We start from the raw sequence: 61,712 nt of genomic DNA, 5'->3' as shown, positions 1-61,712 counted from the left end.
TCGAGACATCATAATAATGTCAAAACTCAGGCTCATGTATCATATATGAGTGACAATTCATAGTCTAGAATTACACTCAAGATCATAAAATTACCGAGGCATCCCAACATTTACAAAATTTAATGGGACAAATAATATCCGTCAATTCTTTACGGGTCATCTAGGCATCATAATAATTTCAAAACTCAGGCTCATATATCATATTTGAGTGACAATTCTAGTCTAGAATTGCACTCAAGATCGTAAAATCACCGAGGCATCCCAACATTTACAAAATGTAGATTTCTTTAAAATCACATCCAACATTTACAAAATTTAATGGGACAAATAATATCAGTCAATTCTTTTCGGGTCATCGAGGCATCATAATAATTTCAAAACGCAGGCTCATATATCATATTTGAGTGACAATTCTAGTCTAGAATTGCACTCAAGATCGTAAAATCACCGAGGCATCTCAACATTTACAAAATGTAGATTTCTTTAAAATCACCTAGGCATAACATTTATAAAATTTAAGGAGGAAAAATTAATATGCATCGTTTCCATCCATTACATAGGATTATATCATCCTTTTCAAATTACCAAAATTGATTTCAACTCATTGAGGCAATCACAGTAAAGAATTCAATTCATGTCATAAAAGATATCATCCAAATCTACATTATGAATTTATGGGACATCTTGTAACATTTATGGGACAAATAATATCCATCAATTCCTTTCGGATCATCGAGGCATCATAATAATTTCAAAACTCAGGCTCAAATATCATATGGGTCATCGAGGCATCCAAACACTTGCAATATTTATGGGACAGATAATATCCATCAATTCCTTTCGGGTCATCGAGGCATTATAATAATTTCAAAACTCAGGCTCATATATCATCTATGAATAATGAGAATACCTCCAAATTGCAAGATTTTCAAATTGTTGCAACATATAACTATAAAACGTTTTGAATATTATCGCTTATGTCTTTGAAGAACTATTGAAGAACTTCATCAACTCCTTCGATAGAGTCTGTCAAATATACCTCGACTCCAAAAGCTAAGAGTATAATTTATCCCTCAAGACTAACACTAGACGGCTAGTCACTCAAACTATAAAGTCCCTCATACTATGCTGACCGACTTGTAGGCTCAAAAAGAACATTCTTAGAATTTCATTGAGAGTCATAAAAGTGCAACAGGTACCATCCCTTACGTAATGAATAAAAATCCACACCAATATCACATTTAAGGCATAATCTAGCCTTTACATTATGAGTTAAGTGTGACTGAAGTTTTGTACAGGGTCATCGATACATCCCAACACTTACAAAATTCATACAACAAGTAATATCCATTGATTCATTACAGTTCATCGAGGCATCTGGAGAGACACAAAATTAAGTCTCATATTTCATCTCCCAGACACAAAAAATTTCTACTTTAGGGTTGTCAAGGCACCCTAACCATTTCAAAATTTAGGCTCATATATGAAGGGTTTGTCTATATTTGTATAAAGCAGAAGATTGAAAGTTCTTGTAAAAATAGCTAGCCTAACAACATGCATCAAATATTATAAAACCAAAAGGATTTGTGAAAATTTCATTACCTTGACTAACAAACAAATTGTCTTTCAAAACATCAGTATCAAAAGGGTCTCCATACAAAAGCAAAGTTTGCTGAATCATTCTGGTACTACCAATTCCACTATTAAAAAATTCAAGAATTAAAACCTGAAAAACAAGAAAGGTATAAATGTTACATTGAAGGTGAAACTGCAAATTTTTTAAATTGCATGTTTTAAAGAAGATGAAAGGACCGAACAATGTGTGTTTCATCTTATTTAAACACATCATAACCTCTGAAGAGGAATGCAGAGAAGTAATGAGGCATCCCATATAGCACACAATGACAAATCACAGTCTAAAAGTGAACTCGATGCCATAAAAACACAACGAATACTAGTATGTATGTTTGGATTGACTTTTCCACAACTGGGTGCACGTCCCAATGCCACGATTTATGAGAAGCTACAAAATGAAACTTCAGCACAGATGTGTGTTTGGTGTGATTCTACAATGGAAACAAACATGAAATACAAAGCTTTATATTTTGAATACAAATTCATATCAATATCCCTCCCATGTAAGACATCATCAAACATTAAATTATGATTGCAGTGTTCATGATGTTCCTTTTAGGGTCAAATGAGGCATCCTATATTCCATCTCAATGTGGCAATAAGCACACAATGGATCCATCCCTTAAAAATTCATAACAATATCACATTTAAGGCATCATACAACTTTTACATTGTGAGTGAAGTATTCTTAATGTTTCCTTTAGGGTCATCGAGGCATCCACACACTTGCAACATTTATGGAACATATAATATCCATTGATTCATTTAGGATCATCAAGGCATCTTGAATTTCATCTCGTAGTGGAAATTGATAGTCTAGAATTGCATTCAGGGTTATAAAAGCACGACGGATCCATCCCTTATATTATGAATAAAGATTCATATTAGGGTCATCGATTTTTACACTATGAGTAAAGTGTTCAAAATATTTCCTTTAGGGTCATTGAGGCGTCCAAACGCTTGCAACATTTATGAAACAAATCATATCCATTATTTCTTTTCGGGTCATGGAGGCATTATGAATGAATAAAAATTCATAACAATTTCACATTTAAGGCATCATCCAACCTTTACATTATGGGTAAAGTGTTCATAATGTTTGCATCAGGTTCTTCTAGGCATCTTGTAACATTTATGGGACAAATAATATCCATCAATTCATTTCGGGTCATCGAGGCATTATAATAATTTCAAAACTCAGGCTCATATATCATCTATGAGTGACAATTCATAGTCTAGAATTGCACTCAAGATCATATATAATCAATGAGGCATCTCAACATTTACAAAATGTAGTTTTCTTTAAAATCACTGAGGCATCCCAACATTTACAAAATTTAACGGGACAAATAATATCCACCAATTCCTTTCGGGTCCTTTAGGCATCATAATAATTTCAAAACTCAGGCTCATATATCATATACGAGTGACGATTCATAGGGTCTAGAATTGCACTCAAGATCATAAAATCACCGAGGCATCCCGACATTTACAAAATTTAATGGGACAAATTATATCCGTCCATTCTTTTCGGGTCATCGAGGCATCATAATAATTTCAAAACTCAGGCTCATATAACATATTTGAGTGACAATTCATAGTCTAGAATTGCACTCAATATCATAAAATCACCTAGGCATCCCAACATTTACAAAATTTAATGGGACAAATAATATCCACCAATTCCTTTCGGGTCATCGAGACATCATAATAATGTCAAAACTCAGGCTCATGTATCATATCTGAGTGACAATTCATAGTCTAGAATTACACTCAAGATCATAAAATTACCGAGGCATCCCAACATTTACAAAATTTAATGGGACAAATAATATCCGTCAATTCTTTACGGGTCATCTAGGCATCATAATAATTTCAAAACTCAGGCTCATATATCATATTTGAGTGACAATTCTAGTCTAGAATTGCACTCAAGATCGTAAAATCACCGAGGCATCCCAACATTTACAAAATGTAGATTTCTTTAAAATCACATCCAACATTTACAAAATTTAATGGCACAAATAATATCAGTCAATTCTTTTCGGGTCATCGAGGCATCATAATAATTTCAAAACGCAGGCTCATATATCATATTTGAGAGACAATTCTAGTCTAGAATTGCACTCAAGATCGTAAAATCACCGAGGCATCTCAACATTTACAAAATGTAGATTTCTTTAAAATCACCTAGGCATAACATTTATAAAATTTAAGGAGGAAAAATTAATATGCATCGTTTCCATCCATTACATAGGATTATATCATCCTTTTCAAATTACCAAAATTGATTTCAACTCATTGAGGCAATCACAGTAAAGAATTCAATTCATGTCATAAAAGATATCATCCAAATCTACATTATGAATTTATGGGACATCTTGTAACATTTATGGGACAAATAATATCCATCAATTCCTTTCGGATCATCGAGGCATCATAATAATTTCAAAACTCAGGCTCAAATATCATATGGGTCATCGAGGCATCCAAACACTTGCAATATTTATGGAACAAATAATATCCATCAATTCCTTTCGGGTCATCGAGGCATTATAATAATTTCAAAACTCAGGCTCATATATCATCTATGAATAATGAGAATACCTCCAAATTGCAAGATTTTCAAATTGTTGCAACATATAACTATAAAACGTTTTGAATATTATCGCTTATGCCTTTGAAGAACTTTTGAAGAACTTCATCAACTCCTTCAATAGAGTCTGTCAAATATACCTCGACTCCAAAAGCTAAGAGTATAATTTATCCCTCAAGACTAACACTAGATGGCTAGTCATTCAAACTATAAAGTCCCTCATACTATGCTGACCGACTTGTAGGCTCAAAAAGAACATTCTTAGAATTTCATTGAGAGTCATAAAAGTGCAACAGGTACCATCCCTTACGTAATGAATAAAAATCCACACCAATATCACATTTAAGGCATAATCTAGCCTTTACATTATGAGTTAAGTGTGACTGAAGTTTTGTACAGGGTCATCGATACATCCCAACACTTACAAAATTCATACAACAAGTAATATCCATTGATTCATTACAGTTCATCGAGGCATCTGGAGAGACGCAAAATTAAGTCTCATATTTCATCTCCCAGACACAAAAAATTTCTACTTTAGGGTTGTCAAGGCACCCTAACCATTTCAAAATTTAGGCTCATATATGAAGGGTTTGTCTATATTTGTATAAAGCAGAAGATTGAAAGTTCTTGTAAAAATAGCTAGCCTAACAACATGCATCAAATATTATAAAACCAAAAGGATTTGTGAAAATTTCATTACCTTGACTAACAAACAAATTGTCTTTCAAAACATCAGTATCAAAAGGGTCTCCATACAAAAGCAAAGTTTGCTGAATCATTCTGGTACTACCAATTCCACTATTAAAAAATTCAAGAATTAAAACCTGAAAAGCAAGAAAGGTATAAATGTTACATTGAAGGTGAAACTGCAAATTTTTTAAATTGCATGTTTTAAAGAACAATGTGTGTTTCATCTTATTTAAACACATCATAACCTCTGAAGAGGAATGCAGAGAAGTAATGAGGCATCCCATATAGCACACAATGACAAATCACAGTCTAAAAGTGAACTCGATGCCATAAAAACACAACGAATACTAGTATGTATGTTTGGATTGACTTTTCCACAACTGGGTGCACGTCCCAATGCCACGATTTATGAGAAGCTACAAAATGAAACTTCAGCACAGATGTGTGTTTGGTGTGATTCTACAATGGAAACAAACATGAAATACAAAGCTTTATATTTTGAATACAAATTCATATCAATATCCCTCCCATGTAAGACATCATCAAACATTAAATTATGATTGCAGTGTTCATGAAGTTCCTTTTACGGTCAAATGAGGCATCCTATATTCCATCTCAATGTGGCAATAAGCACACAATGGATCCATCCCTTAAAAATTCATAACAATATCACATTTAAGGCAAAATACAACTTTTACATTGTGAGTGAAGTATTCTTAATGTTTCCTTTGGGTCATCGAGGCATCCACACACTTGCAACATTTATGGAACATATAATATCCATTGATTCATTTAGGATCATCAAGGCAACTTGCATTTCATCTCGTAGTGGAAATTGATAGTCTAGAATTGCATTCAGGGTTATAAAAGCATGACGAATCCATCCCTTATATTATGAATAAAGATTCATATTAGGGTCATCGATTTTTACACTATGAGTAAAGTGTTCAAAATATTTCCTTTAGGGTCATTGAGGCGTCCAAACGCTTGCAACATTTATGAAACAAATTATATCCATTATTTCTTTTCGGGTCATAGAGACATTATGAATGAATAAAAATTCATAACAATTTCACATTTAAGGCATCATCCAACCTTTACATTATGGGTTCATAATGTTTGCTTCAGCGTCTTCTAGGCATCTTGTAACATTTATGGGACAAATAATATCCATCAACTCCTTTCGGGTCATCGAGGCATTATAATAATTTCAAAACTCAGGCTCATATATCATCTATGCGTGACAATTCATAGTCTAGAATTGCACTCAAGATCATATATAATCAATGAGGCATCTCAACATTTACAAAATGTAGTTTTCTTTAAAATCACTGAGGCATCCCAATATTTACAAAATTTAACGGGACAAATAATATCCACCAATTCCTTTCAGGTCATTGAGGCATCATAATAATTTCAAAACTCAGGCTCATATATCATATACGAGTGACGATTCATAGTGTCTAGAATTGCACTCAAGATCATAAAATCACCGAGGCATCCCAACATTTACAAAATTTAATGGGACAAATTATATCCGTCCATTCTTTTCGGGTCATCGAGGCATCATAATAATTTCAAAACTCAGGCTCAAATAACATATTTGAGTGACAATTTAATGGGCCAAATAATATCCCCCAATTCCTTTCGGGTCATCGAGGCATCATAATAATTTCAAAACTCAGGCTCATGTATCATATCTGAGTGACAATCCATAGTCTAGAATTACACATAGTCTAGAATTACACTCAAGATCATAAAATTACCGAGGCATCCCAACATTTACAAAATTTAATGGGACAAATAATATCCGTCAATTCGTTTCGGGTCATCGAGGCATCATAATAATTTCAAAACTCAGGCTCATATATCAATTCATAACAATTTCACATTTAAGGCATCATCAAACCTTTACATTATGGGTAAAGTGTTCAGAATGTTTGCTTCAGGGTCTTCTAGGCATCTTGTAACATTTATGGGACAAATAATATCCATCAATTCCTTTCGGGTCATCGAGGCATCATAATAATTTCAAAACTCAGGCTCAAATATCATATGGGTCATCGAGGCATCCAAACACTTGCAATATTTATGGGACAAATAATATCCATCAATTCCTTTCGGGTCATCGAGGCATTATAATAATTTCAAAACTCAGGCTCATCTATCATCTATGAGTGACAATTCATAGTCTAGAATTGCACTCAAGATCATATATAATCAATGAGGCATCTCAACATTTACAAAATGTAGTTTTCTTTAAAATCACCGAGGCATCCCAACATTTACAAAATTTAACGGGATAAATAATATCCACCAATTCCTTTCGGGTCATTGAGGCATCATAATAATTTCAAAACTCAGGCTCATATATTTGAGTGACAATTCTAGTCTAGAATTGCACTCAAGATCGTAAAATCACCGAGGCATCCCAACATTTACAAAATTTAATGGGACAAATTATATCCGTCCATTCTTTTCGGGTCATCGAGGCATCATAATAATTTTCAAAACTCAAGCTCATATATTTGAGTGACAATTCATAGTCCATAATTGCACTCAAGATCGTAAAATCACGGAGGCATCCCAACATTTACAAAGTTTAATGGGACAAATTATATCTGTCAATTCTTTTCTGGTCATTGAGGCATCATAATAATTTCAAAACGCGGGCTCATATATCATATTTGAGTGACAATTCTAGCAGTAACATAACATAAGTTGATATTGGTTTCACGTATAAAAAAATTAATCATCAAGATATTAGTACATGTCACTTGTTGAAAAACAGTGGGGCCGTTTACTTCTATTGTTTTATGCTTTCATTTTTACTAATATAAATAAACATTAGAAAAGGCATTAAGTTTTTGTAAATGCATTTAAAAATAGATTGAAGACATTGAAAGTGAAATTTGAAGACATCGTTTTCAGTATTTCTAGAAATGCATTCTCTCTAGTTAGCTACTATCTTCTCTATATCACAACTAAAAAGATAAAACCATAACCAAATGTCATTCGAGCTACCTATATACAAAATAAAAATTGAAAGTGAAAATAGAATATGTTGTTAGAAAGTAAACAGCCACAAAGAATGCAATTGTACCTCGTTCTGGAGTTTTGTTTGAGCTCCCAGCTGGGATCCCTCTCCATAAGTCATGTGAGCTGCATGTGTTTGAGATGGTGGAACATAGAAGCTTTGCACTGGAGACGAGGATGCATTCATTGGTCCACCAGGGATCACAAACTGCTTTTGTGCTTGCTCACTGGAAACTTGTTCTCCACAAGCTCAGCATTATTAGATGATTGAACCACTGATCTTTGAACCGGGGGATAAAGAGTGTAGCCAGGGGAGCTGTAAGTTTGAGAAATTAGACAACAGTCTTAGATTAAAGATGTTTTATTAGTTGTTATTATCAAAGTTACATTAATGACCATTTACAACTGTTTCCGGGGGGGTTAAACTAGGGATTAAACTTTGTTTCTTGAAGTTACAAGGTCAAACTCTTATCACTAGCTGACACCTCGTGAACAAAGATCATCTTAGATTCAAGGAATAGTTCTTGTATCATCTTTACTATACAAATCTTATTGTTCAGTTCATTAATTCTTCCCATGACAAAGCGTCAAAAAGTAGAGTTAGGTTGTTTTCATGATTTAACATTTAAAGAGAAAGGAAACAATCTTAATTTAGGAACAACAATCGAATAAACCAAACATTTCACTGCATAGAAACATATCCTATCCTACAATTTAAATCCAGATTCTAAAAGTAATAAGCCTCATTCTAGATAGAATCGCTCTATGTATTTTCCTCTTCAAGCAGTAATCAGAAGGACACTTTTCTTATTTGTTTTCAAGCAAAAACAGAAGACGTGTCGCCGTTATTAATTTAAGAGTTTTGCTTAGCATCTCATTATACATCCAGTACAATCCACTTTGAACCCACCTTTTCCATTTTTCATAAGATGAGAGAGACGCATGAAATTGAGTTTTTCAGTAACTATAGAAAAGAGGCATATTGGCATGATAGATTGCTTACCATGCAAAAGTTGGAGAAGGGTAAACATAAGACTTCTCATATATTGAAGCTGGTGCTGCTGCAGCTTGAAGTCTTGCTTGATGCCGACTCAAATTATCACAAGCCACCCCATCGCCAACCTCAGTTTGAGCTGAGCTTCCAGTGCCTTCCCCTGTTCTCTTTCGAGGTTAGTATTAAAATAAGAAAATACTTAAATATAATAAGTATAATCAAGCCTTGTTCTCGCTGGCCCTGGGTGATATTCCAGATTAAAGTAATCAAATTTCCCCATTCAAAAATAATTTAAACATGTAAGTTGTGTGAATGAACCCCAAAAAAAGTACGAATATTTTAGAATTTGGTTAGACTTAATTCAACTCCACAAAACCAGCTCGTAAGGTTAGAGATGTCCACGGCTTATGAATACTTTTTCAAGTCATATCACATTCAATATGAGACTCTCAACACACCCCATCACAACCAAGACTGGACATCTTGAGTTGAGTGTGAGCCAAGTGACTACGGGTAGCCTAATGATTCTAGGATAGGCTCTAATATCATCTAAAAATTTGAATTTAGCCTAACTAAATCCTACAAAATTGACTTGTAAGGGAAGGGATGTTGCTCACTTATAAACATTTTTTCAGGTCATAACACAATCAATGTGAGACTCTCAAGAGTCTCAACACAGAAGTTAAGCAACGAGTATTTTTACGTACTTCACATGAAATTATGAATAAAAAAAATTAACGGGAACTTTTTGCAAGTGGTAAAACAAAGAGCTCACATTTTTTTTGTAGGGTTGAAATTAAGAAAATTTATAAAATAGCAGGCCACTGTTTGGAAAGGTGCACCGCATATACAAAGTGCAATAGTTTGTCAGGATCATACTTCCAACTATATTTCTTCATTTTTTGCTCTAAAGCACCGTATCCTAGAAATAATATACTACCTCCGTCCCTAATTATAAGACCCTTTTGAGAAAAAAAATTGTCCCTTATTATAAGACCCCTTTGGTATTTCCAAGTACATTAATTATTTCTTTACCAACATACCCTTATTTATTTTGCATCTTTTTCTTCAATCAAAAATAAATATTATGTTGAAAACATAAATTAACTCTCTCTTAAGGATAAAATTGTAAAAACAATAGTAATTATATACAAATTTAATACTACAACCAACTTTCTTAATCTCTGTAATTTTTGCAAAAGGCTCCTATATTTAGGGACGGAGGTAGTAGTTTGTCATGTTTTTTATGTTAATGAATAATGTTTAACTATAGTAGTTGTTGATCATGTGATTACCTTGTCGATGAGCATCTGACTGTGGTCTTTGCTGTCCCCCCGTAGCAGTTGTTCCATATTCTGATGGGACAACCAGTGCTCTGCAGGTGGGGCAAGTATGCTGCCGCTCTAGCTATGATCGGAGGCAATGAACATGAAAAAGATGACCGCATAGAAGCTTCTTTGCAGTAGTCATCTCTTCACGACAGATGATGCAGGTTACGTCATTTCTGCATAGCCATATCTAAAAATATTGATTCAAATGCATAAAACAAAGTAATAAGTATAGATGCAATGCTAATCTTAGAACTCACGAATTAAGCTCTTCAGGGGTTGCATCTGGAAACCGATCATTCATGTTAGAAGTGATCTTACGATAACGTAGGTAATCTGAAATACGAACTTTGAAGTTCCTAAATGTCTCGTATAGCTCCCTCATTAAGTGCAAAGGAACACCATAGTTTCTGATAAATCAAATTAAAGTCAGAAGGTAAAGACAAAAGCCGTAAGGCTGGAATACTTAATCAGATTGATAGAGAAAAAAGCATAAAAAACAGGTGAACCAAACAATTCCCTTACATCTCAAAAAGAGAAGTATTACTGAAAGATGCATAAAAAGTATGAAATTATAAAGTTATCATGTTGAAAATATTTGAGAGCAAAGCAGACGTATCAAAGCCAGGTATCATGTCCAATAAATAAAAAAGACAGTTAGATTATCACAATAATCTGCTAATTATATTAGAAGCTCCTACAGAACTGATTCTCTTTTCCTATCTTCAAGGGTATCATTCCTATTAGCCATGAATAAATAACACTGAACCTTACATGTTCTTGCATTTAGTCTAAAATTCAGGGAATATTAAAATCTCAAATGATTCTAACCACCCATAAAAGCATGCCACTGGCTTTTTAAATGCAACCATGAACTTACCTGCAACATGTAAGTGTAACTTTTATAAATTTGAACCAAAAATCAATATTTAGAATCCAATATGTTATTTTTTAATTCGGACCTTAAATAATCTGATTAGTCCTGCTGTACTAAGGGAACTTCATTTCTGTCCTATGTGTATATGTTGTCAATATTCATACAACGTAAGCATACTGGGCTACTAGCAAAAAATTCAGGACCAAGTCTTTCAATGAGTCAAAACATGTAAATTTGGACATTAGCACTATTTGGCTTATAAACCTCCAAAGTGCTCTTTACCCTGAGCAATGTGGCACTTGATCTCTTTAAAACCTTTTGAAATGCTTTCAAAATAAACAACATATACTATGGATTCTATAGTGCACATACTGCTATGAAGTTTAAATCATGCGAGGGAATAATACTCAGACACAGGTGATTACTTACATGAAAATTGCCAGAAAGAAGCACGTATACATAGACAAGTGAAGCAAGTCCCTAACAAGTTCCAAGTAAAACGTGAAGACTGGTTTCTTTTCCCATTGCCCCTCCATAAGCATGTCACTGACATAGAAAATATATTTTACAAAAATTGTTACTGTTGTTGTTGCTAGTATCATGTACCTGAGATAGAAACATATATTTATATCAAAACAACAGCGAAGAGTAAACTATATTAAAACCATACCAAACCTCCTATAACATTATAAAGAGAATTGTTCTAAATTGACAAAAATGTTTTTAACTTCTGGATACCACAGAAAGCATCAAATCAGACAGTTATACATGTGAAACTGTGTATAAGCTCAACTTTCTGCGTATAACTTTCAACTATAATGGAGTTTTTAATATATTAACATGTACTATTTGTAGCAGAACTGAATTAAGAGTAAAGCATTACCATCCTTCCAGAAATTATGTTAGAGAATTTTCCATAGTAAAATTAACAATGTCATTGACTACTTGAGAAGGGGGAAAAAAGGAAGAAGTATGTCTTACTCAAAAGAAAAGAAGATCGAAACCGAAGCCTGCTTGGTTGCTAGTAAATGCTTCACTGAACTGTACAAAAAAGCGCCATCAAGAAGAAGAAGGAACCCCAAAAAAGATATGATTCGAACTTGAGACAACAGACACGGAAGGTGTAGTCTCTATGTACTCTACTCTCTTCTGAGCCAACCAATGCAAAGCCTTGATTAACAAGAGTGCCGTAACCATGGCAAGGAATGTAATAGAGAAATCCTGTCTAAAGATAGTAATTGCAAAGAGGATTTCCATAACCTCCCTCCATGCTTGCTCATTAAGCCTCTCAACCTCGGCTTCTCGAAGAGAACCAAGAAACACCTTTTTAGTTAACTGCCACATAGCACACATGATGACTAGAGCCATGTTGAGAAGAAGCACCAAACTGATCTTGGAAGTTGCTAAATAAACCATTGCCGGATAAAACTGGCCTCTGCTGTTAAATGCATGATATGTAATAGCCAAAGTGGCAATTAAACTAAGACCAGCATATGTCTGCAACCGCATCATTTTGCTCTACAAAAAACCACAGAAACCATTTGAATCAACTTGTGAAAACCCAATTGCAAGACAACTCAAACCCATAACATACATCTATGATAAGAGAAAGTTTAGATAGACTTGGCATATGTTTGGTTTTGATTTTGGAGGGTCAGAACTCAAGCGATTCTAAAGGTTGTAGAATTGATTTTATCAGGTAGAATTGATTCTACATGAAGCTAGAATTTGTAGCTTTTGGCTTCTACAATTGATGTTAGTCTAAAAGTTATTGTCAAATCCACTATTACACAACTACATCCAAACATAAATCACTTTATATTCAACTCACTTTTATCCATAATCAATTCACTCGAAATCAATTTTGAATACCGCAGAACCAAGCATACACTTATTTGAGCTTACATGCTGGCATAAACACTTGTGAGATTGTTTGGAAGAGCTTATGACATGTCATAAGCTGTTTTAAGCTTATTTTCATAAGCTCTTCAAGGTAGCTTATGAAAACAATTTCAGCATAATTTATTTATTTTAAAGAAATAGTCTCTGATTATATGATAAAAAGTGCTTATGTTATAACTGGTTAATTAAGTTATTGTCAAATAATATCCACCAATTCCTTTCGGGTCATTGAGGCATCATAATAATTTCAAAACTCAGGCTCATATATTTGAGTGACAATTCTAGTCTAGAATTGCACTCAAGATCGTAAAATCACCGAGGCATCCCAACATTTACAAAATTTAATGGGACAAATTATATCCGTCCATTCTTTTCGGGTCATCGAGGCATCATAATAATTTCAAAACTCAGGCTCATATATTTGAGTGACAATTCATAGTCCATAATTGCACTCAAGATCGTAAAATCACGGAGGCATCCCAACATTTACAAAGTTTAATGGGACAAATTATATCCGTCAATTCTTTTCTGGTCATTGAGGCATCATAATAATTTCAAAACGCGGGCTCATATATCATATTTGAGTGACAATTCTAGTCTAGAATTGCACTCAAGATCGTAAAATCACCGAGGCATCTCAACATTTACAAAATGTAGATTTCTTTAAAATCACCTAGGCATCCCAACATTTATAAAATTTAAGGAGGAAAAAGTAACATGCATCGTTTCCATCCATTACTTAGGATTATATCATCCTTTTCAAATTACCAAAATTGATTTCAACTCATAGAGGCAATCACAGTAAAGAATTCAATTCATGTCATAAAAGATATCATCCAACTCTACATTATGAATTTTTTAAAGTCCTCAAGGCACCCTATCCGTTTCAACATTTAGGCTAATAAAGTGTGGAAAAAAAATGTTCTTGCAGCGTTTCACACATTTATAGGGTTTGTTAAATTTTGATTTACAAAATTATATAGGGCTGTTGTTGTTAAAGCAGAAGATTGAATGTTGTTGAATAAGCAAGAATGAGAGAATGGCTAGCCTAACAACAAAATTCGCAACATGCACCAATTGTGTAAGGTTTATGAAAACTCAAGAATTAAAACCTGAAAATCAAGATAAAGTCAGAAGCGTACCATTGAAGATGAAAGGGACAGAACAGAGTGTGATTCGAAAAAAGAATTCGGCAACGATACGAACGAAACCACCAACACGTCATAACCTTCGAATGGGAACGGTTTGATTTTCATGTTTCTTTTTTTGGTTACAATTTTTTTTGCTTCATGTTTCGATTTCTTTCAATTGTTTTTCAACAGAGTTAAAGCGTGTTTGCTTGCTATTTATAGGATTTTCTCATGGGCTTTTGATTTTAATGCCATGTTGAGCCCTAATTCTAAATACTACTATTATTGCTTCTTACTTTTATACACCCTGTTTCTTTTTGTTTTAGCGTAACTATTATATTTTATTTTTTTGTGTTCGACTTAACTATGTTTTTACTTTCTATTTATTATACTAGTTTATATAAATGATTTCTCAATGGTACATACCAAGTTGATCCAAAAGAATTATTCAGAAAAAAAGGCACAAACTAAGTTTTAGAAAACTAATTTTTATAAAAAGAAAAAGAGTGTAAAAGTTTATCCTAAGTTTTTTTAATTAATAAAAAGTAACTTTGATAAAATAATTGATATAATTTATTTATTCTAACTAGTAATAGTTCATCAAATTATTCAATATTCAAAATAAGTTGAAAGTGTTTCATTTGACTTGTTCCAAAAAAAGTTGAAAGTGTTTCAATTGATAGGGACTATGCATTGCAATGTCTAGGAGACGGGGTTTTAACCTCAAATTTCTTACTTATTCACTTTTAAAGGGTAAGTAAGTATATAGCCACTGGGCTATTATTTGAGAGAGAAATCATTTTTAAAATAAAAATAGCAATTTTAATTATCTCAGTAGATGAGAGAAAAATATTAAAGTAATCTTTACAAACAAAAATTAGCTTATTCTTGATATAAAGAGAAAAATATTAAAGTAATTTTGACAAACAAAAATTATCTTATTCTTGATATAAAGATCTTTAAAACTAATCTCTAGATTATTTTATTATACCAATAATAAACAAAGATTTGCATATGCTTAATATAAAATACAGCTTTTGTTTTAATCTTAAAAAAAAAAAATTATTATCCAACTTTGCAACGTGAGAAAAATACTACATCTATTTTTTTGACAAGATATTAATCATATAATTATTTTACTGGAACAATCAAATAAATAGAGAGCTGAAAAAAAAAATGTTCTAAAGCGTGCTTATATCGTAAATCAAAATAAAAGCTTTTTAGACAAACTCTAAAACTGAGTATTCGTGATTTCAGAAATTGATAATGTACTGGACAATTCATATGGCAAAATTGTGTTGTGTTGACACGATTTTCAATTTATTGCAAAATTGACAATATAATGGATAAAGTAGTGTTTGTATTGACTTTAAAATTATGACAAACAAATTTAAAAAAATAAATAAATAAAAATAAAAAAAACTTAAGTATGCACCATCTAAAATGTCCTGTAAATGTTGATGAATTAGAAATTATATGAGAAATTTGTTCAAAATGTTTGAAACAAATATTAGAAAGAATCTGAATTTCAGATTTCTATTGAATAAGACTGAATTGATTCAGACTTAATGAGAGACTTGTGTTCATGCATTCTTGTGGAAAAAGACTGCGCTTTGATGACATGTTCAAAATTAAATTCTCCTTCTATTTTATTAGTTGTGTGATTTTAAAATTTGACTTGTCAAAATTTATCATGTGGACAAACGTTTAATTTTAAACTAGAGTAACTTGGACTTAATTCCAACGTTATATGACTAAACAATTTTATTTATTGCAGTCAAGATATATGAATCAAATAGTTCATATAAATCAGAATTTAGAGAATATGAATCTCTAAACATAATAAATTATGATATGTGTAAACTTGATGGCACATAAACTAGAAATGATAAAATTATATTTTATCATATTTATTGATGACTGTGAATTTTGGAAAATAAAATTGATATGCTTGATATGTTCAATTTTTATAACGAAAATTGAAATTTATAGAGTACCCAAGTCTAAGAACAAAAAATTCTAATTAAGAAATTTTTGAAGAAAAGACAATTCAACATGTCTTAATTTTGAACTTGGGATTGTCTGAACTATATTTGGATTCTGGACCCCGAGAGTTGAACTCACTAGTAGAGCTTACGAATGTGTATGCATCGAGTATGCGATAAATAACGAAACATATAGGTTTTATGACCTAAATGTTAAAGTGATCATAGAATTTAAAAGATGTCGATTTCTATGTAAATGTTTACCCCTTTAACTAAAGAATAGTGGGGGCACTAGTGGGGGCTCTAATGGGAGCACGACATTAGTGGGGGGCAAAATAAATTCCCTTCTAAAAATTAAGAACTAGTGGGGGCACTGTATCTAATCACATTCATGTAATCATAAATAGTTATGAGAACATCGTACGGGATGTTATAGAACCTCAAGGAGGTAAGAAAACTAAAATTGCTAAAGAGTATGAACTTGGTTTATACATTGGAAGAAGATTCATTAAGCCTTAAAGAAGTTATATCCTCATTGGATGCTGAATTATGGCAAAAACAATAAACGATGAAATGAATTTTCTAGAGTCTAACAAAACATGACACTTGGTTGACTTGTCTCATAGTTGCAAAACCAATCGGTTGTATTTGGATTTTGGAAAAAGGAACTAAAACCTGATGGTACGGTTGATGAATACAAGGCTCTCCTTGTAGTTAAAGGTTTTAGACAGAGAAAAATATAGACTTTTTCGACATTCATTCACCAGTCACGAAAATCATATCCATAAGAGTACTAGTCCCTTTAGCCGCCGTTCATAACTCGATAGTACTCCAAGTGGATGTGAAAGTTGCCTCTTTTTATGGTGAACTAGAAGAAGAAATCTATATGGAACAACCTGAAAAATTTTGTGATTCATGGACAAAAAAACAAGGTATGTAAGTTAGATAATTCTTTGTATGGTCTAAAATAAACTCTCGAGGAATGGCATGAAAAATTGGCATTCTAATGCTATCGAATGAGTACAAAGTGAATGAAAGTGACAAATAATATTTGCACGATCATATGTCTCTATGAAGACAACTTGCTCATATTTGGTTTAAAGATTCATGTTATGAATTATGTGAAATCATTGTTTATCAACAACATTGATAAGAAAGACCTAGAAAAAGTTGAAGTAATTCTTGGTTTCAAGATTACTAGATCATAAAAGAGAACCTTTTTGATAAATCTCACAAAGTTGAGAAGATCTTAAGGAAATGTAATTATTTCACCGTAAACTTGCAATCATATATTATGATCAAGTGTAAGAACACTTGAGATGGAGTTAGAAAAACAAATGTGAGCATCATTGGCAATACTTAGGTATGCCACTGAATGTATTAGACCCGACATTGCCGATGTCCGAAAACTCTTGTGCAAGTTTACTAGTAGACAAATGAGAAGCATTGACATGCTATAGAAAGAGTCATGAGGTGCTTTAAAAAGACTATGACTCTAGGATTACTTTATGAGGAGTAACCTATTGTACTTGAATGTTACAAGATACAAAATAGAACATCCTTCAGATGAGTCTTAAAGCGACCAGTGACTGCAAATTGAGCATCACTGTATGAGTTGTTTGTTGAAACAAATGATATTGACTCAGTCCACTATGGAATGTATCTGGGATGAGAACACTAGAGAAAACTAGTGAAGAAACAAGTTGATAAGATACTTGCTAGTTGAGAACCCTTAGTGGGTAAAACTGTTTCCATAAGTGTTAATTCATTGTGATAGTCTGCAGCTATTACAAAATTGAGAATCGTTACCACAATGGTAAGAGACGATTATTAAGTCATGAACACATAAAGGGTTAGAGAGCTAGCTACTCTCAAAAGGAACGGTTAAAGTAAATCATGTACGTACTGATAAAGAATTAGTTAATCCTTTGACGAAAGGAATTACTAGAAAGAAAGTCTTAAACCCATCCAATAGGATGGGACTAATGCCCAAAGGTCAAAAGTGATGGTAACCCGACCTACATGACCGGAGATCCCAAGAAATAGGTTCAATGGGTAATAACAAGTTACAAGTGATAGAACATGCTATGTTAAAGTAAGAAAGCATGATTCCTGCAGCGATAGAAGGATAAGATAATAGAAACTCTTAATGAGATCTATACTCTATTTGGAGTGGAGTACATAGCTACAAGAGTACTCTTGATAGACTCACCTATACGAATGTGGAACTAAGGGCCGGTTCCTATGGTATTCGGGGCAGAATACCTAGAGCGTTCGTTAAACCGGGATACACGTGCAAGGCAATTAACGCACGGGCTTTTAGAATACACCTTATGAAAAGGTTTGTGTGTGGGTTCTATGTCTGAGATAGAGTTCAATGCTGTAAGCAACTCTTGTTAATCAGAATTTTACTCGCTATGCAGAGGTTCAAGTTGTAGGCGACACCTTTATTTACTAGCAAATCTTATGGAGACGTTTTTGACGTTATTTATGAAACCATTTTTTAAATTCAAGTGGGGGATTGTTGGAACATGTGTGGAAATTGAGTTAAAAAGACTAAACACAAATTCCCATGTTGGGTAGAACTAGTGTTGTGTGAATTGAAAAAAGTGGAAGTCCCACATCGGATGGAACACACACATTAGTAGTGTTTACATAGTGGGGGTGTACCTCTAATTAATGGGGGTACATAAGCACTAGAGAAAAATATATATTGATATATATTGTATTATTTGGAAATGATAAATTAAATAATTAATTTAATCATTATTAGAAAGTGCTTTCTTAGTCCCCAAGTTTTGCTAAAACATTTTGTAACGTCCCCAAGTTTTGCTAAAACATTTTGTAACGCAATATAGAATATTTTGGTGCTTGATCTGAAATATATTTTGGTACATAATAAAATATATTTTTGTACTCAATATAATATATTTTGGTACTCAATTGAGATATTTTTGTACTAGATCTAATATGTGAATTACTTAATGACAAAGTAATGTATTACTTGTTCCCAAAGTTTCTCACTTATTAGTTGTGAATTTTTTCTATAAATAGAGAGCTCACACAGTGCATTCCACACACCAAAAAGTTTCATTGAGTTGTCGGGAACTCTTTCTCTCTTCTCCCTTTCTTGACTTGTGTTGACGAGTCTTTCCTCTCTTCTCCCTCCTTCGACTTGTTTAACAAGTCCTTCTCCTTTTTCTACTCCTTTCTGTCCCTTCGGAATTAAGAGTGTTATTAAGACCAAAGTTCCTTTTTCGGTTTAATGTCCCTTCGGAATTAAGAATGGTCTTAAAAACATAGTCCCTTCGGTAATATATGTCCATTCGGAATAAAGAGTACTTTTAAGATCATAGTCCCTATTTGGAATAAACAATGTCCCGTCGGAATTAAGAGTGATCTTAACGGTATATAAAATATTTCAATATTTTTCTATTTGAGGAGAAATGGTGGTATCACCATATTTGAGTGGTCGTAGTGCCATATTGATGTTTTGGAGAAATTAAAGTTAGAATGGTGGTAACACCATATTTGAGTGGTCTCAACACCATAATAGAATGATAATAATACCATATTAAAGTGGTTTCAGTATTAAAAGAGTGGTCTTTGTACCATATTGAAGGTGTAATTCTCGAACGGTTTTCTACGGTACAGTAGTTAACCGCACAGTTGTAGCTGGGCTTGTTTTATCCTGGAGGCGGCGTGGTTGATAGTCTACCTTGCACAATTTTGGGTAGTGCCACGAAACGTCTTAAAGAGAGCGACCTGGTCGTGACTCAACCTAGTAACAACTTCGGTAGATAATAGAATTTGGAAATTCAAATATAACAGTTTGGAAATCCAAAAACAACACATTTTGAGGTTAAAAATAATTATTTAACAAAATAGATTTTTAAAAAATATGCAACAAAATAGAGTGCAAGGTAACAGCTCAGTTTGGGAGAAACCACGCGAGACATGGTTGAAGTGCAATGTGGATGCCGCGTTCCATGACCGTAACCATATTACATCTTTTGCGTGTTGTGTTAGAGACTCCCGCGGGCAATTTATTCGGGCTCAAACAAAATGGCAGCGGGCAAATATGACAGTTTTGGAGGGGGAGGCAGTAGCCTTACTCGAGGCTCTTCACTTTGCTGATGCGAACAGATGGGACCGGGTTGTCTTCGAGTCCGACTCATCTACTCTAGTGCAAGCTCTATCGTCTCCGTGCAAGGGTGATTCGGAATTCTATGCTATTGTTCCTAGTATTATTTATCAGTTATCTTTACATTCCAACTTCGAGGTGAAGTTTGTTAGGAGACAAGCGAACATGGTTGCTCATAGTTTAGCTAGGGCGGCCTGTTCTTGGGCTAGTCACCGTATTTTTGATTCTTATCCTTCTTGTATTGAACATTAGATGATTAATGATAATAGTTAACTTTGTTTCGGTCAAAAAAAAAATATGCAACAAACACTATAAAAATAAAAAAATGATTTTTTAGTTAAAAAATAATTTTTTTTTCCAAAATAAATCCCAAACAAACGGGCCCTATAAATGGTCTTTGAAGCGATCACTTCAACCACATGATGACAAGTCTCGTCTCTGATGAGATTGAGAGAATTATGAATTCGTCTATAGTATTCATAAGAGAAATGATATTTCTACAACCATTTTTTGACAACTTGTGTGACAACTTCTCTCTCATACTCACATTATGTTTTTACTTTCTATCTGTATTGCTTTGATTTCCGTGTTAATACATACTTTTCTTTGTAAACTTATGGTTGTCCATAAAGTTGTCACATAAATGGTTGTTCGAATAACACTCATCTATTCATAAGTCCCTTAATTAATCTAAAAATAGTATTTAAAGGTGTCATTCTTAGGCATTTCAACGAACATTTGGGGCACGTAATTGAAGGAGTGCAGATCAACAAATTATATGCGACTTTTGTCAAAAAAAAAAAAAAAAACAAATTATATGCGACTAGGCATTGTACACATTTTAATTTTTTTGGGAGGGATTTTTACTACATTCTACACATTTATGCACAATTTCATTAAAGATACAAAAATTAAGTTAAAAATAAGGATCAAAAGTAACGATTGAATATTTTATAAGACTAAAAGTTGAAGGAATATTATAGAGAAACTAAAACGAAAAGTTGGTATATTTAAAAGACCAAAACCATATTTAACCCTAAAAAATAAAACAACATCCATCATAGAATAAATTTTGTGTTCCTAAATATACACTTTTTTTTTAAGATGGATGAAGTATTTTTCATTCATAGAAATTGTGAGCTGTAATTTTTTTTATAATAACTAACGAAAAGACGGGCACTCACGTGCTCGTCTTTCCGTTCTTTTTATTATGCTAAGGTGTGTAGATTATCATCGATATTTTATAAAAATGATATTAAGAGTGTACTAGTACAAGCAAGTTAAATCTTTAAGAGTGTACAAACTAGTAGTAAAGCATGATTAAACTTAAACTAACTAAGAGTGTCCAAATAATCTTTAAGAAAAAATACAAGTAAGTTATTGTCTAAAAAAAATATAGGGTTAGTTAACTAAATGATCCCTATAAATATTCATAATTTCATTATTAATCCATATAAAATAAAATCGCATATCTTAGCCTCTGTAAAATTTTCCATCATTATTTTTAGTCATTGTAAAATTTTCAATAAACATTTGTAGTCCTTGCAAAAAAATTTCGTTCAGTCCTTTAAAATGCTAAAGGAAAATGTCACAAAAACTAAAATGTAATTTTATTCTATAGAGACTAAAAATATATTTTTTATTTATTTTTGGGTCGAGTAAAAATAAAATTTTAAATAATTAGAGAATACCCTTCAAAAAAATAAATAATTAGAGAATAATATTTTTTTTTTGACACGATTAATTAGAGAATAAACATTTCAAAAAAAAATTAATTAGAGAATAATTAATCAAAATATATACGAGGGTCAATAAGTCATTAGCTAGTACGCATAAACTAAAAATAAAAGTCTCCATTCCAGACTCAAAATAGGTTATCACCCAGATATCATAACCTTCAATACACTTATCAATGGTATGTGTCTTAACGGTAAGGTCAAGGAAGCTTTGCACTTTCACGATTATGTTCTTGCACTTGGATTTCACTTGAACCAGGTTAGCTACAGGACCTTGATCAATGGGTTGTGTAAAATCGGGGAAACAAGAGCGGCCTTGCAAATGTTGAGAAAGATTGAAGGGAAATTGGCCAACACCGATGTGGAAATGTATAGCACAATCATCCATGGTTAGTGCAAAGATAAACTTGTAAATGATGCATATGAGTTATATTCTGAAATGATTACAAAGAAAATTTCTCCTGATGTTGTCACTTTCAATTCTCTAATCTATGGATTTTGCATTGTTGGTCAATTCAAAGAAGCATTTGGTTTGTTCCATCAAATGGTATTGAAAAACATCAACCCAGATATTTATACTTTTAACATATTGGTTGATGTTCTATGTAAGGAAGGAAAGATCAAAGAAGCTAAAAATGTGATAGCTGTGATGATGAAAGAAGGCGTGGAACCTGATGTTGTTACATACAATTCATTAATGGATGGTTATTGCCTAGTTAATGAAGTCAATAAGGCAAAGCATGTATTCAACATCATAGGAAAAAGGAGAGCGACACCTAATGTTCGCAGCTACACTATCATTATTAATGGATTATGTAAGATTAAAATGGTCAATGAAGCTTTCAATCTCTTTAAAGGAATGCATTGCAAACCCAATACAATAACTTACAACTCTCTTATTGATGGTTTGTGCAAATCTGGGAGAGTTTCTGATGCTTGGAAGCTTCTTGATCAAATGCGTGATAGAGACCAACCTCCCAATGTAATCACTTACAATTCCTTATTACATGCTTTATGTAAAAACCATCATGTTGACAAGGCAATTGCATTGGTCAAGAATTTTAAAGACCAAGGCATTCAACCAGATATGCACACATACAATACACTTATTGATGGATTATGCAAACTAGGAAGGCTTAAGGATGCACAAGCGATTTTTCAGGATCTTTTGATTAAAGGCTACAATTTAACAGTCTGGACATATACTATTATGATCAATGGTCTTTGTTTAAAGGGTTTGCTCGATGAAGCTGAGGCCCTGCTGTCAAAAATGGAAGACAATGGATGCGTTCCTGATGCTGTAACTTGTGAAACAATTATTCGCGCTCTCTTTGAAAATGATAAGAACGAAAGGGCAGAGAAACTACTACGTGAAATGATTGCTAGAGGTCTACTGTAAGAGAAGACTGGTTTAGGTGATATCTTCTTACATGTTAGGTTATTTTGAATTTTGAAGAAAGTTGTCTAATCTTTTTTACTTGTTAATTTATTTACTTTTTATTGCATTTACAGAGGATGATGGACTACACAATGTACTCACTATCAATTTGGTTTTTCTTAAAATCCATGTGTTGTTATGTTCATTTTGATATTTTAACCATACCAACGGTTTATTAATGTTGAGAGTTCAACAATGTATTTGTGATGTGCTATGATATAAGTTAGAAATTTGCTGAGAGATTATTTAAAAATGTGGGAATTTGAAATGAACTTCTCATCGGTTTTTTGTAAACAATTTATAGCAAACTAGTCTTTCTTTCAGTTTTTCGGACTGCCTTACTGCAAAATATAGTTTCCAGTTATATTAACAAATTTGTCTAGTAACTTGATGCAATTTTCAGCAAAGAAATATTCAGTTGTATGAAATTGCAAGTTTAAAAGAATTTTATTAGAGATTGACCACGAGGAACAATAGATTTGATAGAATATTCAGTTGATCATTGAATTCAAGGTGACAAAAATAATATACAGCTTCATATTTGTGAATACTTGAGGTGTATTGGAACCTTTTTATTATTTTGTATACTTTGAGTTTTTATGAATGAGTTTGTTAATTGTATAACTGCAATTAACTTGAACTATGATATTAATATGGAATCTCAGAAGGATATAGATGTACATGGTTTGTCTTTAAACATGATTTATGTGCTCTCTTCTAAATGTTCTGGTGTTGTTATGTATATAAATCAAGTCAACCTATTGTTTAGGTTCTACATGGGTAGGGAAAGCTCTGAAAGTAGTTCATTCAAGTAGGTGTTGCTTCATGCTGATGTTGCCATTTCAAGACAACTGATCCTTGTTTAGCAGAAACATTGGGAGTGTGATGGTGCCTCCAACCGGGGAAAGACCAGAATGTGTAAAGCATTGTAATTCAATATGATGCTCTTGTTCTCATAGAATGCATTCCAGGTAAAAAAAATGTTGCAGTGATTGAAGCTATTATCTTTGAATGCGTAGATTAATATTGATGGTCATAGGTTGTTTGGGATAGAAAAACATGTTGTCTTAAGGATTTGGTTAGTGAATGTCCTAAACCTTTCTGGTTCTGTAGACAGAGCTGGGTATAGGTGTTTCAAGAAGATTATTATTATTTTTTTTTGTAGAGATAGATCTGGTTAAATATGATGAATGAGCAAAACATCATGAAATATAGAGGTAGAAGCAGTAGTCTAATGCTTACTCCATTGACACTGAAAGAGCCTACAAAACATGGTTTTATTTACAAAATGAATGCATAGCACACTATGTGTCAGGTTTTACGGTTTTCGGTAAGATGTACAATCGGGCTGTCTAGAAACTAGATGCAATTTGTAGCAAACAATATTCGGTTGGTGTAAGTAATTGAAGAAGCCGAAGTCAGAATTTGGAGCAGCTTCAAATATTCTAAGACTAATTTTTTGCTCATTCAAACAGAACTTGTTAGTCTGTTTTGGTTATTAACGGTCGTTCCACTAGTGCTTAATATTTTGGATGCCACAAAAGAATAATTCATCTTGTAACATTCGTATAGGGTTGGTGATTTGGAGCTTCCGTTGATGTTTCCAAGAATATACTTCGATAGATAATTTTTTATTAGTATTTTAGGAATCGGATTTTAAAAAATATAGATGTCTCAAACTCAGACCTCGATTCCCTGCGATCAGGGAACAATACAGTCACGCAGCCAATGCGTTACAGATCTTACGATTACGACCGAACAGTCAAAACTTAAAGCTCAATAAATAAATGAAATTATTATAACATATAGGATGACTGAGAATGAGATCATCCTGCAGTCACTATATAAATGAGAACAATAGTGGATGAATGTATGATAAATGGACAAAACACAATGATATGATGAATGGACAAAACACAATGGCATGGAAGATTCAACAACCTAGAAACAATGCCACAACACTAGTTAACCATTAGTGAACTAGATAACAGATTTAGTTAAGCTGAACTGGAAGTTCCAGCTGTAACAATTAACACTAACTTATTCATTTTTTCACAGATCCCATACTCTCACTTGCCTATCACACCAGCAATTTGAAATTGTTCATCAATGGAAATTCATTTATATTAATATGCTAAAATAACTACTAACATGAGCAGTTCAAAGTATATTATGTGTTAAATCAAGTTATTTTCTGTGGCATGCAAAACTATGATCATATTATGTCAAGAATACAAAACAAATGTACATCATAATATTGCATCTGCTTCCTATACATATCTTAATCTCTTATTCATAGGTCTATGGACAAGCAGATGCTCCCTTTTTTCTACTAGTGTTTTACAAATCTCTTATTCAAGCAAAGTATGTTGATTTGTGAGTGTGACTGTTGATAAAGAGAATTAAGAATTTGTATAGAGGATTTTTGAATGCTTTGGAGTGTCGCCGCAAGCTATGGACCTGTTACTACAATTAACCTGTTGGTCAAGTGAGTGTTTCCTGTGTATTGTATATGTCCCCACTGTGATTTTGTGCTTCAATAAGTTCATATGGACCAGCAGTCAAATTAACTTCTGAAAATATTGTGGTAACACAGTCATGGTACTTACTGATTCAACAAATTGTTCCTGGTTATGCTTATATGTCAATACATTATTCTTGTAGAATATTTAGGCTAAACTTTAATATTTCTTGTGTCAACCGTTTTCTTGAAACAATTTAAAAGAATCTTTGGTTCATGATGTATGTATCAAACCTTGCTGATCATAGATTAATTTTTTGCTGATCATATCATTGATACAAAGTATCTATCGACTTCTCTTACAACTTAATCAAACCATTATTTTTATTGGTACTCAAATTTTATTCTTCTACCTTGTGTCCCAAATTATATATCATTCTAGCAATTTCACATATATATTAATAAAGGCAATTAAAGTTCCCTAAAAAAAAGTGCAATTAAAGTTGTATAAAAAAGAGTAATCATAAATTATTTTAATAAAATATCGTTATTAATGATATGGAAAACATAAATTAAAAGAATTGAAAAAAAAAAGTAATAAATAGTAAAAGGCATTATGGGAAAGTAATAAATTTGATATTGTAAAATGTCATATAATTTGAGACATAAATTTTGCTAAAATGACATAATTTGAGACAGAGGGCGTAATAATTAAATCGGGTTGCTTCCAAAATCGGTTGAGTAATCAGTTTAACCGATTTTTAGCGAGTCACCAGTTTGCACCGGTCTAATTACATGACCGATCAAATGTTTGGCTCGACCTAGCATACTCAACGGTTCCTAGTCGGACCGGCCGGTTCGAGCCAATTTTTAAAATTATGGTATGATAGATGTGATCAATGAAATGCTAACATGAGTCATTATGTTAAGATACTCAATGTAAAAATTATATCTTCGAAATTGATAAAGAGCGAGATAGATAAAAAAATTAGACCGTTATAAATGTAGATAAAGTAAATGTGTACAAATATAAAGATCAACATCCTTAAAAATATATATACTACTACCTCCGACTCAAAGTATATGTCATTTTAGTAATTTGTTTGATTAAATTACAGAAACTAAGAAATTTTTTTGTTTTTAACAAAAGGAACTAAGATAGTAGTGTTAAATTTTAAATTTGATTGTAATTACTATTGATTTTACAATTTTATCTTTGATGAGAATTAATTTATGTTTTCAACATATTATTTATTGATGATTGAAGAAAAAAAAGTAAAATAAATAGGGATATGTCGGTAAAGAAATAAACAATGCTTCATCAGTTTGAAAATACATGTTGCAATCAAGCACTTCATGTATGCCATTGTTCAACTTTGAACGTTATTATATTTAATTATCTTTGGTAAAAAATTATTTAAAATTAATATTTTAAAAATATTTATCGAGACAAGTCAAACAACATCTTATATTCTGTCATTTTTATTTATGTATTAGGGTGTGTTTGTTTACTAAATTTATTCCTAGGAATAACAATCCTTTTTTAACATTATAATATTTTCAGGAGTTTTCACCGGATAGCAGTGGAATGGTGACCATGGTTACTCCACTCGGGATCCATTCCGTAAAATCAATTCAGATAATAATGTTTGTTCAACGCTAACTCTCTAACATTAAAATGAAAGCTGAATATGAACATGTTTATCCATTAGGATAGACTTATGATAGAACACAGTTGAGGAATTAGTATTTTGGCGACCGTAAGTTTCCCCCGAGATTTCCTACAACCTAGGATATATGGAACTCACTGAGACATCAGGTCTCACCCCAAACCATTTATTTATTTTACAGATTAGCAGATTGCTCACATCAAGAGGAGGCAGATATGCAGTTGGATGGATTATCGTCAAGAGCTCGTTTCGTACCAGATGAAGATATTTTATGTATTCAAATACTTATCAGATATATGTATTTGGCAGTTGATATTTTTATCAGATGTACAAACTTCTGATGATGTATATATTCATTTGGTCCAAAATATGTTGTAATTTCAATGTATTTAGTACTAAGTTAACGCACATGCTAAATATTCCAGATAAACTTATTATGGGTGTTACACTCTGTATATAAGCATCATGAGGTAGTCCCCCGAGCTTGGCTTTTTTCCTCTGGTCCAGCTTACAAAACAAGCTGAAAGTGATTTTTATCCGCAAAAAAATGCAGGGGTGCATGAGGATTCCTCCAAGGCTTTCTATTGTGCAGGGTTGCATGGCTTCACACACAAGGGCATATGGACCATGCGCAGGGCGCATGGGGTAGTAGCCATGATGCAAATTATGCATCTTTCGTCATTTTTCGAGCGTTCTTCTGTCTTGAGATGCTTTGAAACTTGGGATAAATTTTCCCAAACTTGTATTGTCTTCAAAAACCTTAGAAGAACCATTGAGCTAAATTCTTTATATCTCTTGATCCTTCATGTGGTGTATTGCTTTGAAGAATTGCATAATTTGCCAACAAAAAAAAAATCGAAATACCTATGGAGTTACATGTTCCTCAAACCATGAACAACTCCTGCAAATGACCTCTTATCAGTCTTCAAAGGCAAAAAAGTAACTAAAAACATAGTCTGAAATATCATATGATGCTCCATCATCTGATATTACTAGATGCCTATCGCCTTTTATAATAATAAATATTTGCTTTTATTTTATTACCAATGTTACGAGAACCTATATGGTCACACACAAAGGACATATAGATGCGAGAAATAAAGAAATAAGTAAGACTTGTTTATAAATTAATAAATGAGATTTATTCGTAATTAAATTAATAAGTATGACTTATTCTTTTTCTTTTTTTTTTTTTATGAAAGGGAGGGCCGAAGCCCGGAAAAAGAAATTACATCTTAATCAAGCACGGAAAAGTAACCCCCGCTTGATCAGCAGCTAACAAATGGTTAATTTGAGTCGGACACGACTCATATGTCCTATGCTTTTGCTAAATCAATTTTGATAACAAAATAACCCGTTCTTCCTCTCATCCGATTCATGCTATGCGCCAACTCTTGAGCCACAACGATATTCTCATGTATACTACGTCCCGGAACAAAATCAGTCTGATGCGATGACACAATATGAGGAATATATTCTTTAAGCCTCCCAACAACAACCTTACTCACTATCTTATAAATAGTGTTGCAAAGCGATATCGGACGAAATTGATTCACAAATTCCGGTTGATTGATCTTCGGAATCAAGCAAATGGTTTTAGTTAGAGATGTGTGGAGAGAGCCTGACAAAATAAGCATGGTTAACAAAACAGAAGTATGACTTATTCTTTAATTACGAAACACAGTATTCCGTAAGGTACAATACGTTTAAACACAATATATGCTTTGTGTTTAATATAAATATAAGGTAAAATATGTAATTATACACATGATCATCATCAGGGAAAGGTTTTGACATATTACATGATATTCTCGTCACTTGGGTTGCAACGACGTATTGCTAGATGCCTATTGCTGTTTAAAATCATAAATATATGATTTAATATATTATTTTTTGAAGAAACTAAAATGAATTATATTAACCAACCATCTTAGTCTTTCAACCACAAGAAGTGCGAGAAATAAGGAAGAGAAAAACTTGTTACAACAAAAACCAAAGGAAATCAATATATGATTTAATATTATTATTAATGTTACAAGAACCTACATTGTCACACACAAAGAAAATATAGATGCGAGAAACAAAGAAATAAGTAAGACTTATTTATAAACTGATAAATGAGACTTACTAGTATTTAAATTAATAAGTATGACTTATTTTTTAATTACGAAACACAGTATGCCATAAGGTACAATGTGTTTTAGTGGAATGCAGAACACCATAAGATATGGTGCGCATTAGCGAATCTATAGAGTGTGGAATTCATTACCACTTTTCAGAAGCCCTAACTTCAAACCATTGTTTCTCTGAAGCGCTGATCGAATTTGTTAATACTAGTCACCAGAAATGATCTGTTCATGTCGACGTGTAGAGGCATCACTACTTTGTTTTTCTTGTGATCAAAAGCGAATGAACAAAAGGTTTATGCACTTCGAGAGGTAATATTACTATCACATATTCATGAACATTCATATTAATCTGAAGAAAAGAAATAAATTTAAATTATCCGATGCGTTTTATGTCATGATTTGCCTTTGAATCACCTTACTTCCATCATTAGCATAAAATAGAGCTCTCAATTAAAATACTTTATTCTATCTGTCATCACTAACATTGTTTGATTTTAGAGAAATAAATTACGGTTTAGTAATGTCTGGGTTGGATGTGAATCATCTATTGCATGATCTCTACAAATATTTTTAAAGGCACATTTAATTAGTACTCCCACGAGTTCAAAATAATAAAATCTTTTGGGGCAACTTGTCATGTCCAAAATACTTTGAATATCATTTAGATTAATTTGATTGCTCCTACCATGTATTGGATCAAAAATAACAGAGAAGGTGCTTCTAGAGGTTCTTTTGATATTTCTACTTCTTTGGGAATCTTCAGAGATTATAATAGTTCTTTTTTAGGTGCTTTTTTACGCAAGTTGGTATCACTAAATCCCTTTATGATGAATTAATTGCTTCCAAGTTGGCCATGGAAATAACTCATACTATGGAATGTCGTAGTTTATAGCTTGAAAGTGATTCTATGTTGGTAGTTCAAGCTTTTTTAAAACTTAAAGTTGTGCCTTGGATGCTTCAAAATCGCTGGTCTAAGTGTGTCAACTTTGTCACAGGTTTTTGTTTCGAAGCGTCTCTTATCTTTAGAGAGGGGAAGGTTATTGCTAATTGTCTTACTTGAGTTATGGATGATTTTACTATATAAGGGAAGTGTTAACCAGTGCCCCCGGGGCACTGGTTAAGGAAGCAAATATAGTAATATTTGCATTGATAGTTGTGTAATCAATGCATTAAAAGTCTAAAAAGTGTATTTTTTTATTTATAATTTCTTCTTTTAGCTTCCTTAACCAGTGCCCGGGGGCACTGGTTAACATGACCCTTACTATAAACATATGTGGTCTTTCAAATTTCATATTTCATTGGAGATTTTTGTTATGTATGTAATATTAGGCCTTTGTCCGTAAATCATCATGGTTTTTTATTTTACCATTCAGTATCTCACTTTAATAATAATCAAAATGAAAATAAATAATATCTCTAAAAACTTTAAATTTTTAACTAAGATCAAAATTTTCTCAATAAAAATTAAATGTATTAACTTTATTATTGATTGAAATAAAATATAAAATGAAATCGCTACAATATTTTTTTTGTTTTCTCATAGGTTCCTTTCATTGGAGATTATCCTTTTTAAAACGTGTCATATACCAAACACAGGTTTATCTCTCAACCTCAATTCAAACATCTGTTTGCATCATTGTGGGAGTATAGCCTTTGGCGCTAAAGCTAACCCCCATTGAGAATCTACAATAATTAAATTAATGATCGTGATTTTTTTATTTACCAAGATGACTAGATTTTTAAAAGATTGGAAATAGAATTTAAATAAAAATTAAATAATTTTACTTAAATATAACTATTAATCATAAAAAGGCCTTATTTTATGATTTATCTTAGGCCTTGATATGCGTTGGGCCGACCCAAAAAATGAAAACCTTACCCTAATCCCAAAATCTCCTCTTATGAACTCCCTATGAATTTGTTCTTTGATTCACTTTCATAGTATGATTGGCGGCGCTTGCACCCAACCTCTCTTCGTCTCATTCATATATATGCTCACATTATTTGTAACACTGAATTGATTTTAATATGTAAGGGGAATACATTCTTTGTGATTTCATTTCAGTAAAATCAATTCTATAAATATGTTCAATCTAAGGTCATTAGTCTTATTCTGTCAATGATTGTATCTATGTCTGAGTTTGCATCTTTTCTATGGTTAACATACTGTTGTTTTTTCGCTTAGATCTATATGTCGACAAAACCTAATTCATAGGCTAACTTTTCAGGATTGCTCAGATGAAAATCATTGATGTTGTCTTGTGCTCCTACAATTTGGCTATCATAATCTATTCTATTGTTCGTTTTTGTAATGTCCAAAACAAGTCTCCGACGAGTGTGATTTCTTTGATTAATGTGGAAAAAGGTATGTATGAATGAAACTATGTCTTCGTCTTAAATTATAATAATTATAAAATTAAGATATAATCTTCTTGATCTATAATAGTTTGTTTTGAATTAATTGATTTTATTTCAAGCAGTAGTGTTTTCATTTGAATTAGATTTAATGCATCTTGATGGCATAATTTTCTCAGTGGGTAATAATGTTTTCCATATGTTATGCATTTGAAATTTTTTGAATATATTTTTATCAATTTTTCTAATTATTTTAGAAAGGATATAAGAAATAATTCTAGACATATATATAAGTATTGCCTATCGTTTTTTTTATTGAATGTATAACTGATATATAAATTTGCAGATAAATTAAAAAATAATAATTCAGCTACTGAGGAGCAATTATTAGCTCCCAAGATGCAAATATTAAATTAAAAATATTATTTTTCAGAAGAAATATGAAGTTAAATTACTATAAACATTTATAGGTTGCATAAAATTAACTATCATTAGAGCAAAACCTTGAACATGTCTTATATTTTCTATTTGACATGATAAATAATTTAAGTAGTTATTGTTGTGTTGCAGAGCTATTATCATAATGGGAATTGGAATGGTGTTGCTGAAAATGTTGGGACGAAAAGCAAATCTCAATGTATTGACCACTATAATGTTGTATATCTGAATTCGCCATGTCGTCCACTTCCTGATCTTAATATTAGACTTTTTGAAGCCCTGTTTTGGGTATCAATTGACACGTGTCACATCTCATAAAGCAATACACCTATTAATCACAACTTATTAAAATATGTTTTTTTTATCCTAAAATAGCTTTCAACAACTAACCATTCAGAGAGAAGGAAAAGAGACCCATTTCACTTGAGGTATATGGTTTTCACCCAAAAAAAAAAAAAAAACACAAAAGATGCTACATGTCGATGACCAATAGAAGAATATTTCCTCTCTCTCTTTTCCTTCTTTGCTTTCATCTTTTCCCCTTCCCCACCTCAAAAAAAACACCATTTTTGGTGAAAAACAAACTATGTACTGTACAAACACAGGCGTGAGGTTTTGTTTTGGCATCAATTTCAAATTCGAATTTATCCCGCTCTGCAATTTCTGAACTATCATTTCTCTATCTGATTCAAATTTCCCCCTTAAAAGGTCAAACGAACATCCCTCTCTCAATTTGTTTCTTTCTTTTTCTTCTTTCACTATCTCTTCCTTCTTCACTGCTGACTTCTTCCTTTTCATTGGCTTTGTTTTCGTTCTAGCACTGTACCAGACAAATCTATAGTAACAAAGCTCTTCTTCATTGAGGGTAAGCGGCTTTCTTTCATTATCTTACTCAAATTTCACCATTAAATCAAAAAACCCTAAATTTTATTTCTAACCTAGCCCTTACTTTTTCTTCAATCGTTGTTTTTGAATTTTTTGGGACAAGTTTGCTTCATTCCCAGTATAGCTGTGTTTGAGTAATGTATTTTTGTGCCAATATTACACAGTTTATTTGACAGATTTGTTCTAATTTGATATTTTGACATGATATGGAATTTTGTCTTATTCTTTGTAGTTTGATATTTTTTGAAGGTTTGAGAAGGAAGCAGCCTAAGAGCTTAGTAAAGTTGCTTGCAAGTAAGTTCAATTTTATGGAATTTTTCTTTCCTTATCCTAAATATTTGCCTTTTTTTTTTCTTTTTCGTACTGATCAAATATGTATTTCAAAGCTTAAACTTTCTTAGGGGGTACATTCGTATATGTTTTTCTTTGTAGGCTTTAGTATCGATTTCACGAAGGAGTAGCTTGCTACATGCTGATTTTTGTTGCAAGAGCAAGGTTTGTCTTTTTCTTCATTGTCTTTTTGTGATTAATTTCAATCACCTTTAGTTTTTTTATATATTTGAAGTGAAGTTTGATTAGAGAACCTCTTTTCCTATATTGTCTTTTCCTATATTATCACATCATTTGATCCATGTATTAGTAGTTGTTGTTGTTGTTTTGGTTGACATTTTGAATTGAATTGATTATGTTTGGATGATTTTCCTCTAAAAACAAATTTTGATATCAGTGGGACATATACAAAAACACAAACTCACACTAACATAGAAGAACAGAGGAGGAGAGAGTTTACTTCAACTCTATATTGCCATTCAAAAACAAAAAAAAAAAACTTCAACTCTATATTTCGTTCACTTAAATTGATTTTACACAATGACTGGTTCATGCCCTTTTATAATAGCCTTAAGAAATTACTAAACTTATATGCTAAGTAACTTGATGATTCGGTGTTTGGTGTAAAGGTGTATGCGTCTGCTTTTAACTTTCTTCTATATATAACGTTGTGTTGGTTTCCATATCATGCATCTGGTCTACTTCGTTTCATATGTCACTTTTTTTATACTCATTTTTAACTTTTAATGCAAATTGCTTGCTTCTCATATAAATGCATGTCCTATATAGAAGACAAATAAGGAATTAGTATTTTGGTATTTTTTTTAAAAGTTAAAGTTGTTAGATCTGTTGAGTTGAGAATATGTTTTTAGAAGAAATATGACATAATCAATATCAGAGATTATTTTTTAGGATCTTCTAAAAGAGTATTCCAAAACCATCAATTGAAAGATTTACTTAGAATGTTTTTGATAGTGGAAAAAAGGTTTTCTAATTTTGGAGAAAATCGATGGATAGAATTAACTGTATGATAAAGTATTGTGGGGATTTTAGGACAAATTGTCCTACTTTGTTTGTGCACATGATATTTGAATTGTTTAGTTGTTTGTTTATTTGTTTTTTTTTTCTTTCTCCATAGCTTTTGTGCACAGGCTATTCATCAATTTAAGAAAGAGCAAGTTCTCTTGCAGCAACAACTGATTCCTCTGGACATGCTCCGTTACATTATCTCAGTATAAGCAAGTATTTGACACTAAATTTATGTGGTGAAGCCTTTTTACTGTAGGGAATGTTCAACTTTGTAAGATTTGAACAATTATGTAACATTTGAACCATCTATTATATTGTTTAAGACTAATGTGCAATGTTTATTTTTGGATTGGTTCCTTGGCAAAATCCAAATATATGATGCCACTAAATTCTAGAGTTAGACAAAAACTTAAATCTGAACAAGAGGATGACATACTATTATGAAATTGTAATTTCTTAATTTATATTTGTAATTTTTTTCGGTATAATAGAAGGACAATGATCCAGAGTGTTTTTTTTGTTTTACATTAAGCTTTACAAATAAATCAACTGTATAATATAGAGATGATTTAAAACAAATTAAGTATGAACAAATATAACATGTGATCTACATGAATCTAAATTAATAGTGTGATTAGACAAAAAGTTATTTGACAATAAGTTTTGGTAGCATGATTAGTGTTTTTTCCTAACTTTTGCTGCCTTTTTTATTGGTGTTGGATGGATGAATAATTTCACATGAATTTTTCACTCTTACGATTGACTATAATTATTAATTTTTGTGTGCATTCTATCTCATTTGATCCCTCAAATTACTTTACAAATATTATTTCACTGGCTTATTTTGTTTAAGATTTGATTTCGTTGATATGTAATGAGATTATACTGTTAAACTATTAGATAGGTTGGTACTTTATAAAGTTATTACATGTGGTTAAACCGGTGGCAAGAAGATATATTTTCCTCAAATATTTGGAAGACTTGCAAATATCAAATAAGTGGATAATACGTATCAATCAAGTCAAATATTTATATGTGACTATTAAATGTGTGATGACTTTATAAATGTAGTTATCTATGGTTAAATGGGGTTCAAAAGGATATATCCTCTCTGTTTTTTTTTTTTTTTTGTCAATAAGAGGATATACTCTTAAGTGAACAATTATCTCATCAAAAATTAAGATGATTAAAAACACTAAATTCATACACAATTTCTCAATCCGCAATTCAAAAACACAGGGGTTGTAAGATATATTGTAAAGTATAAAAATAAAATAAGTCAAAAAATTTCATTTGTTGAGTTAACATTTTATAATGTATTTTCATTAATACATATATGTTAATATCAATGTATTTTACATTAAGTATAACAGTATATATATGTATGTGTGTGTGTGTCTATATATATATATATATATATATATATATATATATATATATATATATATATATATATATATATATATATATATATATATAAGGGTTATGTTACAAGACACCTTCATAAAAAGTAGTGTGGTGTCTTTTATCAAGTCACACCTCAAGGTGTGATTTTCACTTTTTTAGTTATAACTTTGATAAAAGACACCTTCATAAAAAGTAGTTGGTGTCTTTTAACAAATGCTCATAGAGTAACTTGATAAAAGACACCTTCACAAAAGGTGTCTTCTATCATAACCCTATATTATAAATATAATGTGTATATTTATAATTAACTTGCTTCCCGTGCGTTGCACGGGTGTAATCACTAGTTTGTCTACATACAAGAAAATAAGAAAGAGATAACTCATTTAATTTTAAAGAGGAAACACTCTGAAATTGGACCCATAAATAAGAATGGTGAATAGAGACAATTATATAATGTGCCTAAGTTGGTACACATCATTCTTCTTACTGTAACTTCATTACTGCTATACTTGTTTTATTTTTATAACATTAAAAAATTTGTCGAGATGCATTATAAAATGATTTTTTTAGCTAATGAGGAGCATTTATTAGCTCTCTAAGAGCAATTATTAAATTAATTATTTTTGATAAGAATTATGGAGGTAAATTATTACAAACCGATTTGCATGAACCAGTTCATGACACTTTTACGAACTGGTTAGCCCAAAATTCGAATGCAATGTGAAAAATGTGGAGTACCAGAGTACAACCACACAAAATCTAAAATCTAAAATTTGAGAAACGTTCTTTCAATTCTGTCCAGCCATCAAGAATGTTCTCAACAAAAACAATTGAGCATGCAATTTAAGAACTCACTGAATATGCAATCCACGAGGGAATCAAAATATTGCATCGTTCCCAAGCTTTGCGACTTGGATCATGAAGTACAAGCTTTGCGACTTGCAGTATGAAGTACATGAACTGGAATACTTCAATCAACGAACTGAAACATGTTCTTAGCACTTAAAGCACGACACATCGTTCGATCCCAAGCAAGATAGTTGCTTCCATCCAAAGGAGATGTGACCGGAACAGAATTTGGTCCATCACTAGGATGAACATAGTACTCTGAGGTAGTACTATGTGAAGGATTTGTTACAGCAGTGCCATTGTTGGTATTGGTAGAAGCAATATTGTTGTGCGCCATGGAAACACGGAGAAAGCTTCAAGGTAGACGATGAAGATCGTTGAAAATTGCAAGAAACACGAATGGAAAATGTGTAATTTGCATAAAGAAAAGAAAAATTAAAGAGAGAATTTAGAAGATTCTACCAGAAGAGTCAGAGACTATCAAGAGAAAAATGAAAGTGTGAGCCAATTCACGAAAGACTTATGATACCATGTGTGGAGATCAAATTCATTAAAGAGAAAATGAGCAAAGAAAACTCATGTATTTAATTGAACGTAACTGAAAAGTTTTGTTCGTTGAAATAAACATGAAAGTTTGTTTTTTTTTTTAAGAAGTTAAAATGAAATTTCATTACTCACAAAACCTGACAATTCAAGCACAAGGAGTGCCTGAAAACAGGAAAGTCAATACAATTACAAGTTTGTTACAAGATTCATATATATACACACAAGTGGTTAAAGCTAGATCAAAACTTGGAGAACAAGTTACCGGTTATAACTAACTTTAAACTCCTTTAAAAAAAAACTAACTTTGAACTTGCTTATTTGCATTTAACTAACTTTATTCTATCATCTATGACGTATGTGTGACTTGTAATCGCCAGTTGTCTACTAAACGAATTAGTATCCTCTAATACAATGTTTTTACCAACAAAAAAAAAAAATCCTCTAATACAATGTAATTATGGATTTTCACAGTTCACTCAAATGAATCTCATACGAATTGTTGGATTCAATTGATTTACGTTTGATGCATCAAAAAATCAATCTACTAGTTGCGTAAGCTAAAGAAGCTTGAATATATCACATTATTTATTTGAAAGAAACAAAATCAAAAATACAAAATGCTCGTTCAAATTTGATACAAGTTTTTTTTTTTTTTTTGGGAATCGGTTGGAATGTGTTCGTATCTATTAATAGATTTTTGGTTCACACGTCCTATTACCACAAATGCTTTGTCAAAAAACGTTTGTAATTAATCGTGTGCGGGATTTTGGTTTATCATTAGGGAATTTTTGGTTTTTATTGGATAACAGGAAAAACTAATGCTCATAGCTGATCATGACAACTACTAAAATCTTATTTCATTTCATATCTTTATTTGGTAGTACCAGCTTCACCTACTTGAATTAGGGATGTTTTATCAGGAACATATATGTCTTCCAATTTTTAGATTTCATTAAATATTTTTGTTCGGTATAAATTACCCTATTTTTTCCATCCATAGGCATTATCCCATTAGTTTTCCTGATAAATTTTTAATGAGCCAATTGCATATAATATTTGTTCCCATGTATTTTGGCCTAATCTCCCCAAAACTATTTTTCTTTTCTTAATTTTTAATAATAAGTTTCTTTGAGCCGTTAAAGATAATTGTAAGGATTTGGGGTGCCAGCCTTGCTTGAAAGTCTTCTTCCCTTGTTATGACTCTACAACGCAAAAGTATGTCTTTGGGTAGGGGCATTTTGGACTTTTACTTTGGGAGTGAGCAAAACTGTTGGGTAAAGAGCAGAATTCATTTTATAATTTATCTTAGGCCTTGATATGTGTTGGGCCGACCCGAAAAATGAAAAACCTAACCTAATCCCAAAATCTTCTCTTATGAATTCCTATAAATTTGTTCTTAGGTTCACTCTCATAGTATGATTGGCGGCGCTCGTACCAATCCTCTCTTCGTCTAATTCATGTATATGCTCACATTATTTGTAACATTCAATTGATTTGGATATGTAAGGGGGATACATTCTTTGTGATTTAATTTCAGGAAAATCAATTCTATAAATATGTTCAATCTAAGGTCATTCATCTTATTATGTCGTTGATTGTATCTGTTTTTGAGTTTGCATCTTTTATATGGTTTAACATACTGTTGTTTTTTCGCTAGTAGATCTATAATGTGTCGATAAAACATAATTCATGGGCTAACTTTTCAGGATTGATCAGATGAAAATCATTGATGTTGTCTTGCACTCCTACAATTTGGCCATCAGAATTTGTTCTATTGTTCGAATTTGTAATGTCCAAAACAAATCTCTGACGAGTGTGATTTCCTTGATTAAATATGAGAAAAAGGTATGTATGAATAAAAATATGATTTCGTCTTAAATTATAATGATTATAAAATTAAGATATAATCTTCTTGTTCTATTATAGTTTGTTTTAAATTGATTGATTTTATTTCAAGTAGTAGTGTTTTCATTTGAATTAGATTTAATACATCTTGATGGCATAATTTTGTCGGTGGTTGGTAATGTTTTCTATATTTTGTGCATTTGAATTTTATTGAATATCAGTGGTTGATGCCTTTTTTTTTAGCGGCCATTTTCGAATTGCACCATGGAGGAAGCAAATTTCAAATGGCAACGTGGAGGCAATGAGAGTTGATGTGGAATCTATGGAGGAAACGGTGAAGGGTCTGGAAAGCTTTATGCGGATTTACCTCAAGTGCAGATCTGGAAACGGAGAAAGAACTCAAGGAAGTGTGGTTTCTTCAATTGTGGAACGAGTGAATGCTGAAATTCAAACTCTTTCGGGGCATGTAAAGTAGTACATCAATAGTTGTAAAACTAAGAGAAAACATAATATGGCCATAATATTTGGCAATAGAGAATTGACCATTTCAAAATATATCAGTGTTAGCCTGTATTTTTAAGCGTGCATTTCGACAGGTAAAATGGTTGTCAAAACCACAAAATCCTCTAAGTACAATATGAAGAACAAAGATTTTGACAAAGATAGTTCGACAAACTCTCAGATTCGAATGGAAGAATTCAAATTCTCACTGAAGAGGCAAGATTAAAGGTCCAGACACGTGGAAAACAGGCCAACGTTGTCGAAAGGATTTAGTTCATGAATGTAACAGTGATTTGCTGAACCATTTTCATTTGTGCAATGCAATTTACTTTTCTTTAAAGATACTATATCTTTTATTCTTCAAGTTTTTAGCACTTTAATTCTACAACAATTGTTGATTCCTGTCGATAGACAGTTATCTTAACCCTTTTCATATAAAAAACCATAATATGATGAACATTCATACATTTTCAGAAAAAACTTTGTACAACGTATATTAGAATTTCTAGTTTGATCCTACAAGTAACTTTTAAAACTGGTATTCTTGTTTACAAAAACTTCTGTAAACAATCATAAACAAGCTTAATGAAAGAATTAGAATGAAAACAACTCACAGAAGAACATACATGATCATTAACTCTAAATCAATAATCAAAATTAAGAGGAAAGAGGTTACCTAAAGTTGGAGCATGTCAGATTTATGAGAGTGATTCACAAGTATATCAAAGTTTGGTGGTTTATTTTCACAAATTAAAAGCTTGTTGTCTTTGTATTAACTTTTATGTCAAGTTTATTAAGCTGCAAACAAATATGGATACTCATACTTTAGGTAAAGCGGTCATTTCTTGGACTAATAATTATGTTTTTTATTTTATTCATCCTTGTATTACGAACTATTTATTCAATGAAATGAACTAGTTTGGTTTGTTAAAAAATACATATCATTATAAAAAAAAAATTAGTTGACTTGTAAAAAAAATTAATTAGTTTACTTTTAAAAAACAAAAAACTCTTAAAAAAATGAGTATGACCATAGTATTGTACCCACCCCTTCACTTGTAGTTTTAGCTGACAAGAATTGCTCATAAATGCTTAGAAAGGAAGAAACAATTTACTTTTTAAGATGATAATGTGTAGTTCTTTGGTTGAGTTAAGAGATTAAAGGAGTTAAGAGTTAAAGGACGTGTAGCTCGTTTGGTTCAGGTTTGAATTTCGGTATGGGAGAAGATACTAATCTAAGGATCACATACAAATATTTGTCATTCCTCAAAAAAATTATCTTTAATATTTTTTTTACATGGATTCTATGTTAATGTTGGGAAGGGTGATAGGGTATACTCATAATAATGGAGTTGAAGAATTATACAACAAGTGACCTTACTATTAGAGATACATAGTTTAGTTACAAGGAGTACTAGTCCTATTAGTATATATAGGTGTAAACTCCCCATAAGTGGGTTAACTTTCTCATTTGCAATATTCATTTTTCCATCAACACAAAGAATTGGTTAAGCTTTTCTCTCCTTCATCAATGGATGCCATGTTTCCTAACATGGTATCAGAGCAAATTTGGTATCCTCCTTGAAGGATTTTTCCGCTGCATTTTCCCGAGAAAATAAAATTTTCTCACTTTCAATTTCTTTCTTACTCCAATTTTTTTTCCTTTTCTTTCTCTGTCTTCATTTTCCCGAGAAAATTAGTTTCATTTTCCTTTTCTTGTTCCTTTTCTTATACATTTTCGATTTCTGATTCATTTTCTTTCCTTAACTTGTTCGATCGTTTTGATTTCGATTCTTTGCTTGAATATTATCTGATTCAGCCTGTGTCTTTTCCCCAATTTCTAGGGTTTGCAATTTCGTGTTCCTCTGTCTCTTGTTTCTGTTCAATTTTTAGTCCAATTTCATGTGCGATTCAAGTTTCATGTTCGAATTCTTGATCGATCGAATTTTAGTTTATGAATCTTTCCTTTTCGTGATTTAGTTTGTTCCGTTCTTGCGAACGCGATTTGTTTCTATCACTTTTCATTACAGTTCGCGATTCTGATCAGTTTCGCAATTCGGTTTTGTTTTTCGATAAGTCTTTGATTTGATATCGATCTGGTTTCTCCTCTGTTCGTTTGACAAAGAGCTTCATTCTTGTTCGTTGATTTGTTTCATTGTCCAAGATTCACAGCAATTTCTGATATATTGAATTGGTTGAAAGTCATTCACGATTTTCAACTCAACTTGAGGATTTTCTAGTGTTTTCAGTTGAAGGTTGTAGATATAGTTGGTTCGGATCTTGCGTCACTGGTGGTGCATTGGCTCAAGCTCTGGTCAACATTATCGCTGTGCAATTCTGGGCATAAGGTTCACTGGATGACTGTTTTCTATATGATGTGTTTGGTACTTCTTGCATATTGCTCTCAAGGTGTTTGTGGAAAGTCTTCGCTGAAGCAATTTGGTGTTGGTGTTGCAAGTCTTCGCTGAAGCAAATTAGTGCGACTGTATTGTAAGTTTCTGCTTGAATCTGATGCATTGGTATGGTATTCTTGCTGTTTGTAGAATGAGTTTCGTTCTGCTTGTAATCCAATGGAAGTTTGATTGTTGGCTTGGTTGCTGATCACTATGAGTTCAGTTCTTGATTCAATATTGCTCCTGACTTTGATGTGAGCTTCCTTTAGTGCATTGGTTTCTCCATTTGGTTGCGTATATGATGATATATGAGAGGTATCTTCTAAACTTGTGGATTGTCAACTATTGGTTTGGATGAATTTGCGATTGGTGTATGGTATGGGAATCATATTATCTCATCCACCATTTTTTTTTTTTGGAATTTTGATGACATCCACCTGCAAATGGGTAGTTGCACCTGCATATATCATTTTGATTTGGCAATTCTCAAGTTGTGCAGATGAATATTTTTAGAAGAACTAGTTTATTTCTTGGTATCCTTGTTAGTGGTGGAGGGAATTTTATGATGTTTAATCTCTTATGTGTATGGAGATGAAGTTTCTTCATCACTGCCACCACTAGTTCTGTTTGCGTAGTCAGCCTCTGTTGGTTAACTGATTGAGACATCTTGCTGGTCGCATTTTGTTCCATAAGCTGTCTTGGGATATTGTCTTTGGTTCTCTATTTTTGCTATTTGGACAAGACTGCAAGTGCAATGATTCATATTCCTACTCCTATACGGCTTCAGTTCTTTTCCTCTCACAAGCAAAGACTTGTGATATCCTTATTTGCTTATGATTACAAACAGTTTGTTGTGGATATGTTTGAGTTTCATTGTTGGAGGTTTGTCTCTTATTGTGACAGTTGAAGACTTTTGGATTTCCGTTCTGCTTCATTGTTGGAAGCATTGGTTTTGGCCTCTATTTGAGTGCATCCACATGGATTGGTTTTCTATGGTTTGAAGACACATTTCATGAGTACGCATCTCCATTGGCTCATTGTTATTTTGTTGTTGTTGACATGCCCTGTGGTTTCTCGGTTGCATTTGGTTATTTTGTCTCGGCTCGGCATAGGAGAGCATCACTTTTATCTTTGGAACCTTGGTCTTGTTGCTTCATGGTACTTTTGATGTGAAGTTTGTTCAACATATGACCTCCTTCCATTGTTGACTATGGATCTTCCTTGCATTTGGTTTTTTCTTGTCTAGGCTCGACATTGGAGGGCATCACTTTTTATCTTTGGAACCTTGGTCTTGTATATGACCTCCTTCCATTGTAGACTATGGCCCTTCCTTGCACTTCTTTTTGGATATCATCATTGATTTTGGATATCCTTGTATTTCTTGTTTTGTGCTTCTATCTTGAGTGATTGAATACTCTTGATGGTTAAGCGTTGTGCCTTAATTGGCTTTGTTGATATTGGCTTCTACCGGATGGTGGTTAAGCGTTGCTTTGATGCTCCTTCCTTCAATTGGTTCAACCTTGAGTTGTGGTTGCTTCTTGTTGGATGAGCACTTGTTTGATATTTTTTTAGCCGATGTATTTCCGGCATCTTTCCTTGTATTTTCTCACTTCAAGTTGGAAGTGTTTTGAACACCTTCCAACTTGAGGGGGACTATTAGAGATACATAGTTTAGTTACAAGGAGTACTAGTCCTATTAGTATATATAGGTGTAACCTCCCCATAAGTGGGTTAACTTTCTCATTTGCAATATTCATTTTTCCATCAACACAGAGAATTGGTTAAGCTTTTCTCTCCTTCATCAATGGATGCCATGTTTCCTAACACTTACAGCCACACAAACTTCACTTGGACATACTCACACACTTTATCATGTGATCTTCTTTACTTCTTGTAATCAGAAAAAGCTTTGAAGATATTCATAAACAGATGACTAAGATGATCTTATGTTTCCCAAATCGTAAATTCAGACATAAAGAGACAATTATGAAATTCAGTTCATGTAAATAGTTGAATAACATAACAAATGAACATATATTTGCCATGAAAAAAAAAAACATAACAAATGCACAAATTAGAAGTGATTAAAGAAAACTTCATTATATAATCCACTTTGGAGGTCACTAATTAAGAAAAATGAAAATAAGATGATATGACAGCAATCAATATGACTCAGCTAAACATCACAGATTAATACAGTTTGGCCACTCTAGTCTACTAATTCTAAGAGAAAAGAAGTAAAACTAGCTATATTTGAGTGCAATAGTTATATAAACCAGTTTTGCTGCATCCCTAAGGCTTTGAAAGAATATTGTATACTTAAAAATGAGATTGTGAAGGGCTTTGAGACAAAATAGTTTTCAAGCTCATGGTGTAACAAGTTCAGCAGCCTATTAAGACAATTAGGATGAAATGCAAAATGAGGATATTGATACAGCATGCGATGTGCAATTCAATTAAAAACCTTTTCACTATGAAAAGTAATAGAAAGAAATTGTGGCTTGGTGCATGTGCATCATTGGCACTAACATTCACATGGTACTGTCCTTCGAATAGCTCACCAGAACCATTCATCCCTGCCTACTCAAATCAAATCCTATATCAAGATCTTAGAATTTATGAAGGAAATTGAACATTGCAAAATATATCAGAAACAATCTTAATGGAAAAATAAGAATGAAAACAACTCATGGAAGAACATACATGATGACTAACTCCTAATGCAATAATCAAAATTAAGAGGATAGAGGTTACCTAAAGTTGGAGCATTTCAGATTTATGAGAGTGATTCACAAGTATATCAAAGTTTGTATAAGCTCTCAAATCCAACTATCCTGGCCAATGATCTATATCCTCAACCATCAAATCTCGCAGGTCCCAAACCAATAAGAGCGTTTAAAATTACTCATATTTAGTGTCTTATAGACCTCAAATAAGGTTGCCTCCGAAGAACAGAAAGAACGCAAAGTTGCTTACCGTAGGTGTTGAGAGATTGTTGATAATATGTTTCTCATATCCTCAAAACGAAATTAAGAGGAAATTATTTTTGTTAATGTAGTTTTAAAAGAGTGTTGATTTTGATGCAACACATGTGTATGTGGATTTTTTTTGCCAGTCATTAAATATTCAATATACATCACGTTTTACACCATTAATAGAGCAAAAGAGTGTGGAGGCTAAATAACATGTGATACTATACAAATTTTTCAATATGATTGCATTTGTAACTTTTACTTTAGTGAATTCTATTATGGTGTATACCTATTAATTTCTAAATAATTTCTTATTTTATATATAATGGTTAAAAACGCACACAAATATATGATTTTTCGTTTTACATTCAACTATATTAGTATAATTCATTTTGTATTTATTAATAGTTTTGCGAAATGGAATAGTCCAGTGATAGAGCCAAACCGCAAGTGCACGGTCTATCGAAGTAATAGTAGTAAAAGAGAGTATCGTTCCGCTAGGGAGTTGTTCAATTTAACTAACTTTTTATAGAATGATTAGAGGAGAAAAGAGATTATAAAAGAGGCGGTTCAGCTGGTTGAAAGTAAATAATAATAATAAAAAGAGTCTTGGAATCATTGGTTCGTCATAATAACAAGTCCTTCACTAGCCAAGACTTTACCTTCTAATTTCATGTTTTACACCTAATTTCTAAAGACTGGTTTCCCTTTAGCCCCTCACCTTTCCGATCAAGTCCGGTGAGAGTTTACCTCTAGCAACCAAGCCTATTTCGCTGACTTGATTACTAGAAGAAGCTTATAAGGATTGAAACTACACATGTTTCTTGTGTAAATTCACTTGTTCTAATATCAAAGCTCCGCTTTCGCATTATGACTTGATATTTGAGATGATGGATTAACAATTATCAAACCCTCCACTTTCGTTTCCACAGTTTGATAATGGTTAATTCATGTTAACACGGTGAATTTAGATTAGAAGTTAGAGTCACCTGAAATTAGGGTTAAAGCTTGGTTCGATTAGGATTATGTCATTAAACTTATCTAACAATCCCAAGACAAGAGAAGTCTACTCACTCATGTTCATCGTAGACATGGGGGAGAAGAGAGAAATCATAAAATAAATTGCAAGAAAGTAAAGGAATAAAAAGATGAACTTTATTAAGAAAACAATTGTCACTATTGAATTCCAAGAAATAAAGATGAATATTTGTGATGGAGAGCTACTCTATTTATAGCTTATATTCGACTTAAAATCTAAGCAATTACAAGGGCTTTTCGGTAAAACTAAAACAGAGTAACTTGGGGCTAAAGCAAAAGCAGCAAAAGACACTCTGAAGGGTGGCACGGCCGTGCCACATGTTGGCACGGGCCGTGCCAAGCTACTGACTATGGGCTCTATATTTTTGTTCCCGAATCTTCGTATTCTTGCTCCAAATCAGCTCTAGACTCCTTTCTTTTGCTCCAAGACTCCTTCCATCCAATATTCATTCCTGAAATATAAAATATGCAATTGAAGTAAAAAGATTAAAAAAGGAAATAATATTTAAATAAAATAAAATCAAATCTAAATAAAACTAAACTAAATAATGCATAAAAATAGACTAAATATTGACTCATCAAACTTCCCCACACTTGAATCTTTGCTTGTCCTCAAGCAAAAGGCAATAGACATAGTAGCAACAAAAAAGATATATCATATGGCTATTGACTCATCAAACTTCCCCACACTTGAATCTTTGCTTGTCCTCAAGCAAAAGGCAATAGACATAGTAGCAACAAAAAAGATATATCATATGGCAACACAATTGAAAACCAATGTCTCTCTTAAGGTTTTATTTCAAACTACACGAATCACAATCTCAAGTATTCTATGTGAACCTATTCAACCCAACGTTAAGTCTCAAGTGAGTGTGTGTGTGTGTGTTCAGTCCAACCCTTTTCTTGCTCCTGTATAAGACAGATATAATGAGGAACAGGTTCTAACCTTAACACTAAAGTAACCGAGAAAAGTCCTTTCTTCATTTCATATAAGAGAGATGGGAAATTATTTAGAATCAAATTAATAATTTAAGCACAAGGGGCTGCAGATTGCTTAGGGGCTATCTATCCTCATAGGAAGTCTTTTTGGAGAGGGTGTCCTTTCCCCCTAGATTCAAAATCACCTTAAGTAGTGCTGCAAAATTTTTAATCATCTCCGCGTAGGAAGTCTTTTTGGTGAGAGTGTCCTTTCCCCCTAGCTTTGATGAATTTATTTCCTCTTTTGAGGGATTTTGAACTTAAGTTCAATTAGGGAGTCACCACCACATTTAGGATGTCAGAGAGAGGGTGTCCTTTCCTCCACATGTTGGTGTCATTCTCCCGCCCCATTTTAGTTCAACACATTATAAATTTAACAATAAAGCACATTAATTCCCAAACAAACTTTATACTACTTTTACTTTTAAAGACTTTTAAGGGTCTAAGTTACCATTAAAGTTAGAACGTGCTCCTTAAAATACCTACTCATACATTTACTCAAAGATTGCAACTGTGTGCTTTTCTCATTGGAGAATTTTCACAATAAAACATGATGTGGGTATACCAAGAACACTAAAAACACAAGAAATCACTTTCATGTACAAGAAACAACCTTTTTAAGAGAAGACAACAAAAAATTTAAGCCATAATTTCCATTAAAAACAAGCTACTTAATCATGCCTTTCGCTCTAAAAAACAAAATAAAAGAATAAAGTTCAAGGGAGTTTGGAAACACTACAACTCTAGACACTTTATTAGCGCCCCCCCCCCCCCCCCCCCCCCCCCACACACACACACACACACACACACATAGGAGAAGCATTGTCCTCAATGATTCAAAGAAAAGATAAATTAAAAGAAAAGAGAAGAAGAAGAAGAAGAAAGAGTAGAAGAAGAGAGAAGAAAGAAGAGAGAAGGGAAGAGAGGAAGAGGAAAGCTCACAATTTATTGAGGTCTGTAAGGAGGACCTTGGAGATTAAGGTGTTGCATCATCCTCCGGAGCATTTCATTGTTCTCTTGTTTCAAGCGGTTGCCCCTTTGGACATCATTCAGGAGCCCCGATAATTCAACACCTTGCCTTTATTATTCGATGCTTATTCTCTCAACCTTGGTTTGCATCCATGCCCATCTTTCATTGTCATTGAGCTCTCCGGCTTCTTGGTCATGGTGCTCTCCCTCATGGTGCAAGTTAGCACCTTCTCCTTCATCAAGATTTTGTGGCTCATGTACCTGAACATTATCAACATACAACAGATTTTCTTCCACCTTGGTGTTAGTCCGAGATGGGTTAGGAAGCAAAAATAGAATAGGTACATTGAGTTTAAGGGCATATTGTAAAGGTGGACGATGCTTAATGAATTTCATAGAGATTAGTGTCTCTATGTTAAGCCTATTGTTGCCCTCAATTTGATTTATCCCCTCCTCCTCACTCACTCCAAACTTCCTAGCAATGAATGTAATAACACCACCCACCACTATATCAGCTACATAAGTAGGCTTAGTTCCTATGGAAGCAAGGTAATCAAGCATGTAAAAACAAGTATTCACAGGATTATTATTAAGCATAGCCCAAAGCATGAAGAGTTCATCCGTCCTACATGTTCCTACTTCTTTCCTACCACAAATGGTACAAGCCATTACTCTTTGAAGGTACCTAAGCACTGGGTTATGAATGTTATTAGCCTTGTTGGAACGTGAAACATATTGTCTTAAACCGGTGATGCATTTCCAAAAGCTAGCAGGGTCATACTCTTCCGGCTTTAGAGCTTGATTCCAAGAGTCATGGATGAACCCCGCATTTGTGAAGCCCATTCATTGCAAAAATTTTCAAGAGACATCTCGTAATCAATATTCAAAAGCCGGAAGGAGACTCTATGATCGGGGTCATCGAAATTCAACTTATCTTTCTTGAATTGGATAGAACTTAAAAACTCGTAAGTGAAGTTCTCATACCCCCTCATAGGTCTAAGCATCTCACCCCATCCTAACCTATTCAACAGTTCAAAAACATTGTCCCTAATCTCTAACACATTCATAGTAAGAGGCAGGGTACTTACAAGGATGTAAAGGTTTAGAGATAAGAACTTTATACCTTTCCTTTTGGTTGTTATCCTTGAAGACTATGCCATGATTCTTAGCCGGTGCTCGTTTCTTTTGTGGAGGTCCTCTTGAAGAGCTTGCTGGTTCCTTACCACTCCTTCTTGAAGCCATTTGACCTTGACCTTGGGTTGACTTTGTGTTTTTGTTAAGGTTTAGGGTTTGGGGAAAATTTTGGTGGAAAAGGTTGGTTTAGGTTTGGGTTTGATGTTTGAGTAAGGTTTATGAGTTTAGGTGCGGAGATTGGTTAAGAATTTGTGGTTTTAAGGTTATGTTAAAGGGGATAGGGTTTTGGTGAATTATAGGTTTGGGTGGATGAAAGTTGTTTTTGATGGAAGGGTTTTGTTTAGATTGAAGTTTAGAGTTGATTTGGGGAAGAAATTGATTGATTTGGTGGAGATTTGATGGAGATATGAAGGTTTGAAGGTGGATGGTTATGGAGGTTTAGAGAGAAGTTTGAAAGATGAAAGAGGTTTGTGGTTTAGAATGAAGGAAGAAGAAGAGAAAAATTTGTGTTATAGTAGGTTAGAAGTCGGGCACGGTTGTGCCACATATTGGCACGGGCCGTGCCAAGTTTCTGGAGTTTTGTGGGTTTTTGGCTTCACAATCTGGCACGGCCGTGCCAGCCTTAGCACGGGCCATGCCAACCTTATGGTCCAGGGGGCTTCAAAATTTTCATTTTTCTTGAATCGTATCCGGACAATTACCTACAAAATAACTTAAAACAAAAAAAACAAACAAAACAAAAGCAATTAAATGCGTGGGTTGCCTCCCACGAAGCGCTCTTTAAAGTCATTAGCTTGACGGTTAGAAAGAGTCCTTAAAATGGATCAAAGAGATCATGTTGTGTAGATGACGCTATGAAGCATTCTTTCACATCACGATCTTTAAGCAATACACAAGAGTAAGGATCGGGACCTTTCATACCACTTTCCAACTCAAAGCCTACCATTTTACCACTCACTTGAAAGACAATCCTACCATTTTCAACATCAACTAGAGCTCCCGCAGTTGCGAGGAAAGGTCTTCCTAGGATTATAGGGACGTCATTGTCCTCTTCAATGTCAACTACCACAAAATCAGCTGGAATGTATATTCCTTCTATATTAACGGGTATGTCTTCAACAAAACCAACTAAGTTTATAGTAGAACGATCAGCTAACTTTAAGACCAACTCGGTAGGTTTCAACTCTTCTATCCACATCCTCTTAAAGAGGGACAAAGTTAGCAAACTAACACTTGCTCCTAAGTCACACAAGGCTTTGTCAACGGTCTCACTCCCGATCATACAAGGTATTGCAAAACTACCTGGATCACTAAGCTTAGGGGGTGTCTTTTGGATAATTGCACTAGTGTCCTTAGCTAAAGCTATTGTCTCACTATGCCCTATAGCCCTTTTCTTTGAAAAAATTTCACTTAAAAACTTAGCATATAGAGGCATCCTAGACAAAGCTTCCGCAAAGGGGATCTTAATGCAAATTTTCTTAAGGATGTTGACAAATTTATTAAATTGACCCTCCAAGTTGAGCTTAGCAAGTTTTAAAGGGGAAGGAGATTTGGTCTCATCAAGCGGTTTCACAGTTTTCTCACCTAAAAGCTTGACACTTTCTTTCTCAATGTTTTTAACCTTATCAATGGTTTCTCCTAACTTACTACCCTCAACAGAAATATCATTAATATGAGCTTTAGGGTTGGCTTCAGTGTGACTAGGAAAGACTCCCGGTGTTTGAGAAAGGTTAGCCACTTGTTGGGCTATTTGGGAGATTTGTGTTTCAAGCATTTTAGAATGAGTAGAGATAGAATCGACTTTGGTATTGAGCTTGGAAAGAGAATCGTTCAGAAATCTGGTATGGTTTTTAAGTTCTTGAAGTTGTTTATTTTGGTTGGCAATAGAATTTTCCAACAAAATTTCCAAATTAGATTTCTGAGCGACTCTCTGGTTGATTGCATAGCCAGGTGGTGCTACTTGTCCATAGGGATTTTGATTTTTATTAAAATTTTGGTTTTGCCTCATCCCTTGGTTGTATTGAGCATAGTTCATTTGCTCAACACCATTAATAGCACTACCTAGTTGGCAGTCGACACCAACATGACCAGATATACCACATATTTCACAAGAAGGAGATGCAGAAGTAGAATTGATGGCACTAACATTTAGAGTTTCAAATTTTTGGGTTAGTGCATCAATCTTAGCAGCAAGGTGATCATAGTTAGAGACTTCGTACATACCTGCCTCCTTTTTGGAGGATGAAGAACTAGTGATGGTTCTCTCGTCGGTCCACTTGTAATGATTTTGAGCCATGTCTTCAATCAAGGCGTATGCCTCCGTATAGTTCTTGTTCATTAGAGCTCCACCTGCAACTGCATCAACAGACATCTTAGTAGTATAAGACAAGCCATTATAAAAAGTGTGGACTATGAGCCACTTCTCTAAACCATGGTGGGGACAAAGTCTAAGCATTTCTTTGAAACGCTCCCACGCATCATAAAGAAACTCCCCATCTTTTTGATTGAACCGTGTGATTTGGTCCCTTAGTTTAGCAATTTTAGAGGGGGGAAAGAATCGGGCAAGGAATTCTTGCCTCATATGATCCCATGAAGTAATGGAACCGACTTCAGGGGAATGGAACCAAGCGCTAGCTCTATCCCTTAAGGAAAAGGGAAAGAGATAAAGTCTTACGGCCTCTTGGTTCTCCTTTATAGTTCCACTAATTCTTAGGAAAACAGAGATGTGAAGATTGGGATCCTCGGCGGGGGATCCTGAAAACTGATTTTGCTGCACCAAGTTAAGAAGGGCAGGCTTGATTTCAAAGTTGTCGTCCTCAACCGTTGGGTACACAATAATAGCTTGAGGCTCAGCCGTAGACGGAGTTGCATACTCTTTAAGAGTGAGGTTAGCCATGGCGGTATTATTAAGTGTGTCTCTCTTTCTTCTATGTAAAAACCTTTCGATCTCGGGAATGAATACCACTCGATTTCTGGTTTTTCGCATAAAAAATTGAGACCCCAAGAAGTAAACGATAACAAAAAGAAAAGAAAAGAGTAAAAGAAAAAGAAAATAAAAATAAGAGAATTTTAATCACTAAGGAAAAGTTAATTAAATTAGTTAACTCCCCGGCAACGGCGCCAAAAACTTGATAGAGCCAAACCGCATGTGCACGGTCTATCGAAGTAATAGTAGTAAAAGAAAGTATCGTTCCGCTAGGGAGTTGTTCAATTTAACTAACTTTTTATAGAATGATTAGAGGAGAAAAGAGATTATAAAAGAGGTGGTTCAGCTGGTTGAAAGTAAATAATAATAATAAAAAGAGCCTTGGGATCATTGGTTCGTCATAATAACAAGTTCTTCACTAGCCAAGACTTTAACTTCTAATTTCATGTTTTACACCTAATTTCTAAAGACCGGTTTCCCTTTAGCCCATCACCTTTCCGATCAAGTCCGGTGAGAGTTTACCTCTAGCAACCAAGCCTATTTCACTGACTTGATTACTAGAAGAAGCTTATAAGGATTGAAACTACACATGTCTCAAGAATTGCAGAGACTATTTCACTGCCTTTGCAATTCTTGTCTAAATTCACTTGTTCCAATATCAAAGCTCCGCTTTCGCATTATGAATTGATATTTGAGATGATGGATTAACAATTATCAAACCCTCCACTTTCGTTTCCACAGTTTGATAATGGTTAATTCATGTTAAAACAGTGAATTTAGATTAGAAGTTAGAGTCACATGAAATTAGGGTTAAAGCTTGGTTCGATTGGGATTATGTCATTAGACTTATCCAACAATCTCAAGACAAGAGAAGTCTACTCACTCATGTTCATCGTAGACATGGGGGAGAAGAGAGAAATCATAAAATAAATTGCAAGAAAGTAAAGGAATAAAAAGATGAACTTTATTAAGAAAACAATTGTCACTATTGAATTCCAAGAAATAAAGATGAATATTTGTGATGGAGAGCTACTCTATTTATAGCTTACATTCGACTTAAAATCTAAGTAATTACAAGGGCTTTTCGGTAAAACTAAAACAGAGTAACTTGGGGCCAAAGCAAAAGCAGCAAAAGACACTCTGGAGGGTGGCACGGCCGTGCCACATGTTGGCACGGGCGGTGCCAAGCTTCTGACTTGGGGGCTCTATATTTTTGTTCCCGAATCTTCGTATTCTTGCTCCAAATCAGCTCCAGACTCCTTTCTTTTGCTCCAAGACTCCTTCCATCCAATATTCATTCCTGAAATATAAAATATGCAATTGAAGTAAAAAGATTCAAAAAGGAAATAATATTTAAATAAAATAAAATCAAATCTAAATAAAACTAAACTAAATAATGCATAAAAATAGACTAAATATTGACTCATCATCCAGTCCTCTCATTCAACTCACATTTTTCCTTTAATTGCTTTTTGTTTACAATAATATTCAATTTAGCCATACTTTCTGCAATTGTTCATCATGTATCGTCTGCTTCAAATGTATACATATATGTGTTTTTCCTCTGGTTTGAAACGTAATCCAAAACCCACACATATTTGCATTTGACATTATTATTTTTAACTTTATTTAGTTTTAAATGGTATGATTATACATTTATTTGATTTCTTAAAATTTCATTTTTTCTTGATCATTTGTACTTTGAATTTGTTTTCTGTTTTTGAACCATATGAATCATGTAATTGTACTGAATGTATGACATCAATGAATGAAAAACATTTGGTTCAATTGTGCATGCTTTTATTTATGCCATCAATTATAAAAGTGCGGGGGAGCTTTTTTTTTTAAAAAAAGTTATTAAAAACTCACTATAATGATTTATAAAAATGATGGGGAGCATAAAAATAAATTCTCAGCTCTGAAACTTCTCATATATATAATAAAAATTCAAAATCCTAAATCATAGGTTTATCATCTTCAAAAAGGGGGAGATTGTTGAGGCAAAATCCCTAATTAATTTTAAAGATAATAAACCTTGATGATTAAGAAATTAATGGACTTTGATTAATGTTTTGGTATTTAACTTGTGCTCTTGAGTGTTTTAACTAAGACAATAACAAGGTTTAAATCATACCAAGATACATGAAATCAAAGGACATTTGGTTTTATGAACTAACTCTGACTTCAAAAAGTTAGTTCAGAAATGTTGCTCATAGTTCAGAATGTTCAAGCTGAGTTCAGAAGTTTGTTCTTATACAAGCCCAGAAGCTCATGAATATTATCAAGAACATGGAAGATACATGTGGCATGAATAAATGCTCAGTAAAGTACATTGGTATAGATCAATCAAGCAATAAAGGCATTTACAAGATTAATGTTAAAAAGGATCTTCAACGTTCATTTAAGACTATGAACATTTGAAGTACTAGGAATATTCCAATGAGAATATCATCCAAGATGTTACAAACACTGCACTTCATTGTTGTTTCACTATTAGGATTTGATTACATCAAATGGAAGTCTTACAAATCATCCTAAGTTAAATAAAAGGAACATTCTGATGTTCAGACTGTTCAGCTCAGCACATGCTTTAAACTGTTAACAGTACAGTAGGTGAAAAGTGAAAAGCAAAAGCAACAAGAAGATCTTGTCCCATTCAATTAGAATTAGACATGCATGAGAGTTGGTACAGTACATGGACAACACAATCCCTCAAAGCATGGACATGAAGATGCAGATCCACTTTTCTCTCTCCTGCACACATTCCAAGGCAAATCTAGAAAGGCATTGTCCAACAACATTCTGAAGTATGTGCAGATGACACTACTCATGGACAAAGCCCATAAATTCATATGACACGCATCTGATGAACCCAAAAACTCATCATACATTCATGTGTGATGAACCCATATGAAGATCACAATGATCACAACAACATTCTGATAAATTCTCAAGAACATAACAACATTCTGATTTTCAGAATGTTCACCCAAATTTTTAAGTAAAAGTTGGTGGGCCCCAGGACACATGGCACAAGACCATTGGCTACTATCCAACGGCTACAAGAGGTCAAGAAACTTTATAAATAGGAGTGGAAGGCTTAGCATTACTTACACCTTGCAAAAGCATACAAGAAAACAACTTATAAAAAGTGTTTGAAGTTTTAGCAAAACTTGATCTCACAAATCAACTCAGTAGATTATTAAAATCTCTAAGAGTGTGAATCAAGTCTCTTTCTTATCTTTTCAAATATAAACTTCCTCTCCTCTTCTTTCTCCTCTTGTCTGATTTCAATCATTCAAACTCCAACTCATTGTAAAGAAAGTCTCATCTAGCTTTAAGGGTACTAAAGTGTTAGTTTGAGCAGTAGGTGTAAAAGTCTAAGTGGGTAACTTAGAAAGTAAGGTGTAAGCCCGTTGAGGCTTTGAGAATACAGTTGTTGTAATTGTTCAGGTGAACAAGATTGTAAGGTGCAGGATTTGAGAGGTTATCTCAAGCATCATAGTGAAAACTCTCACAAGATTGTGAGGATTGGACTAACCCACATTGAGTGAACCACTATAAATCTCTGTGTGTTCTTCTTCTTTTCCTTATACTTTTTTATTTACTGTATACACTACACACACAAACACATTCATCTATTTAAATTGTTTTTGCATAAACACTTCAGAACGTTCTGAAGTCAGTTTACTAACTTAACTATTCCAAGTCCAAAACTTGAGAATCAATTTTAAGTTACATGTTAAATTTTTAAAGGGTCACAATTCAAACCCCTCATTCCTTGTGACTATTTTATCTACTTCAAAGTCTACTAGATACAATAATATTATATATATTAGAACAATTGAAAGTTATATAGGACTTAATTGATAACTAAATAGAGAAATTGCATTAATTGATTCCAACAAATAAATATAGGTTTATCTTTAAAACCTTAACAAGAGGAAGTTTAGTTGCACATGGAAACAGAAAACATTAACAAGAAATTACAAAACATACCCAAGAGAGGAGTAGGGGAAACCCTAGGTATTCCTTGATTCTTGCACTGCTCGTTTCCTTCACCTTGCACCGCCAAGTTTCTGAATGAATAAAAGTATTTGCAAGGGTTTTTATTTATAAGCAAGTTTAGAACTAGGTTTTCCACGTTATCCAGCTTAAAAAAAAAAAACAAGTCAGAAGGCAAAAATACATGTAGCCATGCACCTCAGGCGCCTGTTGGGGAACATGGAGAAGTAATTTTGTGCCTTCTGGACACTTCCATGTGCCTAGGGTACACTCTGGGTCTCATGGGGTAGGAAATAAGCTAAAAAAATGTCGTTTTTCTTTGTTCGTTGAGTGACCTTCTTCCATGTTTTCATCTTGATTTGTCGGTTTACATGATTTCACACTAAAATGACTATAAAGACCTACAGAATTGCCGGTTTTGGGAAGAAATATAATTACATGGGCCTAAATAAAAATAATACATCATTGCTTAAAAAACATCAAATATCTTGTCATCATCATCATTGCTTGAATAACTTCTTCTCTTGTGATGTCTCTGCACCTCATTGATTTAATTAAAAAAAGGTTAAGTGATGTTAACCCCATCCATTTGGTCGAATATTGGTCTGCCCCCTCATAAAATAAGAAAAAACACCTTCAGATTTCAACCTTGTAATTTAATATTAATTGATTTTGGACCTTCATGGCATAAAATTTCAAAATATAAGGTACTTTCGTCCCCTATAATTTGAGATAATGTAATATCCCGCTTTTCAGCTAATGGAAATTTACCAGTCAAACGTATCAGAGGACCATTGTTCATGGAAAGCGATTAGGATGAAGAATGTTAAGCACGACGAAAGACATTATTATGTAACATCAGTCAAGTATGGACTTATGTATCAGTGTCAAGCTATACACGATTAAGGCGAAGGGCGAAGTGGTTAAAAGCCACAAGGGCTATTTAAGGCCACAAGGGCCATTTTCCTTCATTCTTCACAACACTTTCTCTCTCTAGGTTTTGAGAGAAAGGATTTCTCTCTTCCTTCTCTCTAGGCTGCCCCCATCCTTTCTTCATTGAGGCATCAAGGCTTCACAAAACATGAAATTGGTAATCAAGCAAGGATCCTAGAAGCTTCATGGACAAGAAACAACAAGAAGAATGGATTGAGCTTTGATTCTTGGGTTAGGGTTTGATCTTGAGGAAGCTAGAAACTTGAAGGAAATGCAAGAAACATGTTAGGTGAGTTCTTTAGCTAGTTCTCCTACCTTGTGTTGTGCAATTTCTTGTGAGAAAAGCATGATTTATGTTAGTATATGTTTTAGGGTTTTAGTACCCCTTTGTACCATTTATGATCAAATATTGTTAATTGTTGCCATGTATGTGTTATAAACTGTTTTGTTGATGTACTTGAAGATTAAGATGCTTTGGAACACTTGAAATTGGGGTTCTTGTGTAAAAATACGAATTCTATAGGTCCGGTACTGAAGAACTTCTCTTAAGCGAGAAAATCTCGCTCAAGCGAAATCAATGTCGAATCAAAACTGTCAATCTCGCTCAAGCGAGAAATTTCGCTTGGAATCTCGTTTGGAATTTCGCTCAACCGAAATGCACAGCACAACATTTTTGCAAAATTTTCTTCAGGTCCAGAAATGCCGTTCGAAGCCCGTTTCTTGTATTCTTTTAGTGAATAATGAACCCCTCAATTCCAAGTGCCTAAATTACAATTCCAAACAAAGTTTTAAACAAGTGAAAGGCATGGCAAATCGTTAGCAATGCTTGTTGATAAATGATACGTAAGAGTGATATGATGTGCAATATGTCTGGGTAGTGATGAACTAAGAAAGGGCATGAATGTAGAGCCTTGATATAGCTTGTCGAGAACTAGAAAGTTAAGCATGAACCTTATGTAGGTTAAGGCGCGAGGTATATTCTCTTAGCACATGATTAAGAAAGAGTATAGTAAGCCGTGAATTGATTGTATTCTCTTCACATACGAATAGGTATGAACATGAATGAATGAAGGTAGTTTATCATTAATCGGATCGATCCCAGATCCGAGGTAAGCGAGTATGCATGTATAGGTTAGAAACCTTTCATGAATGTTAAGACTATGATTTAATGAATGATGTAGGTGGCATGAGAAATGGGATAAGCTCCGCAAGGGTGGCCCGCATGTCACTGAGTGTAGGTGTCGTGTCTTTTGTATTCCTTCCAAGGTTGGATGCAAGAGGTTCTCCAAGGGGAATGGTTAAGCCGTAAGGGACCCGCACGTCACTGAGAGAGGTATGGGATTGTACTTGGGGCTACTCCATCCCGGGGCATTCCGTAAAATGAAACAAGACAATGAATGTTTGTTCAACGCTAGTATAATGAATGTATGAATGATTATGACTATGTATGATATGATTATGTTTATGATATGATGTTAGCCTGAGCAAGTTGCGCATTAGAGCATGTTATGAATGTATACCGATGACGATCTTAGGTTTCCCTGATCGTCCAATTTAGGACTGTGTCATGAATATGTTATGTTATGTCTTGATACGTATATCGTATCTTGAGTTAGCGGTTCTAGGAATCCTTTACCGCCATGACACGTATGATGATAGTAAGACCTATGACAAGTAAGATGAACCTATGACGGGTCTAGTATGCACTACCATCTAGGAAAGCAAGTCCCCACACACGTATAATCAACCGCCAGGTTGTATTGTAGACATGTGGTGACTGTAGGTTTCCCCCATGGTTGCCTATAGCCTAGGATTAGGTGGAACTCACTGAGACATTATGTCTCATCCCAATCCTTATTTGTTTCAGATAAGCAGGATGTTATGCAAGCTTGAAGTCGGATGGATATTTCATCAAGTGCGTGTTCGTACCTCTGCATGATGTTATGGATTTCAAGGATGCATTTTCTATGTATGGACGAGATGTTTTGTATTTGACTGTACGAACGCAAATTGTTGTATAAATAATCATTCGTATATAATTTATGTTGTAAATTTTCAATGTATCCAGTACTAAAGATAACGCGCATGCTAAACTTCCTAGGTACGTTTAGTATGGGTGTTACAGATAATTTTGGTTTACCCCCTATCATCATCTATCTTGTACAGTCAAAATTCATGAAGGTGATCCAAAATCAAAGAATTTTCAAATTGTGAAGTTGGAATACAAAGTTTTATATTTACAGGGGGTAAACATAATCTCGCCTGAATGGCATGGTGTAAACACCATTTAACCCTTAAAAAATCAATAATTTGGTCTTGGATGAGAATTAAAAAAATAGAACATAAATGTTTTGTTGTCCGTGAATCATTATGGTTGTTTATTTTTACAATAAGTTTCTAAACAGTAAGTACGGGTTCATCTCTTTGAGACGTGACATACAATAAGTATGGGTCATCTCTCAGCCTGAATTCAAACATGGGTTTGAAACATTGTGGGAGTATAGCCTTGTTGGAGTAAGCCCTAATAGCCAATCTATATTGATTGGGTTTGGCTTTGTATCATGATATTGATATATATATATATATATATATATATATATATATTGTGAAAATATAAATTATAAGGCGTTTCTTTATTGATTTTGTTTTGTTTCAAATTGATAAAGTCCCTAGAATAGTTAGTCCGTTTCATGGAACATTAAGTATAACTTAATTGTGAGACCCCGTTAAACATAAGGAAACTATTCTAAAAGTATCTGTAGTCAAGCTTTATTGAGAAGTGGGATATCATTAAAGCATAGAGACTATTATGTGGGTAGACTGATGATCACATCTCACAGATCATGGATAAAGAGTTATCAAGTCTTCACATAGATATAAATATTAGGAGTAATATTTATATTGGATTGACCCGCCGTGAGAATACTACATAGTAAGTTATGCAATTGTCATAAGATATTCTCACAATGATAATAGTGTATATCGCTCTTAGACCTGAAACCACTATGATCGCTAGATGTGGACTCAAGTGCTTTGTTGCCATTCTAACGTTGTCTATAAAAGGATAACCATAACGTTGGTTGATGGGTACTTGATGAAGCATGCTGAGGGACATGAGTGTCCTAGATGGGATTTGTCCCTCCTCGTAAACATGAGATATATCTTTAGGCCTCTTGATGAAATATGACTGTAAAACTGCATGGCCATGCCGAACTAAGTCAATATAAGATATTGGACTTATTCGTTATTCAGTATATTTCGGAATCAAGAAATATAAACATTGATCTATACAAGGGTGACAATATCTATGCCTTGGGATCAATAAAGATATCGAGACAAAGGAGTAATTGTACATATAAGTATTATCATGGAAATGTTTCGTCAGATCACTTGACATTCTTGTCACTTGGGTAGCAATGATGTGTTGCTAGATACCGCTCATTGTTTATAATATTAAATATTAGATTTAATATTATTGCCAACGTGACTAGAACCTATAGGGTCACACACAAAGAACAGTCAAAAGAGAAATATATAAGCATGACTTATATAAGGGGTGCGTTTAGTAAATAGCGCTAATTAGTTAGCAAAATTACTAAACTCGTTGCTAGGCTTACTAAAGCCCAATAGTGACTTCTGACTTGCAGAGCACACTAGAAGTTCTATAAATAGAACTCTAGTGCTGAAGTTTTTGGACACAGGTTTTTGGAGCAACTCTTTTTCTCTGCACTTCTGATTCCTTGGCTAGCACCGAGTTTTGGAGGAGCACTGTTCGTGTGGACTAACTAGAGGCATCGCTGCTTTGCTTTGCTCGTGATCAGAAACAATTCTACTACAAAGGTTCTACTCTTCAAGAGGTAAACACATGAATCCTTAAATTGTTTAAGTACGTGTTTGATTTGTGATTAATGATTTAATCAAGATCCGTTTCAATGGGATTTCTTCCGCAAAGAGGATTAAATTTTTTGAAAAACCCCTCTTAAAATCCCTTCAAGCCTATTGGGCTAGAGCTAACCCCCAATGGTCATTTATAATAATTGAATGAATGAGATGAATTTTTTTACCAAAATTAGTATGGTTCTTAAAATGCCGAGAAAATAATTTTTTAATAAAATATAATAAATTACTTAAACATAACTATTAATTATAAAAAGGCCTCATTTTATAATTTATCATGGGCCTCAATATGTGTTGGGTCAATCCTAAGAAACTTAACCTAATACCAACATCTCCTCCCATGAGCTCCTTATAAATTTGTTGTTAGGTTCACTTTCACAATACAATCGTCGATCGGCGGCGGTTGCACCCATCTTCTCTTTATGTGATGAAGATGCACTGAAAGTGTGAACTCAAAAGTAAGAACTCGGAATGAGTATTAGAAAGAAGTTGATCGTGCCAGTAGGTGGCCGGTGAACTAAGCAAGTA

The 61,712-nt window shown here is 33.3% G+C and overlaps 1 protein-coding gene, 1 long non-coding RNA gene, 1 other non-coding gene and 1 pseudogene across 5 annotated transcripts; 3 read left to right on the top strand and 1 right to left on the bottom strand.

Annotated features, from left to right (window-relative positions):
• Window positions 1-1,328: 1,328 nt before the first annotated feature.
• On the bottom strand, window positions 1,329-14,381 carry LOC146900078 (ERAD-associated E3 ubiquitin-protein ligase HRD1B-like; annotated as a pseudogene). The gene is made up of 9 exons (XR_015021802.1): window positions 14,204-14,381; window positions 12,141-12,677; window positions 11,589-11,765; window positions 10,543-10,692; window positions 10,250-10,458; window positions 8,964-9,114; window positions 8,028-8,276; window positions 4,935-5,058; window positions 1,329-1,726 (listed from the first exon to the last, which is right to left on the bottom strand). The product of XR_015021802.1 is annotated as an ERAD-associated E3 ubiquitin-protein ligase HRD1B-like (transcript).
• An 8,067-nt stretch (window positions 14,382-22,448) lies between these two features.
• LOC146900077 (uncharacterized) lies at window positions 22,449-24,787 on the top strand. The gene is made up of 2 exons (XM_085737506.1): window positions 22,449-23,471; window positions 24,264-24,787. The coding sequence occupies exon 1, from the start codon at window positions 22,496-22,498 to the stop codon at window positions 23,453-23,455; it is 960 nt and encodes a 319-aa protein (XP_085593632.1). The 5' UTR covers window positions 22,449-22,495; the 3' UTR covers window positions 23,456-23,471; window positions 24,264-24,787.
• A 6,665-nt stretch (window positions 24,788-31,452) lies between these two features.
• Window positions 31,453-35,297, top strand: LOC146900076 (uncharacterized). 2 transcript variants are annotated; one of them, XR_015023272.1, is made up of 5 exons: window positions 31,453-33,255; window positions 33,366-33,412; window positions 33,682-33,726; window positions 33,865-33,927; window positions 34,901-35,297. It is a non-coding gene; the product is annotated as an uncharacterized LOC146900076 (long non-coding RNA). The 2 variants fall into 2 exon arrangements; XR_015023271.1 differs by having other exon boundaries at window positions 31,453-33,412.
• Window positions 35,298-51,849: 16,552 nt separating this feature from the next.
• Window positions 51,850-51,956, top strand: LOC146900075 (small nucleolar RNA R71). Its single transcript, XR_015024326.1, has one exon. It is a non-coding gene; the product is annotated as a small nucleolar RNA R71 (small nucleolar RNA).
• The last annotated feature ends 9,756 nt before the right edge of the window (window positions 51,957-61,712 follow it).

The sequence above is a fragment of the Medicago sativa genome, chromosome 8, assembly GCF_051527215.1.
Source record: "Medicago sativa cultivar Bolivia chromosome 8, Bolivia_mono, whole genome shotgun sequence".
Lineage (NCBI taxonomy): Eukaryota > Viridiplantae > Streptophyta > Magnoliopsida > Fabales > Fabaceae > Medicago > Medicago sativa.
The sequence above is the reverse complement of the archived record's forward strand: the minus strand, read 5'-3'. Positions and strand labels throughout refer to the sequence as shown.

What these genes read in the sequence shown, in the direction of transcription:
- LOC146900077 (XM_085737506.1), top strand. Translation starts at nt 22,496, where the DNA reads ATGATTACAAAGAAAATTTCTCCTGATGTTGTCACTTTCAATTCTCTA.